The sequence below is a fragment of the Atractosteus spatula genome, unplaced genomic scaffold (assembly GCF_055471065.1).
Source record: "Atractosteus spatula isolate fAtrSpa1 unplaced genomic scaffold, fAtrSpa1.hap1 Scaffold_23, whole genome shotgun sequence".
In the NCBI taxonomy this organism is placed as follows: Eukaryota; Metazoa; Chordata; class Actinopteri; order Semionotiformes; family Lepisosteidae; genus Atractosteus; species Atractosteus spatula.
In genome coordinates, this window is record NW_028296797.1 from 12,987 (window position 1) to 85,075 (window position 72,089).

General features: G+C 41.3%; 5 non-coding genes across 5 annotated transcripts; 1 reads left to right on the forward strand and 4 right to left on the reverse strand.

Moving 5' to 3' along the window:
- Window positions 1–23,196: 23,196 nt before the first annotated feature.
- Window positions 23,197–23,278, reverse strand: trnas-aga (transfer RNA serine (anticodon AGA)). Its single transcript has one exon. It is a non-coding gene; the product is annotated as a tRNA-Ser (tRNA).
- Window positions 23,279–25,808: 2,530 nt separating this feature from the next.
- Window positions 25,809–25,881, forward strand: trnar-acg (transfer RNA arginine (anticodon ACG)). Its single transcript has one exon. It is a non-coding gene; the product is annotated as a tRNA-Arg (tRNA).
- Window positions 25,882–26,815: 934 nt separating this feature from the next.
- trnas-cga (transfer RNA serine (anticodon CGA)) lies at window positions 26,816–26,897 on the reverse strand. The gene has a single exon. It is a non-coding gene; the product is annotated as a tRNA-Ser (tRNA).
- A 29,473-nt stretch (window positions 26,898–56,370) lies between these two features.
- On the reverse strand, window positions 56,371–56,452 carry trnas-aga (transfer RNA serine (anticodon AGA)). Its single transcript has one exon. It is a non-coding gene; the product is annotated as a tRNA-Ser (tRNA).
- A 1,201-nt stretch (window positions 56,453–57,653) lies between these two features.
- trnai-aau (transfer RNA isoleucine (anticodon AAU)) lies at window positions 57,654–57,727 on the reverse strand. The gene has a single exon. It is a non-coding gene; the product is annotated as a tRNA-Ile (tRNA).
- Between the last annotated feature and the right edge of the window lie 14,362 nt (window positions 57,728–72,089).

Genomic DNA, 72,089 nt, shown 5'->3' on the forward strand with positions numbered 1-72,089 from the left:
TCTGAGCCTGGATCTCTACATTTCTGTATGAACCAGCTTAGAGGGCTAAAGACAGCTTGTGTTTAAATTGAGTGTAAGGCAATTTATGCTTCTAAAGTCATGGTCAGCATTTATTATTGTACTGTGCTGTAAACTTGTTCTGTGCCTAGTCACATTATTTTATAGCGTTTTTATAGTGTTATCAAATCCGGTGGCGCTGTGTGTTAGTTTCCTGACTCCCATGTCACATGGTCTGTGATTGAAACCTGTGAAACCGGTTTAATTCGTCACAGCCAGCACTCCGGCAGAGAGGGGGTTGTACTCGTAAAGTAGAAGCAGGCGAGATTTCCAGCGAAAGACACCTCCCCCCCACCCTCATACGATTCGCATTGTAATTACACATTGTAATTGTATTACACATTGTACACATGCTTAAAAGAGAAGAGAGAAAACGCAAGCCTTCTTCAGGTGTGAGGGTCTTCTGCTCAGAATGAAACGCTAAAATGTAATGTAGGCTCTGAATGGGTTCAATTATGATTTGGGCTTGATTAAGGTCGCTGCCTTTCATCTAAAACCCTACTTGAATCCTTCGAAACTAAAAATCAGCGTTAGTGAGTTCTAAATAAAGAGGTATCCAGGTAACAGTGAAACGGGCGACAGTCTGGGGAGATCGCCCGTTTTCCATGTAAATAGTTCCCTGGTTCCGCACCCCTTGGTGTTTCTCTCGCTCTCTCTCGGGTCACCTGATCATTAGCTCGAAAGATTTCAGTGCTTTGTGTATATTCTAATGGTAGTGGGGGCAGGGTGTGTGGGAACAGGTTTGGTTGAAATTGCATTGGAGATCTATGTTCTTCACACCTGAAACATTTTCTCTGAAAGCATTTTCTTCGCAGTTTAACCGATCTTGTTACAGCATGTTACAGTTTACTATTATTAACCATATTAATTTTAAGTGCTTAATGCCATTTTTTGACCAGGCACGAATATTCTTAAGTCCATATCTTCGCAAGGGAATCAGTGCGAATTGTAATACTAATTAAATTAAAACTACTAACTACTAACTAATACTAATTAAAACAAACCAGAAACGTGTTGTTCTGTCTAATGACATTACAAGTGGAAAGATTACAGATTTTAATCGTCTTTAATTTTGTTACGTTATACATTTTAGAAACGTTTCATCCATACAAACACCACAAAACTATTTTCGATTGTATTTCTGAATAGTACAGATGCAGCCATTCAAAATGCGTGAGGTATTTCGCGGCATACCCCAGTGGGCGTGTCACAGTATCACGCGGTATGACGCAGTTAACGTGGTGTCACGTGGTTAACTATCCGGCGTCGCCTTGTAAAACCGCCAGGGGGAGCTTAACCTCTCATGTACAGCATTTGAGCCTTTAATTTTGAACTGTGTATTACAGCATGTTAATCATCAGTCATTAAAATGTTGGTATATTTTATGAAAGCAAGATTGCTCAGTTGGACAAAAGTACACAACCTACCTTTATCAGAAATATCAAAGCCTTTACTGAAGATATTACTAATAGTATTAATAATGGATGACTTTGGACAAGCTGTATACTCAAAGTATAATTTCTTTAGCACATTTGTACAAGCACTTGGAATCTGTCCAAGCCATACTTTGTTAGGCATTTTGTTTTACTTCAACGGGCATAAAAACTTCCTTGCTTTTAACAGGGCGTTTCATAATTTCTAGCTACGAAAATGATTTAAAATGCGACACCTATCATTCAACTAGAGCTTAAAATATCACAAGGAAAAATACACACCGGTATTCCATTTCTCCCTAAACATTGTAAGCTTCGAAGTCTTTAACTAACGTGATACCGGAGTCAACAAGCATACTTTTAGAATTTGATTAAAAGGGAATATAATATGGAATCGCGTATCTCAAGAATTTAATAACGGTATGATTACATCCGTGTACTGCGGCAGGGCTGTGTAGGGCTGTTTCGCCTGCCTGATCATGCAAGCTGTCTTGTAGCCTACTGGTCTAGGTGCGTGACTACCAACTGGCAGGTTGTGTGTTCAAATCCAGCTGGTGCTGGACTTTTATTTTAACAAACATTTCTTCGAAAAAATAGGTAAGCGATATTATGGACAATCAGTTGACTTTTATATTTCAAAATATCGCAACATGATCGATATTTGCGATATTTTGAACATATCTTCCCTTCTGACAGCGGTTCTTGCTTCTATTGTGTGTGTGTGTGTGCAACAGTAAATTTTTATAGAGAAATGGAGGCTGGACAGTATGCGTTACAATATAAACATTAATATTGATTTTAATCGTGTTCTGATTTAAATCGCAAACGCGTGTTTAATTATGTGTTTTTAATCATAATCAGGCTAATGCATTTCTACATTTTCTGTATGAACCAGCTTAGAGGTTCATACAGAAAGACAGCTTGTGTTTAAATTGAGTGTAAGGTAATTTATGCTTTTAAAGTCATGGTCAGTATTATTGTACTGTGCTGTACTGTGTCACATTATTTTATAGCGTTTTTATTGCGTTATTAAATCCGGTGGCGCTGTGTTAGTTTCCTGACTCACATTATTTAAACTACCACACTGATCATTCATCTCTAAATAAACTTTATTTTATATAGCGTTTTAAGCGATTAGGTAATTAGATTGCTCATAAACCTAATCGCTTTTTCTACATAAACACAGTGTGATTGCTCTCTGAAAATGCTTTTCCTTTATTTTTAAAGTAGGCTCAGATCGTATTATTATAAACTTTCTTGGAAAAATGTATTTTATGTAAACCATGTTTGCTATTAATTCATTTAGGGCTAAAATATATTCATTGTCTTCCAATCGAGTCGAGTTGACATTGGAAGCCTGCCACACCCGGACTGTTAAACCAACGCATTAGCACGTCAAAGCCCATTGAGCCAGTATTGGCTTTAGTATCCCCCCCTTCTCCCCTCAATTCAATTCAATTCAAGGTGTTTTATTTGCATGACAGATGGGTACAAGCAGTGTTGGGTATGTATATTGTAACGCTTACAGCAGACAGGCACTGTGTAGGAGCTGACGCACCAGAGCAGCGCCTGCATTTATAACTTAGTTTTTAAAATTAGTCAAGCAATACGAAGCATCTCCTTTTACTTAGTGCCTGAGCATACTGCAACGCGTGTGAAGCCCATAAACGATATTAATTTTGGAACTTAAATATACAGTATATGGCTGGTCTCGGTACTTTAAAGAAAACATACACACCAGTATTCCATTTCTCCCTAAACATTTTAAGCATCGAAGTCTTTAACTAACGCGATACCGGAGTCAACAAGCATACTTTTAGAATTTGATTAAAAGGGAATATAATATGGAATCGCGTATCTCCAGAATTTAAAGACCAGACAATCGCAAACTCGTTTTCAATAAAATTATTTTATTCATTCAGCAGTTTGTGAGAGGGACATCCAGCAGGGAGAGACACACACACCGGTTTTCATTGACAACATTGTTTTTTTTTCAATTCCTCTTGTCTAACAGGAATGTTTTGTTTGTGGACAGACTGTTAGACAAGAGGAAAAGACCGCCTCCTCCTACGAAGCATTTCGTTGATCCGATCACGAATTCTTTTCCAGTCGTACGCAGCAAGGGTTGAGAATCTCCGATTCACCATCGTACTAATGGTTTCCCGGAGATTGCAAGGCAAGGCACTTTTGCCTCTGGACCCATCGAAATTTACAGACGTGGTCCACCCCCAGTAAATTTCAAAAGTCACAAGATTTCGAAACACGAGGGCGGCGTAGCGGTCGGCTCTTGCTTTCCCGTCTATGCCGATGCACTGCAAGTACAACCCCCCCTCCATCTCCTGGGTGATGGGTAGCAGTTGGACATCTGGGAGAATTATTCGTCCCACTGGCATCTGTGAATTCCGCTGTGCTTCCTGGGGGGAGATAGCCGGCGGGGACAGCATCAACAGAGTCCTGCGCGGTGGTGAACTGAGAGGCTGGGATGGAGTGTCCTGAGGCGGTGTGTGCTCTGCGGGGGGCAGAGCTTCCGCCAGGCATTGCAACCTGCGCGGCGGGGAGAGGCACTTTTCAGGAGACGGCTGCTCAACTGTTTGACTGCTGGAACATACTGTCTCCTTCCTCTGCATTTTCAGGAGTGTCTCTAGCCTCCCAGTCCTCCCCAGTAATGCATCGTACTGCTCCCGCTGCTGCCGAAATGTCTCCATACAGGTGCTGCTTCTACAGGTTGGCACCCTGGCCAGTGGCCGAGAGCAGAGACCCACGGCCTGTGGCAAAATAACATAAGTCATGTAAGAAATAAAGTCACACAGTAGTATTCATCAGTCGCGGAACAGAAGTCAAAATAAACTTTTCTTTTTTTCCGTCTTACCGCTTTCTTTTTTACTGTCCTTGTGGTAGATCGTTTCGCCCGTGCGGTGTTTTCTTGAAGAACAGGCTACGAAGAAATAATTATAATTGAATTTAAAATTCAAAACGGCAATAATACCTTGTAATATGCGCTGTAATCGCGTATTTCAGATGAAGTCTGCTGTATTTGCTTACCCTTCGCTCTTTGGAAGCTGGGGCGGCAGAAGCACCTCGTCTCTTCCCGTAAAAGGTCTTGGTCTCCATACTGTACTATGGTCGCTGTAGTGCAGGTTCGCAGTTTTTTTTTTTGCGATGGGAGCTCACCCAATCCCTTGGTGTCTTTTATGCTATATTCACCTGTACGGCTAGAGTGTGTTCATTGTCTTCCAATGAAAGGCGGGTGCCTTTTGCCGAAGTCGGGAGACATTGGGGGCTTGCCACACCCGGACTGTTAAACCAACGCATTAGCACGTCAAAGCGCATTGAGGACCCAGGCGCAATAGTTGTTTTGTCCCTTGATTTACTGATCTGCATTAATTAAATCTTGTCAGTCAGGTCTTTTTTTCTCTATTTCAATTGTCGTTTACACATGCACGACTTTAAAAGCTAGCATGACAGGTTTCGATTCACATTAGCTGGCGAGCCTTGTTAAAAAAAACAATGACAATGTAACATGCCACTGTTTGTTCATGAACAAAGTTATACTGAGATTTCCTTAGAAACGCGATTAAAAAATAAATAAAAATTTGAATCTCCTGCGGAACACATTCCATAAGAATCAGCGGTTCTACAACATATATCGCCTTTAAAGGTGGCTTCTCAAAACGCTTTACGGGATAAAAACAACCAGAACAGCAGCAACAACAATATTGTATTTCATTGCACTTTGAAAACCAAGTAATAACTTAACTCAGTACGTGCAAACGTTTTGTATGTTGCTGTCTTGAATGCCTGCGTACCCATAAGTATCTTATTTGCCTTGAGGCCTGTCTACAGTATATTTGTCCCCCTATCTCCCTCAATTCAATTCAATTCAAGGTGTTTTATTTGCATGACAGATGGGTACAATTCTTGTTGGGAATGTATACTTTGATATTTACACCCGGCGCGTCACCGAGGGAGCGACTGCATTTATAACTTAGTTTTTAAAATTAGTCAAGCAATATGAAGCATCTCCTTTAGCTTTTAAGTCCCTTATGGTTTTTTCGTATTATATTCCCTATTAATCAAACTCTAAGAGTATGTATCGGCTTGTCAGTCAGGTCTTTTTTTCTCTTTTTCAATTGTCGTTTACACATGCACGACTTTAAAAGCTAGCAAGACAGGTTTCGATTCACATTAGCTGGCGAGCCTTGTTAAAAAAAACAATGACAATGTAACATGCCACTGTTTGTTCATGAACAAAGTTATACTGAGACTTCCTTAGATACGCGATTAAAAAATAAATAAAAATTTGAATCTCCTGCGGAACACATTCCATAAGAATCAGCGGTTCTACAACATATATCGCCTTTAAAGGTGGCTTCTCAAAACGCTTTACGGGATAAAAACAACCAGAACAGCAGCGACAACAATATTGTATTTCATTGCACTTTGAAAATTGCATTTGAGCACGGTTTTTGACTTTCTTAAAATTGCATTTTGGGCGCGGACAGCACATACAAGGGTTAATGAACTGCGCCAAGAAATTTAAAATAGTTTTCTTTAGGTGTGAGGGTAGGAATGGACCGCAGCAGGCATAATCAGCAAACCAGGAAAACAAAGAACAGGACAGGTGAGATGTGTAGCCAGAAAGCGAGTGATCAGAAAAAGGAAATGGATTTGTCAACTGATTGTCCATAATATCGCTTACCTATTTTTTCGAAGAAATGTTTGTTAAAATAAAAGTCCAGCACCAGCTGGATTCGAACACACAACCTGCCAGTTGGTAGGCACGCACCTAGACCAGTAGGCTACAAGACAGCTCGCATGATCAGGCAGGCGAAACAGCCCTACACAGCCCTGCCGCAGTACACGGATATAATCATACCGTTATTAAATTCTTGAGATACGCGATTCCATATTATATTCCCTTTTAATCAAATTCTAAAAGTATGCTTGTTGACTCCGGTATCACGTTAGTTAAAGACTTCGAAGCTTACAATGTTTAGGGAGAAATGGAATACTGGTGTGTATTTTTTTCTTTAAAGTACCAAGACCAGCTATATACTGTATGTTTATGTTCCAAAATTAATATCGTTTATGGCCTTCACACGCGTTACAGTATGCTCCTATTCTTTTTATGCTCAGCTACTAAGATTTCCCTTCAGTGGTAAAATTCAATATCTACAACGAGCACAGTAAAGACGTTTACAGTAAGTCTTTCTACGACAGACCAATGGACCATGAGTGCCCCTGTCGGTCAACCAATCACGCACCGCGGTATCCCGTGTCATCATACCTGCGGTATCTGTACCGCGGTGTCTGTACCGCGCACTTTGAATGGCTGCATCTGTATGTTACACTTAGTTCACTGTTTTAAATAGATCTAATTAAGAAAGTTAAGTGTTAGCATAAACTATTAGCAATCAATAATATTAAATTTAGCACTGTAATAAGCTGTTGCACTTTCCCCCGCATCTTGTAAAAATATATTTTCATTGTTCAAATATACATTAAGTCTGACTATCATATAATAAGTTAAATACAAAACTAAAGAAAAAATAGGGTTAAATATAATTCAAAATATTTTGCTAACAATGTTAACTGTTTATGAATAATAAAATGTATTAACTAAGGAGTAGGATGGCTCAGTTGTTAGTATGTTTTTTTGTTTTGTTTCTTTTTCATAAATACAACAGTAGTACCTGATGTCTCAGTGGCTTTCAAAATTAAATTATGCATGCAAACCTGTGAACTAGAAAGATAACTAAGATATCCATCCATTTATAATGGTGGCGAAGTGGTTAGCATTGCTATCTTGCAGCACTGGGGTCCTAGGTTCAATTCCTGCCATCCTGTGTGTGAGGGGTTTACATGTTCTCTCTGGGTTAGATGGTTTTTCTCCATATGTGTGATATGACTCCCTCTCGCACTCCAAAACATACTGGTAAGTTAATTGGTTTATGGGAAAACTGGCCCTGGCGTGTGTGTGTTTGTGTCTGTCTGTCCTGTGATGGACTGGCGCTATGTCCAGGGTGTATTCTGCCTTGTGTCCGTTGCTTACTGGGATAGGCTCCAAATCCTCTGTACTGGATAAAGAGATTAGAAATGGATGGAAGTAAAGGCACTGTGTGGATGGAACTATACACAGTGTTAGAAACCCACGATGAAATGGCAGCATCTCACTGAGAATAAAATATTTTATAGTGCTGGCTTAAGGAAACAGCCTTTCCACCTCTCTTGCACATCAGTATCCATACCTAGTTATTTAAACAAATTGCCTCTAAGTATAAACATCTTAATATGCTGGCTCTGTGGATCCGCATCAGCTATGTTTGCCCATTCCTTCAATTCATGTGCATCCAACACACAGTTCAATGCCAGCAACTACACATAATCTAAAATACAATCCTTATTTCAGTATCTATGTAAACATATAGTCTGTTAACTTCATCATCTTCATCAAAAGTATGCCTAACCCCATTAGGAAGTGTTCTTGTTATAAGTGTATTCCTCAGCTTTCCCCAAATTATCTTCTTCTTGCCAACATCTCTAGTCTTTTATCCTGCAATAACTCAGCCAACACTTAAATCTCCAAAAGCTGCTTGTGTTAATTTCTTTAAATCACAAATATCATGTGTAAATACTGGCCATGTAATACTCTGCATTGTGGAATAATAGTTTATTTTAAAGGGAACTAGAGAAATCAAGAAAGGCTTTTTTTCTAGAATTAATAAATGCACATCCTGTTCACTGGGGAAATTAAATCCACACTGAGCAATCTTCAATATGTTCAGAATATGACAGCAAGAATCCTATCAGGGATGCATTACACCTGTTTTCAAGTCCTTGCACTGGTTACCTATCAGATTTCGAGTCAACTTCAAAATCCTTATCCTCCTTATATACTGTCCTACAACTGTTATTATTGATCACCGAATTATTGTACTTGACATGACTTCATTCAGCCTTTCCTGAACGTCTATGACAGGCAGAGAGAGTGCTGTTTCTGGTGCGATCTTTTGCAGCTGACATTTCACTGTTTTAAACGAACAAGAAATTAGATTGCTCATAAATCAGTTATTCTATATAAACACAGCGTAATTGCCCTCCGAAAATCCTCTTTTTCTTGTTCGTTTTAGAGACCTTGATCGAAACTGATTTTAGATGTCAGAAAGGATTTATTTTCTCTGTATTTCCTACATTGCTTTGTCGAGATTTTAACTTTATATCTAACTTTATATCTAGGCTCAGATTTCAACTATAAATCGTACAGTAATTAATAGCAGTAAATACTGATGTTTTGCGCCCTCTTACCACAAAAATATATGTTTTGTAGTTGGGATTAACTTTATTTCGTACACGTAGCTACTCCGATTCGGACACCGAACAGTTAAAGATGGCGGCAAATCAGACACCCAGAGGGGGGGCGTCTTCTCGCCTCCATAACTAAAATGCCAAATAGGAGTGGCTTAAGCGACATACACAGTCGTGTAACTGACAGTTTGAGGTAGCCTATCGTGTAAATTTCGCTTTGTTGCTGATAGGTTAAGCTTTCGAAACTCTGCCCCAAAGTCATGTGACTGATTTTTCGCCCTGTTTCGTTGGTTAAACGCAATGATCACAAGCACCACCATGGTAACTGGGATGTGTAGTTTTTAATTCCGTTTGAATTATAACTGTACGTACTGTCTTCATATTTGGCCAGGGCTTTAAAGAGAAGGCGCGCCAAAAAAATTCGGTGCCGTCGTCTCCGCTTTAAAGGTACCCCCGTGCTGGAAGAATTTGACCTCGGAACGTTTGCCCAGCGTAGTTATAGTGGACATAAAAACAAGAGTTCGCTGGCATTATATCCTAGAAGACACAGACCGGCACCAGACCGGTAAATGCTTGATGAACTAGGGATTGGACAGTTTCCAAGTGCTTGTACAATCGATGGAAATGTTCAAATAAATGTGCAAAAGAAATAAACAAAATAATCATTTATTTCTTTATCATATTGGCTAGCTAATGTCCTCTCTTTGCTAGTTAGTGGCTGTGTTTCTGCGTTGGGTAGCAACGGGTGACTGTTCTCAGGCGGAAGATGTAAACAGCTTAATTTTCGTCTTAAATAATTTTTAAAAATTAAAATTCATTCTATACAGCAATCACATATTTGGGTACCGTTTCATAAAACTTTCATGCTTAAAATGTTTAGGGAGAAATGGAAGACTGGTGTGTATTTTTTCTTTAAACTATCAAGACCAGCCATACACAGTACAGTTTATGTACATACAGTAATGTTTATGTTCCTAAATTAATATCGTTTATGACCTTCAGATGCGTTATGCTCCTCTTCTTTTTATGCTCAGCTACTAAAATTTCCCTTTAGTGGTAAAATTCCATATAAATATTCAAAACTAAGCAGATTGAAATGTGCACAGTAAAGACATTAGATGATTAAATCTTTTCACTACCAACCAATGCACCACGAGTGCCCCTGTCGGTCATTTTGGCCAGCCAATCACTTACCGCGGTGCCCTACGGTGCCCTGCGGGTTGGTTACTGTACCACGGGTTTTTACCGCTCATTTTGAATGGCTGCATCTGTAGGTTGTCTCTCGCAGTGTTCAGGAATTGCATTCCGAAACTGAGTCAGATCAAAAGTTGTAAGAAAAGCACCTATGGTGTCGGTTCGAACAGCTTTATTGATTCGATGTTAAAGGCCGGAAATGGGGCACAAGACACGCGACCGCAAATAGCGTCGCCATCTGCTTCCAGCTGCAAAATGCCGTTTGCGGACGCTGAAGCATTTGAACTTGAACTTTATTGCCATATGTAACCGGTACTGGTACAATGGAATTCTTACTTACAGAAGGTCTCTCGATTGTAAAACAAGTGTAAAAAACAAGACAAAGTGCAAACAGTGCATCAAGACAATGTACAAACAAACAATAGACAATGTGCAAGTAAACATGTAGACATTTCTTTCCAAGGCAGCGGGTACAAGCGATCTCGCGTTTTAAAACCACCAGGAAAAGCAGAAAGGCACTTTTCCTTGCTTGTGCCAGCACACGACGACATGAGGAGAACACCGTAGTCGGTAGGATTCGAACCTGCGCGGGGAGACCCCAATGGATTTCTAGTCCATCGTCTTAACCACTCGGCCACGACTACAGTGAGCACTGCTGTTGCTGCGTTCTTGCTACAATCTCACATGGATCGCGAGGCGCCGGCGGAAACCTTTTTCAAAGTCGTTCTCCATTAAAAAAAAAACCTTTCCAAAATACAAGCCTTGCAGACAGACACGCCTCAGAGGACTTAAGGGTGGCTTCATGTGGGAATGATAAAGTCTCCCCGTCCGGACAGGAAAATGGCACTTTGTTAGACACAAAGAAACAATCAACAACAGACAAATGTCCACAAGCATTTAAGAAGCCGCACCATGTTCTTGCTACAATCTCACACGGATCGCGAGACGCCGGCGGAAATCTTTTTCAAAGTCGTTCTCCGTTAAAAAAAAAAACCTTTCCAAAATACAAACCTTGCAGACAGACACGCCTCCGAGGAATTAAGGGTTGCTTCATGTGGGAATGATAAAGTCTCCCCGTCCGGACAGGAAAATGGCACTTTGTTAGACACAAAAAAACAATCAACAACAGACAAATGTCTACAAGCATTTTAGAAGCCGCACTTGAAATAGCTCTTACATTCGTGTTAGATGCAGGAATCGCCTTTTTATTGACGCTCTTACGAACGCCATGGAAAGCAAAACAAAGCAAAGCAGAGCAGAACAAAACGAACAAAATAAAACCCTCACGTCCTGCACTTGAATATAATGCCGTTACGTGCCGAAGCGGTATTGGATGTCATCCTAGCACTGCAACCCGGGGCGTACGGTATATGGGAACGAGCACACGTCACGAATTGTCTCTAATAACTCCCTGCACTGTAAGGCGCCTTGAAGCGTGCACCCTCAACATTCATCTTTGCGCATCTGTGAAAGGTAAACTCTTGAGCAAACTCTGAACCAGACACTCAAACTCCAGCTAGCATTAGGGGTAGCATTCCCACGCTACTTGAACACTTTGCTTACGCTCAGTGCTGGATTTTGGGAACTTTAGGATGAGTGGGACTTTTCTCCTATCTGTCAATTCGTTTTGTTTTGGAGACTCTTGGCTGTCTGTGTTGTATAGTGCAGCGTGAAGAAAACGTTTTCGAAAACTGTGCCGGCTCAAAAGTTGTAAGAAATCCTCTCCAGCTCTTTTAAGTCTCTTCAGTTTTGTCATTTAAAGTGAAACTAGATGTATAACTGGAGCCTCACTTATGCAAATGGTGAGGCTCCAGTTCGACATCTAGTTTCACTTTATATGACAGAAGTACGTCAGACTGCGCCGGACTGGGGGATCACTTCCGGTTATTTTTACCATCTTAAATATTTGAAATCCTCCCCTATGCAATTGTGACACTTCATCTTGGCTCCACCTAGGACACTCTTCAATCTTCCATCACTTCTCTCTTCTCCCGCAACACTCTCGTCTGTCGGCAGTATGTGGCGTCTTTGCATTACCACCAATCTCACCACAGCAAGAAAGCAACGGGTTTTGGCAAGAGAGGAGGAGACTGAGAGGTATGTCTTAACACCGATACTACAGTGCTTAAGTACTGCTCACGTATATGTTTCTAGGTTTATATTATGCATTTCATACGGTCAAATTACTTTTGAGCAACTAATAAGAAGCGCGAAACGGTATGCGTTTTAGTTTCGTTTTGTGCTGGGACCCGTGGATTGATTAGAGATATCAAGTACATACAAGTCATTTTTTAAATGTTGTAGTTCGTCTTGAAAAAATGTTACGAGTACATCATCTATCAACAATTACACAGGTTCTGTTTCCATATTGCGGATTTTGGTTACGTAATATTATTTTCTAGATTTCACGTTGTGAATATATGATTTGGGCAAACAGAGCCGCAAAGAAGTACATTATGGGCTGTTGTTGTTTTTTTTGCAGTTTTATCTAGAACAAGCGATGCTTAAACCTTTGTCTGATTCTTGTGAAACTATCCACACGACAGTTACAGTACCTAGGAGTTGACTTCAGTGATGTCACTGATGGGATGTTTCTAAAAATCCATCCTCTGTAAAACGTCTTCTCTAGTTGTCCTGCATATGTATTCGCTAATGAAGCTGTGTGTTCTGAGCCTGGATCTCTACATTTCTGTATGAACCAGCTTAGAGGGCTAAAGACAGCTTGTGTTTAAATTGAGTGTAAGGCAATTTATGCTTCTAAAGTCATGGTCAGCATTTATTATTGTACTGTGCTGTAAACTTGTTCTGTGCCTAGTCACATTATTTTATAGCGTTTTTATAGTGTTATCAAATCCGGTGGCGCTGTGTGTTAGTTTCCTGACTCCCATGTCACATGGTCTGTGATTGAAACCTGTGAAACCGGTTTAATTCGTCACAGCCAGCACTCCGGCAGAGAGGGGGTTGTGTTCGTAAAGTAGAAGCAGGCGAGATTTCCAGCGAAAGACACCTCCCCCCCACCCTCATACGATTCGCATTGTAATTACCCATTGTAATTGTATTACACATTGTACACATGCTTAAAAGAGAAGAGAGAAAACGCAAGCCTTCTTCAGGTGTGAGGGTCTTCTGCTCAGAATGAAACGCTAAAATGTAATGTAGGCTCTGAATGGGTTCAATTATGATTTGGGCTTGATTAAGGTCGCTGCCTTTCATCTAAAACCCTACTTGAATCCTTCGAAACTAAAAATCAGCGTTAGTGAGTTCTAAATAAAGAGGTATCCAGGTAACAGTGAAACGGGCGACAGTCTGGGGAGATCGCCCGTTTTCCATGTAAATAGTTCCCTGGTTCCGCACCCCTTGGTGTTTCTCTCGCTCTCTCTCGGGTCACCTGATCATTAGCTCGAAAGATTTCAGTGCTTTGTGTATATTCTAATGGTAGTGGGGGCAGGGTGTGTGGGAACAGGTTTGGTTGAAATTGCATTGGAGATCTATGTTCTTCACACCTGAAACATTTTCTCTGAAAGCATTTTCTTCGCAGTTTAACCGATCTTGTTACAGCATGTTACAGTTTACTATTATTAACCATATTAATTTTAAGTGCTTAATGCCATTTTTTGACCAGGCACGAATATTCTTAAGTCCATATCTTCGCAAGGGAATCAGTGCGAATTGTAATACTAATTAAATTAAAACTACTAACTACTAACTAATACTAATTAAAACAAACCAGAAACGTGTTGTTCTGTCTAATGACATTACAAGTGGAAAGATTACAGATTTTAATCGTCTTTAATTTTGTTACGTTATACATTTTAGAAACGTTTCATCCATACAAACACCACAAAACTATTTTCGATTGTATTTCTGAATAGTACAGATGCAGCCATTCAAAATGCGTGAGGTATTTCGCGGCATACCCCGGTGGGCGTGTCACAGTATCACGCGGTATGACGCAGTTAACGTGGTGTCACGTGGTTAACTATCCGGCGTCGCCTTGTAAGACCGCCAGGGGGAGCTTAACCTCTCATGTACAGCATTTGAGCCTTTAATTTTGAACTGTGTATTACAGCATGTTAATCATCAGTCATTAAAATGTTGGTATATTTTATGAAAGCAAGATTGCTCAGTTGGACAAAAGTACACAACCTACCTTTATCAGAAATATCAAAGCCTTTACTGAAGATATTACTAATAGTATTAATAATGGATGACTTTGGACAAGCTGTATACTCAAAGTATAATTTCTTTAGCACATTTGTACAAGCACTTGGAATCTGTCCAAGCCATACTTTGTCAGGCATTTTGTTTTACTTCAACGGGCATAAAAACTTCCTTGCTTTTAACAGGGCGTTTCATAATTTCTAGCTACGAAAATGATTTAAAATGCGACACCTATCATTCAACTAGAGCTTAAAATATCACAAGGAAAAATACACACCGGTATTCCATTTCTCCCTAAACATTGTAAGCTTCGAAGTCTTTAACTAACGTGATACCGGAGTCAACAAGCATACTTTTAGAATTTGATTAAAAGGGAATATAATATGGAATCGCGTATCTCAAGAATTTAATAACGGTATGATTACATCCGTGTACTGCGGCAGGGCTGTGTAGGGCTGTTTCGCCTGCCTGATCATGCGAGCTCTCTTGTAGCCTACTGGTCTAGGTGCGTGACTACCAACTGGCAGGTTGTGTGTTCAAATCCAGCTGGTGCTGGACTTTTATTTTAACAAACATTTCTTCGAAAAAATAGGTAAGCGATATTATGGACAATCAGTTGACTTTTATATTTCAAAATATCGCAACATGATCGATATTTGCGATATTTTGAACATATCTTCCCTTCTGACAGCGGTTCCTGCTTCTATTGTGTGTGTGTGTGTGCAACAGTAAATTTTTATAGAGAAATGGAGGCTGGACAGTATGCGTTACAATATAAACATTTATATTGATTTTAATCGTGTTCTGATTTAAATCGCAAACGCGTGTTTAATTATGTGTTTTTAATCATAATCAGGCTAATGCATTTCTACATTTTCTGTATGAACCAGCTTAGAGGTTCATACAGAAAGACAGCTTGTGTTTAAATTGAGTGTAAGGTAATTTATGCTTCTAAAGTCATGGTCAGTATTATTGTACTGTGCTGTACTGTGTCACATTATTTTATAGCGTTTTTATTGCGTTATTAAATCCGGTGGCGCTGTGTTAGTTTCCTGACTCACATTATTTAAACTACCACACTGATCATTCATCTCTAAATAAACTTTATTTTATATAGCGTTTTAAGCGATTAGGTAATTAGATTGCTCATAAACCTAATCGCTTTTTCTACATAAACACAGTGTGATTGCTCTCTGAAAATGCTTTTCCTTTATTTTTAAAGTAGGCTCAGATCGTATTATTATAAACTTTCTTGGAAAAATGTATTTTATGTAAACCATGTTTGCTATTAATTCATTTAGGGCTAAAATACGTTCATTGTCTTCCAATCGAGTCGAGTTGACATTGGAAGCCTGCCACACCCGGACTGTTAAACCAACGCATTAGCACGTCAAAGCCCATTGAGCCAGTATTGGCTTTAGTATCCCCCCCTTCTCCCCTCAATTCAATTCAATTCAAGGTGTTTTATTTGCATGACAGATGGGTACAAGCAGTGTTGGGTATGTATATTGTAACGCTTACAGCAGACAGGCACTGTGTAGGAGCCGACGCACCAGAGCAGCGCCTGCATTTATAACTTAGTTTTTAAAATTAGTCAAGCAATACGAAGCATCTCCTTTTACTTAGTGCCTGAGCATACTGCAACGCGTGTGAAGCCCATAAACGATATTAATTTTGGAACTTAAACATACAGTATATGGCTGGTCTCGGTACTTTAAAGAAAACATACACACCAGTATTCCATTTCTCCCTAAACATTTTAAGCATCGAAGTCTTTAACTAACGCGATACCGGAGTCAACAAGCATACTTTTAGAATTTGATTAAAAGGGAATATAATATGGAATCGCGTATCTCCAGAATTTAAAGACCAGACAATCGCAAACTCGTTTTCAATAAAATTATTTTATTCATTCAGCAGTTTGTGAGAGGGACATCCAGCAGGGAGAGACACACACACCGGTTTTCATTGACAACATTGTTTTTTTTTCAATTCCTCTTGTCTAACAGGAATGTTTTGTTTGTGGACAGACTGTTAGACAAGAGGAAAAGACCGCCTCCTCCTACGAAGCATTTCGTTGATCCGATCACGAATTCTTTTCCAGTCGTACGCAGCAAGGGTTGAGAATCTCCGATTCACCATCGTACTAATGGTTTCCCGGAGATTGCAAGGCAAGGCACTTTTGCCTCTGGACCCATCGAAATTTACAGACGTGGTCCACCCCCAGTAAATTTCAAAAGTCACAAGATTTCGAAACACGAGGGCGGCGTAGCGGTCGGCTCTTGCTTTCCCGTCTATGCCGATGCACTGCAAGTACAACCCCCCCTCCATCTCCTGGGTGATGGGTAGCAGTTGGACATCTGGGAGAATTATTCGTCCCACTGGCATCTGTGAATTCCGCTGTGCTTCCTGGGGGGAGATAGCCGGCGGGGACAGCATCAACAGAGTCCTGCGCGGTGGTGAACTGAGAGGCCGGGATGGAGTGTCCTGAGGCGGTGTGTGCTCTGCGGGGGGCAGAGCTTCCGCCAGGCATTGCAACCTGCGCGGCGGGGAGAGCCACTTTTCAGGAGACGGCTGCTCAACTGTTTGACTGCTGGAACATACTGTCTCCTTCCTCTGCATTTTCAGGAGTGTCTCTAGCCTCCCAGTCCTCCCCAGTAATGCATCGTACTGCTCCCGCTGCTGCCGAAATGTCTCCATACAGGTGCTGCTTCTACAGGTTGGCACCCTGGCCAGTGGCCGAGAGCAGAGACCCACGGCCTGTGGCAAAATAACATAAGTCATGTAAGAAATAAAGTCACACAGTAGTATTCATCAGTCGCGGAACAGAAGTCAAAATAAACTTTTCTTTTTTTCCGTCTTACCGCTTTCTTTTTTACTGTCCTTGTGGTAGATCGTTTCGCCCGTGCGGTGTTTTCTTGAAGAACAGGCTACGAAGAAATAATTATAATTGAATTTAAAATTCAAAACGGCAATAATACCTTGTAATATGCGCTGTAATCGCGTATTTCAGATGAAGTCTGCTGTATTTGCTTACCCTTCGCTCTTTGGAAGCTGGGGCGGCAGAAGCACCTCGTCTCTTCCCGTAAAAGGTCTTGGTCTCCATACTGTACTATGGTCGCTGTAGTGCAGGTTCGCAGTTTTTTTTTTTGCGATGGGAGCTCACCCAATCCCTTGGTGTCTTTTATGCTATATTCACCTGTACGGCTAGAGTGTGTTCATTGTCTTCCAATGAAAGGCGGGTGCCTTTTGCCGAAGTCGGGAGACATTGGGGGCTTGCCACACCCGGACTGTTAAACCAACGCATTAGCACGTCAAAGCGCATTGAGGACCCGGGCGCAATAGTTGTTTTGTCCCTTGATTTACTGATCTGCATTAATTAAATCTTGTCAGTCAGGTCTTTTTTTCTCTATTTCAATTGTCGTTTACACATGCACGACTTTAAAAGCTAGCATGACAGGTTTCGATTCACATTAGCTGGCGAGCCTTGTTAAAAAAAACAATGACAATGTAACATGCCACTGTTTGTTCATGAACAAAGTTATACTGAGATTTCCTTAGATACGCGATTAAAAAATAAATAAAAATTTGAATCTCCTGCGGAACACATTCCATAAGAATCAGCGGTTCTACAACATATATCGCCTTTAAAGGTGGCTTCTCAAAACGCTTTACGGGATAAAAACAACCAGAACAGCAGCAACAACAATATTGTATTTCATTGCACTTTGAAAACCAAGTAATAACTTAACTCAGTACGTGCAAACGTTTTGTATGTTGCTGTCTTGAATGCCTGCGTACCCATAAGTATCTTATTTGCCTTGAGGCCTGTCTACAGTATATTTGTCCCCCTATCTCCCTCAATTCAATTCAATTCAAGGTGTTTTATTTGCATGACAGATGGGTACAATTCTTGTTGGGAATGTATACTTTGATATTTACACCCGGCGCGTCACCGAGGGAGCGACTGCATTTATAACTTAGTTTTTAAAATTAGTCAAGCAATATGAAGCATCTCCTTTAGCTTTTAAGTCCCTTATGGTTTTTTCGTATTATATTCCCTATTAATCAAACTCTAAGAGTATGTATCGGCTTGTCAGTCAGGTCTTTTTTTCTCTTTTTCAATTGTCGTTTACACATGCACGACTTTAAAAGCTAGCAAGACAGGTTTCGATTCACATTAGCTGGCGAGCCTTGTTAAAAAAAACAATGACAATGTAACATGCCACTGTTTGTTCATGAACAAAGTTATACTGAGACTTCCTTAGATACGCGATTAAAAAATAAATAAAAATTTGAATCTCCTGCGGAACACATTCCATAAGAATCAGCGGTTCTACAACATATATCGCCTTTAAAGGTGGCTTCTCAAAACGCTTTACGGGATAAAAACAACCAGAACAGCAGCGACAACAATATTGTATTTCATTGCACTTTGAAAATTGCATTTGAGCACGGTTTTTGACTTTCTTAAAATTGCATTTTGGGCGCGGACAGCACATACAAGGGTTAATGAACTGCGCCAAGAAATTTAAAATAGTTTTCTTTAGGTGTGAGGGTAGGAATGGACCGCAGCAGGCATAATCAGCAAACCAGGAAAACAAAGAACAGGACAGGTGAGATGTGTAGCCAGAAAGCGAGTGATCAGAAAAAGGAAATGGATTTGTCAACTGATTGTCCATAATATCGCTTACCTATTTTTTCGAAGAAATGTTTGTTAAAATAAAAGTCCAGCACCAGCTGGATTCGAACACACAACCTGCCAGTTGGTAGGCACGCACCTAGACCAGTAGGCTACAAGACAGCTCGCATGATCAGGCAGGCGAAACAGCCCTACACAGCCCTGCCGCAGTACACGGATATAATCATACCGTTATTAAATTCTTGAGATACGCGATTCCATATTATATTCCCTTTTAATCAAATTCTAAAAGTATGCTTGTTGACTCCGGTATCACGTTAGTTAAAGACTTCGAAGCTTACAATGTTTAGGGAGAAATGGAATACTGGTGTGTATTTTTTTCTTTAAAGTACCAAGACCAGCTATATACTGTATGTTTATGTTCCAAAATTAATATCGTTTATGGCCTTCACACGCGTTACAGTATGCTCCTATTCTTTTTATGCTCAGCTACTAAGATTTCCCTTCAGTGGTAAAATTCAATATCTACAACGAGCACAGTAAAGACGTTTACAGTAAGTCTTTCTACGACAGACCAATGGACCATGAGTGCCCCTGTCGGTCAACCAATCACGCACCGCGGTATCCCGTGTCATCATACCTGCGGTATCTGTACCGCGGTGTCTGTACCGCGCACTTTGAATGGCTGCATCTGTATGTTACACTTAGTTCACTGTTTTAAATAGATCTAATTAAGAAAGTTAAGTGTTAGCATAAACTATTAGCAATCAATAATATTAAATTTAGCACTGTAATAAGCTGTTGCACTTTCCCCCGCATCTTGTAAAAATATATTTTCATTGTTCAAATATACATTAAGTCTGACTATCATATAATAAGTTAAATACAAAACTAAAGAAAAAATAGGGTTAAATATAATTCAAAATATTTTGCTAACAATGTTAACTGTTTATGAATAATAAAATGTATTAACTAAGGAGTAGGATGGCTCAGTTGTTAGTATGTTTTTTTGTTTTGTTTCTTTTTCATAAATACAACAGTAGTACCTGATGTCTCAGTGGCTTTCAAAATTAAATTATGCATGCAAACCTGTGAACTAGAAAGATAACTAAGATATCCATCCATTTATAATGGTGGCGAAGTGGTTAGCATTGCTATCTTGCAGCACTGGGGTCCTAGGTTCAATTCCTGCCATCCTGTGTGTGAGGGGTTTACATGTTCTCTCTGGGTTAGATGGTTTTTCTCCATATGTGTGATATGACTCCCTCTCGCACTCCAAAACATACTGGTAAGTTAATTGGTTTATGGGAAAACTGGCCCTGGCGTGTGTGTGTTTGTGTCTGTCTGTCCTGTGATGGACTGGCGCTATGTCCAGGGTGTATTCTGCCTTGTGTCCGTTGCTTACTGGGATAGGCTCCAAATCCTCTGTACTGGATAAAGAGATTAGAAATGGATGGAAGTAAAGGCACTGTGTGGATGGAACTATACACAGTGTTAGAAACCCACGATGAAATGGCAGCATCTCACTGAGAATAAAATATTTTATAGTGCTGGCTTAAGGAAACAGCCTTTCCACCTCTCTTGCACATCAGTATCCATACCTAGTTATTTAAACAAATTGCCTCTAAGTATAAACATCTTAATATGCTGGCTCTGTGGATCCGCATCAGCTATGTTTGCCCATTCCTTCAATTCATGTGCATCCAACACACAGTTCAATGCCAGCAACTACACATAATCTAAAATACAATCCTTATTTCAGTATCTATGTAAACATATAGTCTGTTAACTTCATCATCTTCATCAAAAGTATGCCTAACCCCATTAGGAAGTGTTCTTGTTATAAGTGTATTCCTCAGCTTTCCCCAAATTATCTTCTTCTTGCCAACATCTCTAGTCTTTTATCCTGCAATAACTCAGCCAACACTTAAATCTCCAAAAGCTGCTTGTGTTAATTTCTTTAAATCACAAATATCATGTGTAAATACTGGCCATGTAATACTCTGCATTGTGGAATAATAGTTTATTTTAAAGGGAACTAGAGAAATCAAGAAAGGCTTTTTTTCTAGAATTAATAAATGCACATCCTGTTCACTGGGGAAATTAAATCCACACTGAGCAATCTTCAATATGTTCAGAATATGACAGCAAGAATCCTATCAGGGATGCATTACACCTGTTTTCAAGTCCTTGCACTGGTTACCTATCAGATTTCGAGTCAACTTCAAAATCCTTATCCTCCTTATATACTGTCCTACAACTGTTATTATTGATCACCGAATTATTGTACTTGACATGACTTCATTCAGCCTTTCCTGAACGTCTATGACAGGCAGAGAGAGTGCTGTTTCTGGTGCGATCTTTTGCAGCTGACATTTCACTGTTTTAAACGAACAAGAAATTAGATTGCTCATAAATCAGTTATTCTATATAAACACAGCGTAATTGCCCTCCGAAAATCCTCTTTTTCTTGTTCGTTTTAGAGACCTTGATCGAAACTGATTTTAGATGTCAGAAAGGATTTATTTTCTCTGTATTTCCTACATTGCTTTGTCGAGATTTTAACTTTATATCTAACTTTATATCTAGGCTCAGATTTCAACTATAAATCGTACAGTAATTAATAGCAGTAAATACTGATGTTTTGCGCCCTCTTACCACAAAAATATATGTTTTGTAGCTAGGATTAACTTTATTTCGTACGCGTAGCTACTCCGATTCAGACACCGAACAGTTAAAGATGGCGGCAAATCAGACACCCAGAGGGGGGAGGGGGGGGGCGTCTTCTCGCCTCCATAACTAAAATGCCAAATAGGAGTGGCTTAAGCGACATACACAGTCGTGTAACTGACAGATTGAGGTAGCCTATCGTGTAAATTTCGCTTTGTTGCTGATAGGTTAAGCTTTCGAAACTCTGCCCCAAAGTCATGTGACTGATTTTTCGCCCTGTTTCGTTGGTTAAACGCAATGATCACAAGCACCACCATGGTAACTGGGATGTGTAGTTTTTAATTCCGTTTGAATTATAACTGTACGTACTGTCTTCATATTTGGCCAGGGCTTTAAAGAGAAGGCGCGCCAAAAAATTTCGGTGCCGTCGTCTCCGCTTTAAAGGTACCCCCGTGCTGGAAGAATTTGACCTCGGAACGTTTGCCCAGCGTAGTTATAGTGGACATAAAAACAAGAGTTCGCTGGCATTATATCCTAGAAGACACAGACCGGCACCAGACCGGTAAATGCTTGATGAACTAGGGATTGGACAGTTTCCAAGTGCTTGTACAATCGATGGAAATGTTCAAATAAATGTGCAAAAGAAATAAAATAATCATTTATTTCTTTATCATATTGGCTAGCTAATGTCCTCTCTTTGCTAGTAAGTGGCTGTGTTTCTGCGTTGGGTAGCAACGGGTGACTGTTCTCAGGCGGAAGATGTAAACAGCTTAATTTTCATGTTAAATAATTTTTAAAAATTAAAATTCATTCTATACAGCAATCACATATTTGGGTACTGTTTCATAAAACTTTCATGCTTAAAATGTTTAGGGAGAAATGGAAGACTGGTGTGTATTTTTTCTTTAAACTATCAAGACCAGCCATACACAGTACAGTTTATGTACATACAGTAATGTTTATGTTCCTAAATTAATATCGTTTATGACCTTCAGATGCGTTATGCTCCTCTTCTTTTTATGCTCAGCTACTAAAATTTCCCTTTAGTGGTAAAATTCCATATAAATATTCAAAACTAAGCGGATTGAAATGTTCACAGTAAAGACATTAGTAAAGGTGCACAGTAAAGGCACCACGAGTGCCCCTGTCGGTCATTTTGACCAGCCAATCACTTACCGCGGTGCCCTACGGTGCCCTGCGGGTTGGTTACTGTACTACGGGTTTTTACCGCTCATTTTGAATGGCTGCATCTGTAGGTTGTCTCTCGCAGTGTTCAGGAATTGCATTCCGAAACTGAGTCAGATCAAAAGTTGTAAGAAAAGCACCTATGGTGTCGGTTCTAACAGCTTTATTGATTCGATGTTAAAGGCCGGAAATGGGGCACAAGACACGCGACCGCAAAAAGCGTCGCCATCTGCTTCCAGCTGCAAAATGCCGTTTGCGGACGCTGAAGCATTTGAACTTGAACTTTATTGCCATATGTAACCGGTACTGGTACAATGGAATTCTTACTTACAGAAGGTCTCTCGATTGTAAAACAAGTGTAAAAAACAAGACAAAGTGCAAACAGTGCATCAAGACAATGTACAAACAATAGACAATGTGCAAGTAAACATGTAGACATTTCTTTCCAAGGCAGCGGGTACAAGCGATCTCGCGTTTTAAAACCACCAGGAAAAGAAGAAAGGCACTTTTCCTTGCTTGCGCCAGCACACAACGATGTGAGGAGGACACCGTAGTCGGCAGGATTTGAACCTGCGCGGGGAGACCCCAATGGATTTCTAGTCCATCGCCTTAACCACTCGGCCACAACTACAGCGAGCACCGCTGTTGCTGCGTTCTTGCTACAATCTCACATGGATCGCGAGGCGCCGGCGGAAACATTTTTCAAAGTCAGTCTCCATTAAAAAAAAAACCTTTCCAAAATACAAGCCATGCAGACAGACACGCCTCAGAGGACTTAAGGGTGGCTTCATGTGGGAATGATAAAGTCTCCCCGTCCGGACAGGAAAATGGCACTTTGTTAGACACAAAGAAACAATCAACAACAGACAAATGTCCACAAGCATTTAAGAAGCCGCACCATGTTCTTGCTACAATCACACACGGATCGCGAGACGCCGGCGGAAATCTTTTTCAAAGTCGTTCTCCGTTAAAAAAAAAAAACCTTTCCAAAATACAAACCTTGCAGACAGACACGCCTCAGAGGACTTAAGGGTTGCTTCATGTGGGAATGATAAAGTCTCCCCGTCCGGACAGGAAAATGGCACTTTGTTAGACACAAAAAAACAATCAACAACAGACAAATGTCTACAAGCATTTTAGAAGCCGCACTTGAAATAGCTCTTATATTCGTGTTAGACGCAGGAATCGCCTTTTTATTGACGTTCTTACGAACACCATGGAAAGCAAAATAAAGCAAAGCAGAGCAGAACAAAACGAACAAAATAAAACCCTCACGTCCTGCACTTGAATATAATGCCGTTACGTGCCGAAGCGGTATTGGACGTCATCCTAGCACTGCAACCCGGGGCGTACGGTATATGGGAACGAGCACACGTCACAAATCGTCTCTAATCACTCCCTGCACTGTAAGGCGCCTTGAAGCGTGCACCCTCAACATTCATCTTTGCGCATCTGTGAAAGGTAAACTCTTGAGCAAACTCTGAACCAGACGCTCAAACTCCAGCTAGGATTAGGGGTCGCATTCCCATGCTACTTGAACACTTTGTTCAAACCAGGCTGTCCGGACATGAGTTGGCGCGCTCCAGATTTTCTTTTTCTTTTTTTTCCCTCGTACTCGAGGGTCATTTTCCTGTTCCACATCCAATTTCAGCATCTTCCTTGGGAGATGTCAAGCCAGCAAGCCACTGCTGTGCTTCAGTGGCCGGTGTGGAGTTCAGTGGCCCTGTTGTACACGGAAAGCACATTGAGCTCCTTGGACATGAAAAGTTCCAGTTAAAAGCCATTTGTCATCCTTTCTCTTGGTGTCAATGTTGCTATTGTATGTAAAGGTGGCAACTTGCTCAGCGAGCAGGCGGAGCGCACAGCGAATGCAGATGTGTCTGAGTTGTGTGTCCAAGTGGCTGCAAAAGGACAGAGCTCCTGGCGCGCTGTGGCTTAGTTGGTTAAAGCGCCTGCCTGGTAAACAGGAGATCCCGGGTCCGAATCCCAGCGGTTCCTTTTTTTGTTCTGTCTTCTCGAACAGGACTGGTCATTATGGACAACCGCCTACGGCTAGACTTAATTAAATGCAAGTATTCATTTCCTGTCTTGAACGACTTGTTTTTCTTAGAATGCAACTTGCAAAACATGAAATGCAAACCTTGCTAATCAGCGCTCGCGGCTGGAAAACAAAAAAGAAGTCAGCAATGTTTTTTCTTTAACCTTAACCCTGCTAATGGAGAAGAGTTAAACGACCGAGTCTACGTAGCTTAAACGGTCCGCACGTCGGGTTCTTAGCTGAAAGGGTGGTAAATCAGGCTCACCCAGTCCTTAATCTTTTAAAGAGGATAAAAAATTGAACCTAGTCGCCACATCACATACATCCTGTTCAATGATAAGAAGGTGACATCTGTCCTCACTCCAGAGTAAATCACACGTTGAGGGCATTTTTTTTCCACTTTACCGTGAGTCGGGCTCGGCTGCACAGAGGCGAGAGCAGAGCAATGAGGTCACGGGGACAGAGGAGTCACACGCTGGCGGTTTGAACACGCGGAAGATCACTGAGGGATCTACAGTATATGGACCCTCTGTGCGCCACCCGTCCAAACTCTGGACTCTGAATCCTGCCATCCGAGTTTAGATCTCGGCGGAACCTGAGCCGCAGTTCCTTCTTAAAACGTAATCTGGTGAGCATTTCTAGAATCGTACTTGTATAGATGCAGCCTTTAATGTGTTGCTAGGTTAAAATTGATGACTTCTTGAACTTCAGTAGGCAATTGCCCTCTTGATTTCGGATTTAATTGCTTTACTACAGGGGTGCTTTTATGATGACAGAGTCATGTTCAGGTACTTTGCTGGATGGAGGAAGCTCATTTCGGACTCTGTGATCTGCTCACCTGGAAAGGTCTGCTGTACTACTACAAGAGAGAAGTAGAGTCTGGAAGAAGGGACAATTTTATGATGCTTTGGAAGAAAGTGTTTTTTTTTTCTTTGAAATCGAAATGAATCAGAATATCAGTGCAAAGGACAAACTCTTGGTTTGGTTTAAAGAGATATGGTTTTAAACAGACACAATTTAGAAAACAGGTGTTTCTCACTTTTGGAAAAGAATGGACCGGGGGTAATGTTTTACTAGTTGCAGTGCTGAGCTCACTGGGTTGCAGTCGTGCAGTGTGACACCAGGGCTAGTGGCGCAATGGATAACGCGTCTGACTACGGCTCAGGAGATTGTAGGTTCGACTCCTGCCTGGCTCGGGTCACTTTTAAACGCATCAGGCTACTCCCTAAGTAGCCTGTGCTACTTACTGTATGTGGGTGTAATCGTACCCAGTACGAGATTTCCTTCATGTAAATGAACTGCACCTGGGCTCAGTACGGTGCTGAGAGCCCAGCGTTGCTGTTCTAATTAGCACGCACTGCATCGGCTATGAACCCGAACATTTCAATTATTCCGATCAGTAAGTCAACACGTAGTCCACATGAAAGGTAGAAATATTCTCTTGTCTGTCTCTTGTTTGTATATAACTGAATGTCCCTGACAATGTACTGTTAGTTTTAATTGAAGAACGGCATTTGTGTTCAAATATAGCAGACAAGTTTACGTAACTGCTCATGCGACACTCAGTTGTAATTAGTCAAGAAATAAAGTCGAACAACAGCTGAGGGTTTGAATGTGAACGTATCAGATTGCAGCGCCTTTTACTTCCATTGACAAATGATAGAGATTCGAAGAGAGATCCTTCAGACTGGCAAGCAAACCCACGGCTTTTTCGGTTTTCTATCTAGGCAACGTTGGTGTCTGCAATAGCATAAATGAAAGCACGATGCAATTTCTGTGGCTACATTTGTTGCACTTCATGCACAGTAAGAGTGTTTCTAACACCAAATAAAAACTCAACAATTAGCGATCACGCCTTCTCCTCAGTTAACCCACTGAAACCCTCGCTGATAAGAATTCTTTACTGCGTGCTTTACGAGCACCTATCTTGTCGGTTCTTTGAGCTTTATTGATCCGATTTTCAAAGGCATAAGTAGAGCACCAGACGTGCGAACGCAAAATGTGTGGTTATCTGAAGAATTGATTTCCGTGGCAGCGGGTCCAAGCGATTTAGCGTTTTTATAGTACCAGAAAAGGAGAAGCGGCACTTCGCCTCTGCCACGCAGGCACACTACAACGTGCGGCAGACGCCGTAGACGGCAGGATTTGAACCTGCGCGGGGAGTCCCCACCAGATTTCGAGTCCATCGCCTTAACCACTCGGCCACGACTACGGCGAGCTTGCCACTGCCGCATTCCTCCTATAATCTAACACGAGTGCGAGGTGGCTGGGGAAACCTTTTCAGAGTCGCTCCCCGTTAAAAAAAAATACCTTTGACAAAATACGTGCCGGCAGACAGACACGCCTCCGAGGGTTTAAGGGTGGCTTCACGTTCAAAGGATAAAGTCTCCCCGTCCTGATGTCAAAATGCAACTTTGGCAGACAGAAAAAACATCAACAAACCACAAATGTGGACAAGGATTTTACAAGCTGCACCACACTGCACTTTGAAAAGCATTTAAATTAGTGTTAGACGCAGGAATTGCCTTTGGTTTACGCGCTTACGAAAGCCCTCAGCTCCTGCAGTTGAATATAATGCCGTTACGTGTCGAAGCAGTAACGTACGTCATCCTACCACTGCAGCACGGGGAATATAGGGAAATGAGCACACGCTACGAATCGTCTCAATCACTCCCTAGAGTTGTAAGGCGCATTGAAGGGTGCACCGCCATCATTAATCGTTGCGCCTCTGTGAAAGGAAAGCTCTTGAGCAGTTTTGAAACAGCTCGGATGAAACACTTGATTGCTTCCATGTGCATCTGGAGTTCATTTCTTATTTTCACTTCACGCCGCCCAAAGCATTTCTAAAACAGGAGATTCGCGTTTGGGAATGCGCCCTGCCCTAAAAATAAAACAGGTCTACGGGTCTGAAACCTGCTCCACAGAAAACAGTTTTGTTGCGCTTTTGATCAAAGGGAGATTCGTTGTTCTTACTTTTTGATGACATAACATCCAAAGGGGCTTCTTTGGAGCTGAATTCCAACCAGCATCCTAAAGTTTCTTGGTGGTATCCTTTACAGTCCTCTGTTCGGTCGACAAGGGACTGAAGTGGGCAGCTTTCCTCACACATGCAGTGCAATGTACTGTAGTGTTCCCGTTCACTGAATTCGCAGTTCTGCATCAGACCTCTAACTCGTTTCCTAAGTCTTGGTCAGCTTGAATTTAAGCCACGAACCATGCTTCTACTGTATAAACGTCTAGAGGAATCACAAACTATTTGAGAGGCCATCATTCCAGGGGGAACTGACAAAGTCTATCTCTAAACACCTAGCGCAGTCTCTCGAGAGACTGTCAAAAATCTCTTTCTCCATTTGCGTTGCAAGTAAATGGAAACACAGTCTCAACCCAGAGTCACTTGGCAGTAGCGGCACTTAACCACTGTTATTGTCACTGCTTGATACTAACGTTAGCCTACTATACCATGTTCAGCCACCGCTGGAAAACATACTGCTCTAGTACCACACGTGTCAGACATGGAGAGCGACAAGTGTGTGATTTGAACCCATGCATGCAGAGCACAATGTATTAGTAGTCCATCGCCTTAACCACTCAGCCACGACTACAGCAAACACTGTTATTGCTGCATTCTTGCTACAATCTCACATGGATCGCGAGACGCCGGCGTAAATCTTTTTCAAAGTCGTTCTCCGTTAAAAAAAAAAACCTTTCCAAAATACAAACCTTGCAGACAGACACGCCTCCGAGGAATTAAGGGTTGCTTCATGTGGGAATGATAAAGTCTCCCCGTCCGGACAGGAAAATGGCACTTTGTTAGACACAAAAAAACAATCAACAACAGACAAATGTCTACAAGCATTTTAGAAGCCGCACTTGAAATAGCTCTTACATTCGTGTTAGACGCAGGAATCGCCTTTTTATTGACGCTCTTACGAACGCCATGGAAAGCAAAACAAAGCAAAGCAGAGCAGAACAAAACGAACAAAATAAAACTCTTATGTCCTGCACTTGAATATAATGCCGTTACGTGCCGAAGCGGTATTGGACGTCATCCTAGCACTGCAACCCGGGGCGTACGGTATATGGGAACGAGCACACGTCACGAATCGTCTCTAATCACTCCCTGCACTGTAAGGCGCCTTGAAGCGTGCACCCTCAACATTCATCTTTGCGCATCTGTGAAAGGTAAACTCTTGAGCAAACTCTGAACCAGACACTCAAACTCCAGCTAGCATTAGGGGTAGCATTCCCACGCTACTTGAACACTTTGTTTACGCTCAGTGCTGGATTTTGGGAACTTTAGGACGAGTGGGACTTTTCTCCTATCTGTCAATTCGTTTTGTTTTGGAGACTCTTGGCTGTCTGTGTTGTATAGTGCAGCGTGAAGAAAACGTTTTCGAAAACTGTGCCGGCTCAATAAGTTGTAAGAAATCCTCTCCAGCTCTTTTAAGTCTCTTCAGTTTTGTCATTTAAAGTGAAACTAGATGTATAACTGGAGCCTCACTTATGCAAATGGTGAGGCTCCAGTTCGACATCTAGTTTCACTTTATATGACAGAAGTACATCAGACTGCGCCGGACTGGGGGATCACTTCCGGTTATTTTTACCATCTTAAATATTTGAAATCCTCCCCTATGCAATTGTGACACTTCATCTTGGCTCCACCTAGGACACTCTTCAATCTTCCATCACTTCTCTCTTCTCCCGCAACACTCTCGTCTGTCGGCAGTATGTGGCGTCTTTGCATTACCACCAATCTCACCACAGCAAGAAAGCAACGTGTTTTGGCAAGAGAGGAGGAGACTGAGAGGTATGTCTTAACACCGATACTACAGTGCTTAAGTACTGCTCACGTACATGTTTCTTGGTTCATATTATGCATTTCATACGGTCAAATTACTTTTGAGCAACTAATAAGAAGCGCGAAACGGTATGCGTTTTAGTTTCGTTTTGTGCTATGACCCGTGGATTGATTAGAGATATCAAGTACATACAAGTCATTTTTTAAATGTTGTAGTTCGTCTTGAAAAAATGTTACGAGTACATCATCTATCAACAATTACACAGGTTCTGTTTCCATATTGCGGATTTTGGTTACGTAATATTATTTTCTAGATTTCACGTTGTGAATATATGATTTGGGCAAACAGAGCTGCAAAGAAGTACATTATGGGTTGTTGTTGTTTTTTTTGCAGTTTTATCTAGAACAAGCGATGCTTAAACCTTTGTCTGATTCTTGTGAAACTATCCACACGACAGTTACAGTACCTAGGAGTTGACTTCAGTGATGTCACTGATGGGATGTTTCTAAAAATCCATCCTCTGTAAAACGTCTTCTCTAGTTGTCCTGCATATGTATTCGCTAATGAAGCTGTGTGTTCTGAGCCTGGATCTCTACATTTCTGTATGAACCAGCTTAGAGGGCTAAAGACAGCTTGTGTTTAAATTGAGTGTAAGGCAATTTATGCTTCTAAAGTCATGGTCAGCATTTATTATTGTACTGTGCTGTAAACTTGTTCTGTGCCTAGTCACATTATTTTATAGCGTTTTTATAGTGTTATCAAATCCGGTGGCGCTGTGTGTTAGTTTCCTGACTCCCATGTCACATGGTCTGTGATTGAAACCTGTGAAACCGGTTTAATTCGTCACAGCCAGCACTCCGGCAGAGAGGGGGTTGTGCTCGTAAAGTAGAAGCAGGCGAGATTTCCAGCGAAAGACACCTCCCCCCCACCCTCATACGATTCGCATTGTAATTACACATTCTAATTGTATTACACATTGTACACATGCTTAAAAGAGAAGAGAGAAAACGCAAGCCTTCTTCAGGTGTGAGGGTCTTCTGCTCAGAATGAAACGCTAAAATGTAATGTAGGCTCTGAATGGGTTCAATTATGATTTGGGCTTGATTAAGGTCGCTGCCTTTCATCTAAAACCCTACTTGAATCCTTCTAAACTAAAAATCAGTGTTAGTGAGTTCTAAATAAAGAGGTATCCAGGTAACAGTGAAACGGGCGGACAGTCTGGGGAGATCGCCCGTTTTCCATGTAAATAGTTCCCTGGTTCCGCACCCCTTGGTGTTTCTCTCGCTCTCTCTCGGGTCACCTGATCATTAGCTCGAAAGATTTCAGTGCTTTGTGTATATTCTAATGGTAGTGGGGGCAGGGTGTGTGGGAACAGGTTTGGTTGAAATTGCATTGGAGATCTATGTTCTTCACACCTGAAACATTTTCTCTGAAAGCATTTTCTTCGCAGTTTAACCGATCTTGTTACAGCATGTTACAGTTTACTATTATTAACCATATTAATTTTAAGTGCTTAATGCCATTTTTTGACCAGGCACGAATATTCTTAAGTCCATATCTTCGCAAGGGAATCAGTGCGAATTGCAATACTAATTAAATTAAAACTACTAACTACTAACTAATACTAATTAAAACAAACCAGAAACGTGTTGTTCTGTCTAATGACATTACAAGTGGAAAGATTACAGATTTTAATCGTCTTTAATTTTGTTACGTTATACATTTTAGAAACGTTTCATCCATACAAACACCACAAAACTATTTTCGATTGTATTTCTGAATAGTATGTTACACTTAGTTCACTGTTTTAAATACATCTAATTAAGAAAGTTAGGTGTTAGCATAAACTATTAGCAATCAATAATATTAAATTTAGCACTGTAATAAGATGTTGCACTTTCCCCCGCATCTTGTAAAAATATATTTTCATTGTTCAAATATACATTAAGTCTGACTATCATATAATAAGTTAAATACAAAACTAAAGAAAAAATAGGGTTAAATATAATTCAAAATATTTTGCTAACAATGTTAACTGTTTATGAATAATAAAATGTATTAACTAAGGAGTAGGATGGCACAGTTGTTAGTATGTTTTTTGTTTTGTTTCTTTTTCATAAATACAACAGTAGTACCTGATGTCTCAGTGGCTTTCAAAATTAAATTATGCATGCAAACCTGTGAACTAGAAAGATAACTAAGATATCCATTCCTTTATAATGGTGGCGAAGTGGTTAGCATTGCTATCTTGCAGCACTGGGGTCCTAGGTTCAATTCCTGCCATCCTGTGTGTGTGGGGTTTTTACATGTTCTCTCTGGGTTACATGGTTTTTCTCCATATGTGTGATATGACTCCCTCTCGCACTCCAAAACATACTGGTAAGTTAATTGGTTTATGGGAAAACTGGCCCTGGTGTGTGTGTGTTTGTGTCTGTCTGTCCTGTGATGGACTGGCGCTATGTCCAGGGTGTATTCTGCCTTGTGTCCGTTGCTTACTGGGATAGGCTCCAAATCCTCTGTACTGGATAAAGAGATTAGAAATGGATGGAAGTAAAGGCACTGTGTGGATGGAACTATACACAGTGTTAGAAACCTACGATGAAATGGCAGCATCTCACTGAGAATAAAATATTTTATAGTGCTGGCTTAAGGAAACAGCCTTTCCACCTCTCTTGCACATCAGTATCCATACCTAGTTATTTAAACAAATTGCCTCTAATTATAAACATCTTAATATGCTGGCTCTGTGGATCCGCATCAGCTATGTTTGCCCACTCCTTCAATTCATGTGCATCCAACACACAGTTCAATGCCAGCAACTACACATAATCTAAAATACAATCCTTATTTCAGTATCTATGTAAACATATAGTCTGTTAACTTCATCATCTTCATTAAAAGTATGCCTAACCCCATTAGGAAGTGTTCTTGTTATAAGTGTATTCCTCAGCTTTCCCCAAATTATCTTCTTCTTGCCAACATCTCTAGTCTTTTATCCTGCAATAACTCAGCCAACACTTAAATCTCCAAAATCTGCTTGTGTTAATTTCTTTAAATCACAAATATCATGTGTAAATACTGGCCATGTAATACTCTGCATTGTGGAATAATAGTTTATTTTAAAGGGAACTAGAGAAATCAAGAAAGGCTTTTTTTCTAGAATTAATAAATGCACATCCTGTTCACTGGGGAAATTAAATCCACACTGAGCAATCTTCAATATGTTCAGAATATGACAGCAAGAATCCTATCAGGGATGCATTACACCTGTTTTCAAGTCCTTGCACTGGTTACCTATCAGATTTCGAGTCAACTTCAAAATCCTTATCCTCCTTATACAGATGCAGCCATTCAAAGTGCGCGTTACAGACACGTACCGCAGGTGGCGTCGCTCAGTGTGACGCAAGATGTCGCGTGGCACTGCAGTACGTGATTGGTTGAGCAACAGGGGCACTTGTGGTCCGTTGGTCTGTCGTAGAAAGACTTACAGTACAGTAAACGTCTTTGCTGTGCCCGTTGTAGATATTGAATTTTACCACTGAAGGGAAATCTTAGTAGCTGAGCATAAAAAGAATAGGAGCATACTGTAACGCGTGTGAAGGCCATAAATGATATTAATTTTGGAACATAAACATACAGTATATAGCTGGTCTTGGTACTTTAAAGAAAAAAATACACACCAGTATTCCATTTCTCCCTAACGATTTTAAGCATCGAAGTATTTAACTAGCATGTGAAATAGCGTGTGAAAAAGTGGTAGTTTTAAGCTTTTCTGCTAATATAATATGGAATCGCGTATCTAAAGAATTTAATAACGGTATTCGTATGCTGCGACAGGGCTGTGTAGGGCTGTTTTGCCTGCTTGTTTACGCATGCTGTCTTGTAGCCGACTGGTCTAGGTGCGTGACTACTAGCTGGCAGGTTGTGTGTTCGAATCCAGCTGGTGCTAGACTCTTCTTTTAACATTTCTTCGAAAAAATAGAATAGCGATATTATGGACAATCAATTGACTTTTATATTTCAAAATATCGCAACATGATCGATATTTGCGATATTTTGAACATATCTTCCCTTCTGACAGTGGCTCCTGCTTCTATTGTGTGTGTGTGTGCAACAGAGTAAATTTTTATAGAGAAATGGAGGCTGGACAGTATGCGTTACAATATAAACATTTATATTGATTTAAATCGTGTTCTGATTTAAATCGCAAACGCGTGTTTAATTATATGTGTTTTTTAATCATAATCAGGCTAATGCAACATAAATTGATACAGTATCTTTGTCTTCTAAGTATCTTAATAAACTTTCAGCATAGCTTTCTACCCGTCAAGATTTATATTTCTTGGGATTTTGGGATCAAATGTGGAAGGATTAGATTATATTCGTTTTTATTTGTCAAATACGTGATTGTATTTCTGAATGTTATGTGACACCTACAGCAGTTCACTGCTTTAAATACATCGAATTAAGAAAGTTATGTGTAGCACTTTAGAACTTTTTTCTGAACCAGGGAAAATCTGATCATGTTTCTCTATAACAATAATAAAAAACTTTATTTTACATATCGCCTTTAAAAGTGGCATCTCAAAGCAATACAGTAGATCGAAAAACAGTTAAAAGGGACCAAATTAAATACCAGACAATCGCAAACGCGTTTTCAATAAAATTATTTTATTCATTCAGCAGTTTGTGAGAGGGACATCCAGCAGGGAGAGACACACACACCGGTTTTCATTGACAAAATTGTTTTTTTTCAATTCCTCTTGTCTAACAGGAATGTTTTGTTTGTGGACAGACTGTTAGACAAGAGGAAAAGACCGCCTCCTCCTACGAAGCATTAATCGCGTATCTAAGGAAAATTGCAGTATACCTTTGTTCATGCACATCATTATACAGTACAGTATCTCAATTTGTATTTCGATTAAAAAAAATCGTTTGCCCAGCCACTACTGTTGTTATTGTTTTTATCCTGTAAAGCGTTTCCTTTTTCTGCGTTTTCCATTTCCTTTTTCTGATCACTCGCTTTCTGGATACACATCTCACCTGTCCTGTTCTTTGTTTTCCTGGTTTGCTGATTATGCCTGCTGCGGTCCACTCCTACCCTCACACCTAAAGAATACTATTTTAAATTTCTTGGCGCAGTTCATTAACCCTTGTATGTGCTGTCCGCGCCGAAAATGCAATTAAAAAAAAGTCAAAAAACGCGCTCAAAATACAATTTATAGCTTAATAAGATACACTCCACAGGCAAATTTAATTGTGTGTTAGTTTCCTGACTCCCATTATTTAAACTGCGACACTGATCATTCATCTCTAAATAAACTTTATTTTATATAGCGTTTTATGCGAATAGGTAATTAGATTGCTCATAAACCTAATCGCTTTTTCTACATAAACACAGCGTGATTGCTCTCTGAAAATGCTTTTCCTTTATTTTTAAAGTAGGCTCAGATTTCAACTATAGATCGTATTATTATAAACTTTCTTGGAAAAATGTATTTTATGTAAACCATGTTTGCTATTAATTCATTTAGGGCTAAAATACGTTCATTGTCTTCCAATCGAGTCGAGTTGACATTGGAAGCCTGCCACACCCGGACTGTTAAACCAACGCATTAGCACGTCAAAGCCCGTATTGGTATTGAGCCAGTATTGTCTTTAGTATTCCCCCCCTCTCCCCTCAATTCAATTCAATTCAAGGTGTTATATTTGCATGACAGATGGGTACAAGCAGTGTTGGGTATGTATATTGTAATGCTTTCGGCAGACAGGCACTGTGTAAGAGCCGGCGCACCAGAGGAGCGCACTGAGGGAGCGTCTGCATTTATAACTTAGTTTTTAAAATTAGTCAAGCAATATGAAGCATCTCCTTTTACGTTTAAGTCCCTTAAATACATTGAGCCAGCCACTACTGTTGTTATTGTAGTGGTTTGTCATCACTTAAGATTGCTTTTGATACCATCCTTACACAAAGCAGAAGGGAGATCTTAGTGCCTAAGCATAAAAAGAATAGGAGCATACTGCAACGCGTGTGAAGTCCATAAACGATATTAATTTTGGAACTTAAACATACAGTATATGGCTGGTCTCGGTACTTTAAAGAAAACATACACACCAGTATTCCATTTCTCCCTAAACATTTTAAGCATCGAAGTCTTTAACTAACGCGATACCGGAGTCAACAAGCATACTTTTAGAATTTGATTAAAAGGGAATATAATATGGAATCGCATATCTCAAGAAATTAATAACGATATAATTATATTCATGTTGCAAAAGAACTGCAACGGACATAAAAACTCCCTTGCCTTTAACAGAGCGTTCCATAATTTCTAACTACGAAAATGCCAGGTGAAAGGATTTGTAAACATATTTTGTTAAAGCGAGTCAGTTTTTTCCACAACACATAAAAGACATTTTTCCAAGAAAGTTTAGCCTTTGTCACTAATGAAACCACTAAATAAAGACATAAATCTAGAAATCTTAAGATTTGTTTTATTTAATGTTGGTAGCAGGATGAACTGTCAGAGTGTATATTTTGTCGCAGAGTTGCTGCAAGATGTTAACAGTGAAAAAGGTATTTAGAAATGAGTTATTTCAAGATGAAAATTTTCAGAATAATTGCAAATCTAGCAGGATAGAGAAAGCACAGAAAACTGGCAGTTAGATTGATCAGACTAGTATGAAAAGTCATTTAGCAAAGGGAATGAGAAGAGTGACAAACTAGTATACTTTAGATCTTTTTAAATCTGATCATGTTTCCCTATAACAATAATAAAAAACTTTATTTGATATATCACCATTAAAGGTGGCATCTCAAAGCAATACAGTAGATGTAAAAACAGATAAAAGGACCACAGATTACAAAGTAAATGCATATAAGAAAGACAAGCAGTTAGAGGTGCTACCAAAATTAGAAAATGAAGCAGATACAGACACTAAGTCTTCTGAAAAGAAAGGTTCTGAGGTTAGATTTAAACTGGCCCTGGTGTGTGTGTGTTTGTGTCTGTCTGTCCTGTGATGGACTGGCGCTATGTCCAGGGTGTATTCTGCCTTGTGTCCGTCGCTTACTGGGATAGGCTCCAAATCCTCTGTACTGGATAAAGAGATTAGAAATGGATGGAAGTAAAGGCACTGTGTGGATGGAACTATACACAGTGTTAGAAACCCACTATGAAATGGCAGCATCTCACTGAGAATAAAACATTTTATAGGGCTGGCTTAAGGAAACAGCCTTTCCACCTCTCTTGCACATCAGTATCCATACCTAGTTATTTAAACAAATTGCCTCTAATTATAAACATCTTAATATGCTGGCTCTGTGGATCCGCATCAGCTATGTTTGCCCATTCCTTCAATTCATGTGCATCCAACACACAGTTCAAAGCTAGCAACTACACAAAATCTAAAATATGAGCTCTACTTGCCACTTACAATACCAACAGTACCAGCTAACTTTAGTAGTGACATTTTCATGGATCTTTTTAACAATAAAATTTACAACATCAGACTTCAGACACAATTAAACAGGGCTCAAAAAAGTCTGGTACAAACATTTTCAGCATGGAATAAACCTTTACTTTAATGGTATAAACCTTAAATGGATTCATATTCTCAATAAGATTTGGTGCTCAGTAACATGACTTAGAAAATGACAGAAGACATACGTATCATGCTTATCCTTCTATTTTTCATAATTGTAAACTCCTTAAGGCAGTTACATTTTCTCTGTTCTGACCTGGAGTTACAGAGAAATTTAAATTCTAATAAGAGATTTGTAATGAGGAAAGTCATACCAATCACTCATACCAGGATTTGCAATCACAATACAAATACTTTCTTTCTGTATGTGTTTATTTTGCAGTTTGAGTCTATGGCATTCCTTTGGGGGTCTATACTCCAAGGCATGACTTTTTTATGGGAACATGACATTTTTTTAAAGTCTTTTAATGCAAGCTTCATATAAACCCTTAGCAGTGGTTACTGTCTGGAGCAGGTACTTGAATGGCACAGATTCATTGAAATGATTCAATTTCTTTTGAAAATATTTGGGATAATACATATTCCAGAAATCACAGCCGTTGAATTATCCAGAAATTAATTTCTCTCAGGGTGTATTTAACCCCTCATGGATGGCATTGTATGAAATGAGTTTGAAGTTCCCCATTTGCCTCTATTATGAGATGCTGTGGACACTATTTTATACATTTTAGGAGTGTCCATAGGAAGGTATGTTCTAGAAAGAGTGAACTTCTGTTTTGCCATTATTTTTAATAGGGGCGTTACATGTTTACACTTGGTGCTCCTACTAGAGGAGAGGATATGATTAATCTAGGCTTATCACAGAAACTGAAACACATCTGGTTGGTGAGTCTACTGTGGGTAAAATGTTACTGGTACCGCATGTTGTAAAGCTCGGTATTTTCTCTCTTGGCCTGACTTTTTTTAATGTCTGAGTGTTAGAATCCATGTTGTTGCTGGTAAGGGAATGGTAGGTGCTGTGATTGACACAGTCAAAGCCTTGTACAGAGATACCATTGTAGCTGTTTGACAGTATTTTAGATGCCCTTAGTTAAAAGCATGGGAGGAAGTACTGCCAAGGGAAGGGGGGGGAGCAAGGATTTTTTCTTTGATTTTGTGAGGTTATTTTTTGTTATATTGTGTTTCAGAAAGCAAGAAAATAAGATTTACTGTATGATAAAAAGAGAAAGAGCTGGAGTAGATCCTCAGATCAGTTTGCTACCAGCAATCAAACAAAAAAATGGAAAGAATTGTCTCCTCCTGATTGGAACCTTTCTTACTGTCTTATTATAATTTATCAGGCTATCTTTTAATTTCCACTGAGAGAAGGAAGTCACTTGTCATGCAGCTATTTTATTCTTCATTGCACAATATGCTCTAAGTTAGCAAATGAAACATGAAATAAATCAAGAATACGATTAACATGAATGTATAAACATCCAAACTATACTTTATCACATTTAATTATTGGGTTAGCTTTTTATTGAGCCAAAATGTTATAAATGTGTGAACGTCTGTAAAATGGAAATATTTATATTTTTCTCTTTTCTGTTACCTGCCTGACAGCATTTTGTATCCCATTCAGTATATTACTGGAAAATATTAGACCCAACCTAAAGAATTCATGGGGGTAGTGGGACACAGTACTGCAAAGAGTCTCCTAAAGGGACAGAGCTATTAGTACTTATGTGTTTGAGTCTGGAGAATATAGTAAACTCTAAACATTAAGGGAATGCATGGAATCGGAAAATATAAATTGCATAGTACACAAGACTTAACTGGTTTTATTCTAGGAAAGCAGACAAGACTGAGTCATGGGACTCAGAGGATCCAAGGCTAGACTGAGTATAATAGGCTTCGGGCTTCTATTGTGACATCTACTGTAAATTACAAAAATGTTAAAAGTAAACAAAATAAAGTAACTAGAATGTGGTCTGAAATCACCCCTTTAGACACCCCTTTTACTTCACTGGAGTCAGATATGAAAGGCAATAGTCTCCCATTCTGTCTGCTGTGTGTTGCAGCAGAGGGACTCCCTGCAGCTGAAAGGGGCAGAGTAACTTGCATGCCCTCTAGTACAGTTTACACATGCACGACTTTAAAAGCTAGCAAGACAGGTTTCGATTCACATTAGCTGGCGAGCCTTGTTAAAAAACGAATGATAATGTAACATGCCACTGTTCATGAACAAAGTTATACTGAGATTTCCTAAGATACGTGATTAAAAAATAAATAAATAAAAATTGGAATCTCCTGCGGAACACATTCCATAAGAATCAGCGGTTTTACAGTATATATCGCCTTTAAAGGTGGCTTCTCAAAACGCTTTACGGGATAAAAACAACCAGAACAGCAGCAACAACAATATTGTATTTCGTTGCATTTTGAAAACCAAGTAATAACTTAACTATACAGTACGTGCAAACGTTTCGTATGTTGCTGTCGTGAATGCCTGCGTACCCATAAGTATTTTATTTGCCTTGAGTCTGTCTACAGTATCTCTGTCCCACTACCCCCCTCTCTCCCTCAATTCAATTCAATTCAAGGTGTTTTATTTGCATGACAGATGGGTACAATTCTTGTTGGGAATGTATACTTTGATATTTACACCCGGCGCGGCACCGAGGGAGCGTCTGCATTTATAACTTTTTATAACTTGTTTTTAAAATTAGTCAAGCAATATGAAGCATCTCCTTTAACTTTTAAGTCCCTTAAATACATTGAGCACAGCTTTCTCACCATCCTTACACAAAGCAGAAACTGTCCGATGACTCACAGTACAAGTGGAAAGATTACAGATTTTAATCGTCTTTAATTTTGTCTTTAATTTTGCCTGTGGAGTGTATCTTATTAAGCTATAAATTGTATTTTGAGCGCGTTTTTTGACTTTTTTTTAATTGCATTTTCGGCGCGGACAGCACATACAAGGGTTAATGAACTGCGCCAAGAAATTTAAAATAGTATTCTTTAGGTGTGAGGGTAGGAGTGGACCGCAGCAGGCATAATCAGCAAACCAGGAAAACAAAGAACAGGACAGGTGAGATGTGTATCCAGAAAGCGAGTGATCAGAAAAAGGAAATGGAAAATGCAGAAAAAGGAAACGCTTTACAGGATAAAAACAATAACAACAGTAGTGGCTGGGCAAACGATTTTTTTTAATCGAAATACAAATTGAGATACTGTACTGTATAATGATGTGCATGAACAAAGGTATACTGCAATTTTCCTTAGATACGCGATTAATGCTTCGTAGGAGGAGGCGGTCTTTTCCTCTTGTCTAACAGTCTGTCCACAAACAAAACATTCCTGTTAGACAAGAGGAATTGAAAAAAAACAATTTTGTCAATGAAAACCGGTGTGTGTGTCTCTCCCTGCTGGATGTCCCTCTCACAAACTGCTGAATGAATAAAATAATTTTATTGAAAACGCGTTTGCGATTGTCTGGTATTTAATTTGGTCCCTTTTAACTGTTTTTCGATCTACTGTATTGCTTTGAGATGCCACTTTTAAAGGCGATATGTAAAATAAAGTTTTTTATTATTGTTATAGAGAAACATGATCAGATTTTCCCTGGTTCAGAAAAAAGTTCTAAAGTGCTACACATAACTTTCTTAATTCGATGTATTTAAAGCAGTGAACTACTGTAGGTGTCACATAACATTCAGAAATACAATCACGTATTTGACAAATAAAAACGATTATAATCTAATCCTTCCACATTTGATCCCAAAATCCCAAGAAATATAAATCTTGACGGGTAGAAAGCTATGCTGAAAGTTTATTAAGATACTTAGAAGACAAAGATACTGTATCAATTTATGTTGCATTAGCCTGATTATGATTAAAAAACACATATAATTAAACACGCGTTTGCGATTTAAATCAGAACACGATTTAAATCAATATAAATGTTTATATTGTAACGCATACTGTCCAGCCTCCATTTCTCTATAAAAATTTACTCTGTTGCACACACACACACAATAGAAGCAGGAACCGCTGTCAGAAGGGAAGATATGTTCAAAATATCGCAAATATCGATCATGTTGCGATATTTTGAAATATAAAAGTCAATTGATTGTCCATAATATCGCTATTCTATTTTTTCGAAGAAATGTTTGTTAAAAGAAAAGTCTAGCACCAGCTGGATTTGAACACACAACCTGCCAGCTGGTAGTCACGCACCTAGACCAGTCGGCTACAAGATAGCACGCATGAACAGGTAGGCGAAACAGCCCTACACAGCCCTGTCGCAGCACACGAATACCGTTATTAAATTCTTTAGATACGCGATTCCATATTATATTAGCAGAAAAGCTTAAAACTACCACTTTTTCACACGCTATTTCACATGCTAGTTAAATACTTCGATGCTTAAAATCGTTAGGGAGAAATGGAATACTGGTGTGTATTTTTCCTTTAAAGTGCCGATTCCTGGAATCTGACTGGCTGACACCCCTCTGAAGTGGTTCCATAAAATCTGGTATACGGAAAAGAAAGCGTTGATAAATACAAGTGTCTTTTAATACACTCTTTGCTGTGCTCTTGAGGATCCTTGTGATATTTTAAGCTCTAGTTGAATGATAGGTGTCGCATTTTAAATCATTTTCGTAGTTAGAAATTATGAAACGCCCTGTTAAAAGCAAGGAAGTTTTTATGCCCGTTGAAGTAAAACAAAATGCCTGACAAAGTATGGCTTGGACAGATTCCAAGTGCTTGTACAAATGTGCTAAAGAAATTATACTTTGAGTATACAGCTTGTCCAAAGTCATCCATTATTAATACTATTAGTAATATCTTCAGTAAAGGCTTTGATGCATAAATATTTCTGATAAAGGTAGGTTGTGTACTTTTGTCCAACTGAGCAATCTTGCTTTCATAAAATATACCAACATTTTAATGACTGATGATTAACATGCTGTAATACACAGTTCAAAATTAAAGGCTCAAATGCTGTACATGAGAGGTTAAGCTCCCCCTGGCGGTTTTACAAGGCGACGCCGGATAGTTAACCACGTGACACCACGTTAACTGCGTCATACTGCGTGATACTGCGACACGCCCACCGGGGTATGCCGCGAAATACCTCACTCATTTTGAATGGCTGCATCTGTATACTGTCCTACAACTGTTATTATTGATCACCGAATTATTGTACTTGACATGACTTCATTCAGCCTTTCCTGAACGTCTATGACAGGCAGAGAGAGTGCTGTTTCTGGTGCGATCTTTTGCAGCTGACATTTCACTGTTTTAAACGAACAAGAAATTAGATTGCTCATAAATCAGTTATTCTATATAAACACAGCGTAATTGCCCTCCGAAAATCCTCTTTTTCTTGTTCGTTTTAGAGACCTTGATCGAAACTGATTTTAGATGTCAGAAAGGATTTATTTTCTCTGTATTTCCTACATTGCTTTGTCGAGATTTTAACTTTATATCTAACTTTATATCTAGGCTCAGATTTCAACTATAAATCGTACAGTAATTAATAGCAGTAAATACTGATGTTTTGCGCCCTCTTACCACAAAAATATATGTTTTGTAGTTGGGATTAACTTTATTTCGTACGCGTAGCTACTCCGATTCGGACACCGAACAGTTAAAGATGGCGGCAAATCAGACACCCAGAGAGGGGGCGTCTTCTCGCCTCCATAACTAAAATGCCAAATAGGAGTGGCTTAAGCGACATACACAGTCGTGTAACTGACAGTTTGAGGTAGCCTATCGTGTAAATTTCGCTTTGTTGCTGATAGGTTAAGCTTTCGAAACTCTGCCCCAAAGTCATGTGACTGATTTTTCGCCCTGTTTCGTTGGTTAAACGCAATGATCACAAGCACCACCATGGTAACTGGGATGTGTAGTTTTTAATTCCGTTTGAATTATAACTGTACGTACTGTCTTCATATTTGGCCAGGGCTTTAAAGAGAAGGCGCGCCAAAAAATTTCGGTGCCGTCGTCTCCGCTTTAAAGGTACCCCCGTGCTGGAAGAATTTGACCTCGGAACGTTTGCCCAGCGTAGTTATAGTGGACATAAAAACAAGAGTTCGCTGGCATTATATCCTAGAAGACACAGACCGGCACCAGACCGGTAAATGCTTGATGAACTAGGGATTGGACAGTTTCCAAGTGCTTGTACAATCGATGGAAATGTTCAAATAAATGTGCAAAAGAAATAAACAAAATAATCATTTATTTCTTTATCATATTAGCTAGCTAATATCCTCTCTTTGCTAGTTAGTGGCTGTGTTTCTGCGTTGGGTAGCAACGGGTGACTGTTCTCAGGCGGAAGATGTAAACAGCTTAATTTTCGTGTTAAATAATTTTTAAAAATTAAAATTCATTCTATACAGCAATCACATATTTGGGTACCGTTTCATACAACTTTCATGCTTAAAATGTTTAGGGAGAAATGGAAGACTGGTGTGTATTTTTTCTTTAAACTATCAAGACCAGCCATACACAGTACAGTTTATGTACATACAGTAATGTTTATGTTCCTAAATTAATATCGTTTATGACCTTCAGATGCGTTATGCTCCTCTTCTTTTTATGCTCAGCTACTAAAATTTCCCTTTAGTGGTAAAATTCCATATAAATATTCAAAACTAAGCAGATTGAAATGTGCACAGTAAAGACATTAGATGATTAAATCTTTTCACTACCAACCAATGCACCACGAGTGCCCCTGTCGGTCATTTTGGCCAGCCAATCACTTACCGCGGTGCCCTACGGTGCCCTGCGGGTTGGTTACTGTACCACGGGTTTTTACCGCTCATTTTGAATGGCTGCATCTGTAGGTTGTCTCTCGCAATGTTCAGGAATTGCATTCCGAAACTGAGTCAGATCAAAGTTGTAAGAAAAGCACCTATGGTGTCGGTTCGAACAGCTTTATTGATTCGATGTTAAAGGCCGGAAATGGGGCACAAGACACGCGACCGCAAAAAGCGTCGCCATCTGCTTCCAGCTGCAAAATGCCGTTTGCGGACGCAGAAGCATTTGAACTTGAACTTTATTGCCATATGTAACCGGTACTGGTACAATGGAATTCTTACTTACAGAAGGTCTCTCGATTGTAAAACAAGTGTAAAAAACAAGACAAAGTGCAAACAGTGCATCAAGACAATGTACAAACAAACAATAGACAATGTGCAAGTAAACATGTAGACATTTCTTTCCAAGGCAGCGGGTACAAGCGATCTCGCGTTTTAAAACCACCAGGAAAAGCAGAAAGGCACTTTTCCTTGCTTGCGCCAGCACTCGACGACATGAGGAGAACACCGTAGTCGGTAGGATTCGAACCTGCGCGGGGAGACCCCAATGGATTTCTAGTCCATCGTCTTAACCACTCGGCCACGACTACAGTGAGCACCGCTGTTGCTGCGTTCTTGCTACAATCTCACATGGATCGCGAGGCGCTGGCGGAAACCTTTTTCAAAGTCGTCTCCATTAAAAAAAAAACCTTTCCAAAATACAAGCCTTGCAGACAGACACGCCTCAGAGGACTTAAGGGTGGCTTCATGTGGGAATGATAAAGTCTCCCCGTCCGGACAGGAAAATGGCACTTTGTTAGACACAAAGAAAAAATCAACAACAGACAAATGTCCACAAGCATTTAAGAAGCCGCACCATGTTCTTGCTACAATCTCACACGGATCGCGAGACGCCGGCGGAAATCTTTTTCAAAGTCGTTCTCCGTTAAAAAAAAAAACCTTTCCAAAATACAAACCTTGCAGACAGACACGCCTCCGAGGAATTAAGGGTTGCTTCATGTGGGAATGATAAAGTCTCCCCGTCCGGACAGGAAAATGGCACTTTGTTAGACACAAAAAAACAATCAACAACAGACAAATGTCTACAAGCATTTTAGAAGCCGCACTTGAAATAGCTCTTACATTCGTGTTAGACGCAGGAATCGCCTTTTTATTGACGCTCTTACGAACGCCATGGAAAGCAAAACAAAGCAAAGCAGAGCAGAACAAAACGAACAAAATAAAACCCTCACGTCCTGCACTTGAATATAATGCCGTTACGTGCCGAAGCGGTATTGGACGTCATCCTAGCACTGCAACCCGGGGCGTACGGTATATGGGAACGAGCACACGTCACGAATTGTCTCTAATAACTCCCTGTACTGTAAGGCGCCTTGAAGCGTGCACCCTCAACATTCATCTTTGCGCATCTGTGAAAGGTAAACTCTTGAGCAAACTCTGAACCAGACACTCAAACTCCAGCTAGCATTAGGGGTAGCATTCCCACGCTACTTGAACACTTTGTTTACGCTCAGTGCTGGATTTTGGGAACTTTAGGACGAGTGGGACTTTTCTCCTATCTGTCAATTCGTTTTGTTTTGGAGACTCTTGGCTGTCTGTGTTGTATAGTGCAGCGTGAAGAAAACGTTTTCGAAAACTGTGCCGGCTCAAAAGTTGTAAGAAATCCTCTCCAGCTCTTTTAAGTCTCTTCAGTTTTGTCATTTAAAGTGAAACTAGATGTATAACTGGAGCCTCACTTATGCAAATGGTGAGGCTCCAGTTCGACATCTAGTTTTACTTTATATGACAGAAGTACGTCAGACTGCGCCGGACTGGGGGATCACTTCCGGTTATTTTTACCATCTTAAATATTTGAAATCCTCCCCTATGCAATTGTGACACTTCATCTTGGCTCCACCTAGGACACTCTTCAATCTTCCATCACTTCTCTCTTCTCCCGCAACACTCTCGTCTGTCGGCAGTATGTGGCGTCTTTGCATTACCACCAATCTCACCACAGCAAGAAAGCAACGGGTTTTGGCAAGAGAGGAGGAGACTGAGAGGTATGTCTTAACACCGATACTACAGTGCTTAAGTACTGCTCACGTATATGTTTCTAGGTTTATATTATGCATTTCATACGGTCAAATTACTTTTGAGCAACTAATAAGAAGCGCGAAACGGTATGCGTTTTAGTTTCGTTTTGTGCTGGGACCCGTGGATTGATTAGAGATATCAAGTACATACAAGTCATTTTTTAAATGTTGTAGTTCGTCTTGAAAAAATGTTACGAGTACATCATCTATCAACAATTACACAGGTTCTGTTTCCATATTGCGGATTTTGGTTACGTAATATTATTTTCTAGATTTCACGTTGTGAATATATGATTTGGGCAAACAGAGCCGCAAAGAAGTACATTATGGGTTGTTGTTGTTTTTTTTGCAGTTTTATCTAGAACAAGCGATGCTTAAACCTTTGTCTGATTCTTGTGAAACTATCCACACGACAGTTACAGTACCTAGGAGTTGACTTCAGTGATGTCACTGATGGGATGTTTCTAAAAATCCATCCTCTGTAAAACGTCTTCTCTAGTTGTCCTGCATATGTATTCGCTAATGAAGCTGTGTGTTCTGAGCCTGGATCTCTACATTTCTGTATGAACCAGCTTAGAGGGCTAAAGACAGCTTGTGTTTAAATTGAGTGTAAGGCAATTTATGCTTCTAAAGTCATGGTCAGCATTTATTATTGTACTGTGCTGTAAACTTGTTCTGTGCCTAGTCACATTATTTTATAGCGTTTTTATAGTGTTATCAAATCCGGTGGCGCTGTGTGTTAGTTTCCTGACTCCCATGTCACATGGTCTGTGATTGAAACCTGTGAAACCGGTTTAATTCGTCACAGCCAGCACTCCGGCAGAGAGGGGGTTGTGTTCGTAAAGTAGAAGCAGGCGAGATTTCCAGCGAAAGACACCTCCCCCCCACCCTCATACGATTCGCATTGTAATTACACATTGTAATTGTATTACACATTGTACACATGCTTAAAAGAGAAGAGAGAAAACGCAAGCCTTCTTCAGGTGTGAGGGTCTTCTGCTCAGAATGAAACGCTAAAATGTAATGTAGGCTCTGAATGGGTTCAATTATGATTTGGGCTTGATTAAGGTCGCTGCCTTTCATCTAAAACCCTACTTGAATCCTTCGAAACTAAAAATCAGCGTTAGTGAGTTCTAAATAAAGAGGTATCCAGGTAACAGTGAAACGGGCGACAGTCTGGGGAGATCGCCCGTTTTCCATGTAAATAGTTCCCTGGTTCCGCACCCCTTGGTGTTTCTCTCGCTCTCTCTTGGGTCACCTGATCATTAGCTCGAAAGATTTCAGTGCTTTGTGTATATTCTAATGGTAGTGGGGGCAGGGTGTGTGGGAACAGGTTTGGTTGAAATTGCATTGGAGATCTATGTTCTTCACACCTGAAACATTTTCTCTGAAAGCATTTTCTTCGCAGTTTAACCGATCTTGTTACAGCATGTTACAGTTTACTATTATTAACCATATTAATTTTAAGTGCTTAATGCCATTTTTTGACCAGGCACGAATATTCTTAAGTCCATATCTTCGCAAGGGAATCAGTGCGAATTGTAATACTAATTAAATTAAAACTACTAACTACTAACTAATACTAATTAAAACAAACCAGAAACGTGTTGTTCTGTCTAATGACATTACAAGTGGAAAGATTACAGATTTTAATCGTCTTTAATTTTGTTACGTTATACATTTTAGAAACGTTTCATCCATACAAACACCACAAAACTATTTTCGATTGTATTTCTGAATAGTACAGATGCAGCCATTCAAAATGCGTGAGGTATTTCGCGGCATACCCCGGTGGGCGTGTCACAGTATCACGCGGTATGACGCAGTTAACGTGGTGTCACGTGGTTAACTATCCGTATCTCAAGAATTTAATAACGGTATGATTACATCCGTGTACTGCGGCAGGGCTGTGTAGGGCTGTTTCGCCTGCCTGATCATGCGAGCTCTCTTGTAGCCTACTGGTCTAGGTGCGTGACTACCACCTGGCAGGTTGTGTGTTCAAATCCAGCTGGTGCTGGACTTTTATTTTAACAAACATTTCTTCGAAAAAATAGGTAAGCGATATTATGGACAATCAGTTGACTTTTATATTTCAAAATATCGCAACATGATCGATATTTGCGATATTTTGAACATATCTTCCCTTCTGACAGCGGTTCCTGCTTCTATTGTGTGTGTGTGTGTGCAACAGTAAATTTTTATAGAGAAATGGAGGCTGGACAGTATGCGTTACAATATAAACATTTATATTGATTTTAATCGTGTTCTGATTTAAATCGCAAACGCGTGTTTAATTATGTGTTTTTAATCATAATCAGGCTAATGCATTTCTACATTTTCTGTATGAACCAGCTTAGAGGTTCATACAGAAAGACAGCTTGTGTTTAAATTGAGTGTAAGGTAATTTATGCTTCTAAAGTCATGGTCAGTATTATTGTACTGTGCTGTACTGTGTCACATTATTTTATAGCGTTTTTATTGTGTTATTAAATCCGGTGGCGCTGTGTTAGTTTCCTGACTCACATTATTTAAACTACCACACTGATCATTCATCTCTAAATAAACTTTATTTTATATAGCGTTTTAAGCGATTAGGTAATTAGATTGCTCATAAACCTAATCGCTTTTTCTACATAAACACAGTGTGATTGCTCTCTGAAAATGCTTTTCCTTTATTTTTAAAGTAGGCTCAGATCGTATTATTCTAAACTTTCTTGGAAAAATGTATTTTATGTAAACCATGTTTGCTATTAATTCATTTAGGGCTAAAATACGTTCATTGTCTTCCAATCGAGTCGAGTTGACATTGGAAGCCTGCTACACCCGGACTGTTAAACCAACGCATTAGCACGTCAAAGCCCATTGAGCCAGTATTGGCTTTAGTATCCCCCCCTTCTCCCCTCAATTCAATTCAATTCAAGGTGTTTTATTTGCATGACAGATGGGTACAAGCAGTGTTGGGTATGTATATTGTAACGCTTACAGCAGACAGGCACTGTGTAGGAGCCGACGCACCAGAGCAGCGCCTGCATTTATAACTTAGTTTTTAAAATTAGTCAAGCAATACGAAGCATCTCCTTTTACTTAGTGCCTGAGCACACTGCAACGCGTGTGAAGCCCATAAACGATATTAATTTTGGAACTTAAACATACAGTATATGGCTGGTCTCGGTACTTTAAAGAAAACATACACACCAGTATTCCATTTCTCCCTAAACATTTTAAGCATCGAAGTCTTTAACTAACGCGATATCGGAGTCAACAAGCATACTTTTAGAATTTGATTAAAAGGGAATATAATATGGAATCGCGTATCTCCAGAATTTAAAGACCAGACAATCGCAAACTCGTTTTCAATAAAATTATTTTATTCATTCAGCAGTTTGTGAGAGGGACATCCAGCAGGGAGAGACACACACACCGGTTTTCATTGACAACATTGTTTTTTTTTCAATTCCTCTTGTCTAACAGGAATGTTTTGTTTGTGGACAGACTGTTAGACAAGAGGAAAAGACCGCCTCCTCCTACGAAGCATTTCGTTGATCCGATCACGAATTCTTTTCCAGTCGTACGCAGCAAGGGTTGAGAATCTCCGATTCACCATCGTACTAATGGTTTCCCGGAGATTGCAAGGCAAGGCACTTTTGCCTCTGGACCCATCGAAATTTACAGACGTGGTCCACCCCCAGTAAATTTCAAAAGTCACAAGATTTCGAAACACGAGGGCGGCGTAGCGGTCGGCTCTTGCTTTCCCGTCTATGCCGATGCACTGCAAGTACAACCCCCCCTCCATTTCCTGGGTGATGGGTAGCAGTTGGACATCTGGGAGAATTATTCGTCCCACTGGCATCTGTGAATTCCGCTGTGCTTCCTGGGGGGAGATAGCCGGCAGGGACAGCATCAACAGAGTCCTGCGCGGTGGTGAACTGAGAGGCCGGGATGGAGTGTCCTGAGGCGGTGTGTGCTCTGCGGGGGGCAGAGCTTCCGCCAGGCATTGCAACCTGCGCGGCGGGGAGAGGCACTTTTCAGGAGACGGCTGCTCAACTGTTTGACTGCTGGAACATACTGTCTCCTTCCTCTGCATTTTCAGGAGTGTCTCTAGCCTCCCAGTCCTCCCCAGTAATGCATCGTACTGCTCCCGCTGCTGCCGAAATGTCTCCATACAGGTGCTGCTTCTACAGGTTGGCACCCTGGCCAGTGGCCGAGAGCAGAGACCCACGGCCTGTGGCAAAATAACATAAGTCATGTAAGAAATAAAGTCACACAGTAGTATTCATCAGTCGCGGAACAGAAGTCAAAATAAACTTTTCTTTTTTTCCGTCTTACCACTTTCTTTTTTACTGTCCTTGTATTAGATCGTTTCGCCCGTGCGGTGTTTTCTTGAAGAACAGGCTACGAAGAAATAATTATAATTGAATTTAAAATTCAAAACGGCAATAATACCTTGTAATATGCGCTGTAATCGCGTATTTCAGATGAAGTCTGCTGTATTTGCTTACCCTTCGCTCTTTGGAAGCTGGGGCGGCAGAAGCACCTCGTCTCTTCCCGTAAAAGGTCTTGGTCTCCATACTGTACTATGGTCGCTGTAGTGCAGGTTCGCAGTTTTTTTTTTGCGATGGGAGCTCACCCAATCCCTTGGTGTCTTTTATGCTATATTCACCTGTACGGCTAGAGTGTGTTCATTGTCTTCCAATGAAAGGCGGGTGCCTTTTGCCGAAGTCGGGAGACATTGGGGGCTTGCCACACCCGGACTGTTAAACCAACGCATTAGCACGTCAAAGCGCATTGAGGACCCGGGCGCAATAGTTGTTTTGTCCCTTGATTTACTGATCTGCATTAATTAAATCTTGTCAGTCAGGTCTTTTTTTCTCTATTTCAATTGTCGTTTACACATGCACGACTTTAAAAGCTAGCATGACAGGTTTCGATTCACATTAGCTGGCGAGCCTTGTTAAAAAAAACAATGACAATGTAACATGCCACTGTTTGTTCATGAACAAAGTTATACTGAGATTTCCTTAGATACGCGATTAAAAAATAAATAAAAATTTGAATCTCCTGCGGAACACATTCCATAAGAATCAGCGGTTCTACAACATATATCGCCTTTAAAGGTGGCTTCTCAAAACGCTTTACGGGATAAAAACAACCAGAACAGCAGCAACAACAATATTGTATTTCATTGCACTTTGAAAACCAAGTAATAACTTAACTCAGTACGTGCAAACGTTTTGTATGTTGCTGTCTTGAATGCCTGCGTACCCATAAGTATCTTATTTGCCTTGAGGCCTGTCTACAGTATATTTGTCCCCCTATCTCCCTCAATTCAATTCAATTCAAGGTGTTTTATTTGCATGACAGATGGGTACAATTCTTGTTGGGAATGTATACTTTGATATTTACACCCGGCGCGTCACCGAGGGAGCGTCTGCATTTATAACTTAGTTTTTAAAATTAGTCAAGCAATATGAAGCATCTCCTTTAGCTTTTAAGTCCCTTATGGTTTTTTCGTATTATATTCCCTATTAATCAAACTCTAAGAGTATGTATCGGCTTGTCAGTCAGGTCTTTTTTTCTCTTTTTCAATTGTCGTTTACACATGCACGACTTTAAAAGCTAGCAAGACAGGTTTCGATTCACATTAGCTGGCGAGCCTTGTTAAAAAAAACAATGACAATGTAACATGCCACTGTTTGTTCATGAACAAAGTTATACTGAGACTTCCTTAGATACGCGATTAAAAAATAAATAAAAATTTGAATCTCCTGCGGAACACATTCCATAAGAATCAGCGGTTCTACAACATATATCGCCTTTAAAGGTGGCTTCTCAAAACGCTTTACGGGATAAAAACAACCAGAACAGCAGCGACAACAATATTGTATTTCATTGCACTTTGAAAATTGCATTTGAGCACGGTTTTTGACTTTCTTAAAATTGCATTTTGGGCGCGGACAGCACATACAAGGGTTAATGAACTGCGCCAAGAAATTTAAAATAGTTTTCTTTAGGTGTGAGGGTAGGAATGGACCGCAGCAGGCATAATCAGCAAACCAGGAAAACAAAGAACAGGACAGGTGAGATGTGTAGCCAGAAAGCGAGTGATCAGAAAAAGGAAATGGATTTGTCAACTGATTGTCCATAATATCGCTTACCTATTTTTTCGAAGAAATGTTTGTTAAAATAAAAGTCCAGCACCAGCTGGATTCGAACACACAACCTGCCAGTTGGTAGGCACGCACCTAGACCAGTAGGCTACAAGACAGCTCGCATGATCAGGCAGGCGAAACAGCCCTACACAGCCCTGCCGCAGTACACGGATATAATCATACCATTATTAAATTCTTGAGATACGCGATTCCATATTATATTCCCTTTTAATCAAATTCTAAAAGTATGCTTGTTGACTCCGGTATCACGTTAGTTAAAGACTTCGAAGCTTACAATGTTTAGGGAGAAATGGAATACTGGTGTGTATTTTTTTCTTTAAAGTACCAAGACCAGCTATATACTGTATGTTTATGTTCCAAAATTAATATCGTTTATGGCCTTCACACGCGTTACAGTATGCTCCTATTCTTTTTATGCTCAGCTACTAAGATTTCCCTTCAGTGGTAAAATTCAATATCTACAACGAGCACAGTAAAGACGTTTACAGTAAGTCTTTCTACGACAGACCAATGGACCATGAGTGCCCCTGTCGGTCAACCAATCACGCACCGCGGTATCCCGTGTCATCATACCTGCGGTATCTGTACCGCGGTGTCTGTACCGCGCACTTTGAATGGCTGCATCTGTATGTTACACTTAGTTCACTGTTTTAAATAGATCTAATTAAGAAAGTTAAGTGTTAGCATAAACTATTAGCAATCAATAATATTAAATTTAGCACTGTAATAAGCTGTTGCACTTTCCCCCGCATCTTGTAAAAATATATTTTCATTGTTCAAATATACATTAAGTCTGACTATCATATAATAAGTTAAATACAAAACTAAAGAAAAAATAGGGTTAAATATAATTCAAAATATTTTGCTAACAATGTTAACTGTTTATGAATAATAAAATGTATTAACTAAGGAGTAGGATGGCTCAGTTGTTAGTATGTTTTTTTGTTTTGTTTCTTTTTCATAAATACAACAGTAGTACCTGATGTCTCAGTGGCTTTCAAAATTAAATTATGCATGCAAACCTGTGAACTAGAAAGATAACTAAGATATCCATCCATTTATAATGGTGGCGAAGTGGTTAGCATTGCTATCTTGCAGCACTGGGGTCCTAGGTTCAATTCCTGCCATCCTGTGTGTGAGGGGTTTACATGTTCTCTCTGGGTTAGATGGTTTTTCTCCATATGTGTGATATGACTCCCTCTCGCACTCCAAAACATACTGGTAAGTTAATTGGTTTATGGGAAAACTGGCCCTGGCGTGTGTGTGTTTGTGTCTGTCTGTCCTGTGATGGACTGGCGCTATGTCCAGGGTGTATTCTGCCTTGTGTCCGTTGCTTACTGGGATAGGCTCCAAATCCTCTGTACTGGATAAAGAGATTAGAAATGGATGGAAGTAAAGGCACTGTGTGGATGGAACTATACACAGTGTTAGAAACCCACGATGAAATGGCAGCATCTCACTGAGAATAAAATATTTTATAGTGCTGGCTTAAGGAAACAGCCTTTCCACCTCTCTTGCACATCAGTATCCATACCTAGTTATTTAAACAAATTGCCTCTAAGTATAAACATCTTAATATGCTGGCTCTGTGGATCCGCATCAGCTATGTTTGCCCATTCCTTCAATTCATGTGCATCCAACACACAGTTCAATGCCAGCAACTACACATAATCTAAAATACAATCCTTATTTCAGTATCTATGTAAACATATAGTCTGTTAACTTCATCATCTTCATCAAAAGTATGCCTAACCCCATTAGGAAGTGTTCTTGTTATAAGTGTATTCCTCAGCTTTCCCCAAATTATCTTCTTCTTGCCAACATCTCTAGTCTTTTATCCTGCAATAACTCAGCCAACACTTAAATCTCCAAAAGCTGCTTGTGTTAATTTCTTTAAATCACAAATATCATGTGTAAATACTGGCCATGTAATACTCTGCATTGTGGAATAATAGTTTATTTTAAAGGGAACTAGAGAAATCAAGAAAGGCTTTTTTTCTAGAATTAATAAATGCACATCCTGTTCACTGGGGAAATTAAATCCACACTGAGCAATCTTCAATATGTTCAGAATATGACAGCAAGAATCCTATCAGGGATGCATTACACCTGTTTTCAAGTCCTTGCACTGGTTACCTATCAGATTTCGAGTCAACTTCAAAATCCTTATCCTCCTTATATACTGTCCTACAACTGTTATTATTGATCACCGAATTATTGTACTTGACATGACTTCATTCAGCCTTTCCTGAACGTCTATGACAGGCAGAGAGAGTGCTGTTTCTGGTGCGATCTTTTGCAGCTGACATTTCACTGTTTTAAACGAACAAGAAATTAGATTGCTCATAAATCAGTTATTCTATATAAACACAGCGTAATTGCCCTCCGAAAATCCTCTTTTTCTTGTTCGTTTTAGAGACCTTGATCGAAACTGATTTTAGATGTCAGAAAGGATTTATTTTCTCTGTATTTCCTACATTGCTTTGTCGAGATTTTAACTTTATATCTAACTTTATATCTAGGCTCAGATTTCAACTATAAATCGTACAGTAATTAATAGCAGTAAATACTGATGTTTTGCGCCCTCTTACCACAAAAATATATGTTTTGTAGTTGGGATTAACTTTATTTCGTACACGTAGCTACTCCGATTCGGACACCGAACAGTTAAAGATGGCGGCAAATCAGACACCCAGAGGGGGGGCGTCTTCTCGCCTCCATAACTAAAATGCCAAATAGGAGTGGCTTAAGCGACATACACAGTCGTGTAACTGACAGTTTGAGGTAGCCTATCGTGTAAATTTCGCTTTGTTGCTGATAGGTTAAGCTTTCGAAACTCTGCCCCAAAGTCATGTGACTGATTTTTCGCCCTGTTTCGTTGGTTAAACGCAATGATCACAAGCACCACCATGGTAACTGGGATGTGTAGTTTTTAATTCCGTTTGAATTATAACTGTACGTACTGTCTTCATATTTGGCCAGGGCTTTAAAGAGAAGGCGCGCCAAAAAAATTCGGTGCCGTCGTCTCCGCTTTAAAGGTACCCCCGTGCTGGAAGAATTTGACCTCGGAACGTTTGCCCAGCGTAGTTATAGTGGACATAAAAACAAGAGTTCGCTGGCATTATATCCTAGAAGACACAGACCGGCACCAGACCGGTAAATGCTTGATGAACTAGGGATTGGACAGTTTCCAAGTGCTTGTACAATCGATGGAAATGTTCAAATAAATGTGCAAAAGAAATAAACAAAATAATCATTTATTTCTTTATCATATTGGCTAGCTAATGTCCTCTCTTTGCTAGTTAGTGGCTGTGTTTCTGCGTTGGGTAGCAACGGGTGACTGTTCTCAGGCGGAAGATGTAAACAGCTTAATTTTCGTCTTAAATAATTTTTAAAAATTAAAATTCATTCTATACAGCAATCACATATTTGGGTACCGTTTCATAAAACTTTCATGCTTAAAATGTTTAGGGAGAAATGGAAGACTGGTGTGTATTTTTTCTTTAAACTATCAAGACCAGCCATACACAGTACAGTTTATGTACATACAGTAATGTTTATGTTCCTAAATTAATATCGTTTATGACCTTCAGATGCGTTATGCTCCTCTTCTTTTTATGCTCAGCTACTAAAATTTCCCTTTAGTGGTAAAATTCCATATAAATATTCAAAACTAAGCAGATTGAAATGTGCACAGTAAAGACATTAGATGATTAAATCTTTTCACTACCAACCAATGCACCACGAGTGCCCCTGTCGGTCATTTTGGCCAGCCAATCACTTACCGCGGTGCCCTACGGTGCCCTGCGGGTTGGTTACTGTACCACGGGTTTTTACCGCTCATTTTGAATGGCTGCATCTGTAGGTTGTCTCTCGCAGTGTTCAGGAATTGCATTCCGAAACTGAGTCAGATCAAAAGTTGTAAGAAAAGCACCTATGGTGTCGGTTCTAACAGCTTTATTGATTCGATGTTAAAGGCCGGAAATGGGGCACAAGACACGCGACCGCAAAAAGCGTCGCCATCTGCTTCCAGCTGCAAAATGCCGTTTGCGGACGCTGAAGCATTTGAACTTGAACTTTATTGCCATATGTAACCGGTACTGGTACAATGGAATTCTTACTTACAGAAGGTCTCTCGATTGTAAAACAAGTGTAAAAAACAAGACAAAGTGCAAACAGTGCATCAAGACAATGTACAAACAAACAATAGACAATGTGCAAGTAAACATGTAGACATTTCTTTCCAAGGCAGCGGGTACAAGCGATCTCGCGTTTTAAAACCACCAGGAAAAGCAGAAAGGCACTTTTCCTTGCTTGCGCCGGCACACAACGACGTGAGGAGAACACCGTAGTCGGCAGGATTCGAACCTGCGCAGGGAGACCCCAATGGATTTCTAGTCCATCGCCTTAACCACTCGGCCACGACTACAGCAAGCGCTGCTGTTGCTGCGTTCTTGCTACAATCTCACATGGATCGCGAGGCACCGGTGGAAACCTTTTTCAAAGTCGTTCTCCATTAAAAAAAAAACCTTTCCAAAATACAAGCCTTGCAGACAGACACGCCTCAGAGGACTTAAGGGTGGCTTCATGTGGGAATGATAAAGTCTCCCTGTCCGGACAGGAAAATGGCACTTTGTTAGACACAAAGAAACAATCAACAACAGACAAATGTCTACAAGCATTTTAGAAGCCGCACTTGAAATAGCTCTTATATTCGTGTTAGACGCTGGAATCGCCTTTTTATTGACGCTCTTACGAACGCCATGGAAAGCAAAACAAAGCAAAGTAGAGCAGAACAAAACGAACAAAATAAAACCCTCACGTCCTGCACTTGAATATAATGCCGTTACGTGCCGAAGCGGTATTGGACGTCATCCTAGCACTGCAACCCGGGGCGTACGGTATATGGGAACGAGCACACGTCACGAATCGTCTCTAATCACTCCCTGCACTGTAAGGCGCCTTGAAGCGTGCACCCTCAACATTCATCTTTGCGCATCTGTGAAAGGTAAACTCTTGAGCAAACTCTGAACCAGACGCTCAAACTCCAGCTAGGATTAGGGGTTGCATTCCCACGCTACTTGAACACTTTGTTTACGCTCAGTGCTGGATTTTGGGAACTTTAGGACGAGTGGGACTTTTCTCCTATCTGTCAATTCGTTTTGTTTTGGAGACTCTTGGCTGTCTGTGTTGTATAGTGCAGCGTGAAGAAAACGTTTTCGAAAACTGTGCCGGCTCAAAAGTTGTAAGAAATCCTCTCCAGCTCTTTTAAGTCTCTTCAGTTTTGTCATTTAAAGTGAAACTAGATGTATAACTGGAGCCTCACTTATGCAAATGGTGAGGCTCCAGTTCGACATCTAGTTTCACTTTATATGACAGAAGTACGTCAGACTGCGCCGGACTGGGGGATCATTTCCGGTTATTTTTACCATCTTAAACATTTGAAATCCTCCCCTAGGCAATTGTGACACTTCATCTTGGCTCCACCTAGGACACTCTTCAATCTTCCATCACTTCTCTCTTCTCCCGCAACACTCTCGTCTGTCGGCAGTATGTGGCGTCTTTGCATTACCACCAATCTCACCACAGCAAGAAAGCAACGGGTTTTGGCAAGAGAGGAGGAGACTGCCTGGCCCGAACGGGGATCGAACCCGCGACCTTGGCGTTATTAGCACCACGCTCTAACCAACTGAGCTAACAGGCCTCGTGCCTGCTGTCCTCTCTGTGCTGCAAAAAATGGAATTCAGGGAAGTTTCTTTTGTCCTTCTTTGAATAGAAAGCCCTGCGATTCAGTGTACGGGCTTTCTCGTGCTGTTTAATGGTTCTTGTAACCCAAATCCTACACTGGCCTGAAGTGCCCCCCCATTTCATAGCATTTTTCAGCTGATTTCAAATGTACCTAAAGGAGAAGCATTATTGAAGACCATCAATTACCAAGAGCTTTTGTCAAAGGTTTTGGTGGTCACTTTTAATGAGCACAGAGAGCTATGACCTCGGATTTACATCTCATCCAAAAGACGGCGCCTTTTTACCACACAGCGTCTCCGTCACTATACTGGGGCATTGGGACCCGCACAGACCTCAGGGTGAGCGTCCCACCGCTGGCTCCATTAACACCGCTTCCAGCTGTAAGCTTTGCTTTTCCCTGTAGGTCACCCTCATGCGGTTACTGACCTGGCTCACAGCTTCTAAGCTTCAGTGGGTTTTCAGTTGCGAGTTGAAAGGGGATGCAAGTGATGGAGCCGCTAACTGCAAAAGCCACTGCATTGGCCGGGAATCGAACCCGGGCCTCCCACGTGGCAGGCGAGAATTCTACAACTGAACCACCAATGCACACTGCAAGGGTCTCCAAAAAAGACGTTTTTTTACCACTCTGTGCTGGATGTTGGGTCCCAAGGGAACTTCTGGACGAGTGAGAATTTTCTGCTATCAAAATTTGGTTTCGGAGACTTTTGGCAGCCTACAGATGCAGCCATTCAAAATCCGCAGGCGATACCGCATTATTTTGCGGTACGCTGTACGCAGTCTACCGCAAGCTACCGGTAAATACCGCGAGTTACCGTAAATTCTCCTATAATACGACAAGCAAAATAATAGTATCCGGAATTTCCGCAAGGTGGAGCTAATAAAGCTCAACCTCTCATGTTTGAGCTGTGGCCATCAAAGTCTTTAACGAAGATATTACTAATAGTATTAATAATGAATGACCTTGGACAAGCTGTAAGTGTAAACTCAAAGTATTGCCCTGGTCAACATTTTTTTTTTCATTGACCATCTTTGTAAAAGTAACACCACAGCATTTCGCAATCACGCATTTGTTTCCAATCATGCAAAGTACAGTAATTTTTGAGAATCGCTTCACCATGCCTTTCACATGCTCATAAAAGAGATTGATTTAGGAACATAAACATATTACCATATGAAAACTGTAATGTATACAGTATGTATATGTATATTTAATGTCTTAACTGTGCCCGTTTAAGTATTGAATATTCATATCTAATTTTACCACTGAAGGGAAATCTTAGTAGCTGAGCATAAAAAGAATAGGAGCATACTGCAACGCGTGTGAAGCCATAAACGATATTAATTTTGGAACATAAACATAGAGTATATGGCTGGTCTCGGTACTTTAAAGAAAACATACACGAAACATGGTTTCATTATGACCAGAATCGGTCTTGAGATATTTTTAACTTGATTTACAGTATTTGAGAGGTATGTCTTAACACCGATACTACAGTGCTTAAGTACTGCTCACGTATATGTTTCTAGGTTTATATTATGCATTTCATACGGTCAAATTACTTTTGAGCAACTAATAAGAAGCGCGAAACGGTATGCGTTTTAGTTTCGTTTTGTGCTGGGACCCGTGGATTGATTAGAGATATCAAGTACATACAAGTCATTTTTTAAATGTTGTAGTTCGTCTTGAAAAAATGTTACGAGTACATCATCTATCAACAATTACACAGGTTCTGTTTCCATATTGCGGATTTTGGTTACGTAATATTATTTTCTAGATTTCACGTTGTGAATATATGATTTGGGCAAACAGAGCCGCAAAGAAGTACATTATGGGTTGTTGTTGTTTTTTTTGCAGTTTTATCTAGAACAAGCGATGCTTAAACCTTTGTCTGATTCTTGTGAAACTATCCACACGACAGTTACAGTACCTAGGAGTTGACTTCAGTGATGTCACTGATGGGATGTTTCTAAAAATCCATCCTCTGTAAAACGTCTTCTCTAGTTGTCCTGCATATGTATTCGCTAATGAAGCTGTGTGTTCTGAGCCTGGATCTCTACATTTCTGTATGAACCAGCTTAGAGGGCTAAAGACAGCTTGTGTTTAAATTGAGTGTAAGGCAATTTATGCTTCTAAAGTCATGGTCAGCATTTATTATTGTACTGTGCTGTAAACTTGTTCTGTGCCTAGTCACATTATTTTATAGCGTTTTTATAGTGTTATCAAATCCGGTGGCGCTGTGTGTTAGTTTCCTGACTCCCATGTCACATGGTCTGTGATTGAAGCCTGTGAAACCGGTTTAATTCGTCACAGCCAGCACTCCGGCAGAGAGGGGGTTGTGCTCGTAAAGTAGAAGCAGGCGAGATTTCCAGCGAAAGACACCTCCCCCCCACCCTCATACGATTCGCATTGTAATTACACATTGTAATTGTATTACACATTGTACACATGCTTAAAAGAGAAGAGAGAAAACGCAAGCCTTCTTCAGGTGTGAGGGTCTTCTGCTCAGAATGAAACGCTAAAATGTAATGTAGGCTCTGAATGGGTTCAATTATGATTTGGGCTTGATTAAGGTCGCTGCCTTTCATCTAAAACCGTACTTGAATCCTTCGAAACTAAAAATCAGCGTTAGTGAGTTCTAAATAAAGAGGTATCCAGGTAACAGTGAAACGGGCGGACAGTCTGGGGAGATCGCCCGTTTTCCATGTAAATAGTTCCCTGGTTCCGCACCCCTTGGTGTTTCTCTCGCTCTCTCTCGGGTCACCTGATCATTAGCTCGAAAGATTTCAGTGCTTTGTGTATATTCTAATGGTAGTGGGGGCAGGGTGTGTGGGAACAGGTTTGGTCGAAATTGCATTGGAGATCTATATTCTTCACACCTGAAACATTTTCTCTGAAAGCATTTTCTTCGCAGTTTAACCGATCTTGTTACAGCATGTTACAGTTTACTATTATTAACCATATTAATTTTAAGTGCTTAATGCCATTTTTTGACCAGGCACGAATATTCTTAAGTCCATATCTTCGCAAGTGAATCAGTGCGAATTGCAATACTAATTAAATTAAAACTACTAACTACTAACTAATACTAATTAAAACAAACCAGAAACGTGTTGTTCTGTTTAATGACATTACAAGTGGAAAGATTACAGATTTTAATCGTCTTTAATTTTGTTACGTTATACATTTTAGAAACGTTTCATCCATACAAACACCACAAAACTATTTTCGATTGTATTTCTGAATAGTATGTTACACTTAGTTCACTGTTTTAAATACATCTAATTAAGAAAGTTAGGTGTTAGCATAAACTATTAGCAATCAATAATATTAAATTTAGCACTGTAATAAGCTGTTGCACTTTCCCCCGCATCTTGTAAAAATATATTTTCATTGTTCAAATATACATTAAGTCTGACTATCATATAATAAGTTAAATACAAAACTAAAGAAAAAATAGGGTTAAATATAATTCAAAATATTTTGCTAACAATGTTAACTGTTTATGAATAATAAAATGTATTAACTAAGGAGTAGGATGGCACAGTTGTTAGTATGTTTTTTGTTTTGTTTCTTTTTCATAAATACAACAGTAGTACCTGATGTCTCAGTGGCTTTCAAAATTAAATCATGCATGCAAACCTGTGAACTAGAAAGATAACTAAGATATCCATCCATTTATAATGGTGGCAAAATGGTTAGCATTGCTATCTTGCAGCACTGGGGTCCTAGGTTCAATTCCTGCCATCCTGTGTGTGTGGGGTTTACATGTTCTCTCTGGGTTACATGGTTTTTCTCCATATGTGTGATATGACTCCCTCTCGCACTCCAAAACATACTGGTAAGTTAATTGGTTTATGGGAAAACTGGCCCTGGTGTGTGTGTGTTTGTGTCTGTCTGTCCTGTGACGGACTGGCGCTATGTCCAGAGTGTATTCTGCCTTGTGTCCGTTGCTTACTGGGATAGGCTCCAAATCCTCTGTACTGGATAAAGAGATTAGAAATGGATGGAAGTAAAGGCACTGTGTGGATGGAACTATACACAGTGTTAGAAACCCACGATGAAATGGCAGCATCTCACTGAGAATAAAATATTTTATAGTGCTGGCTTAAGGAAACAGCCTTTCCACCTCTCTTGCACATCAGTATCCATACCTAGTTATTTAAACAAATTGCCTCTAAGTATAAACATCTTAATATGCTGGGTCTGTGGATCCGCATCAGCTATGTTTGCCCATTCCTTCAATTCATGTGCATCCAACACACAGTTCAATGCCAGCAACTACACATAATCTAAAATACAATCCTTATTTCAGTATCTATGTAAACATATAGTCTGTTAACTTCATCATCTTCATCAAAAGTATGCCTAACCCCATTAGGAAGTGTTCTTGTTATAAGTGTATTCCTCAGCTTTCCCCAAATTATCTTCTTCTTGCCAACATCTCTAGTCTTTTATCCTGCAATAACTCAGCCAACACTTAAATCTCCAAAAGCTGCTTGTGTTAATTTCTTTAAATCACAAATATCATGTGTAAATACTGGCCATGTAATACTCTGCATTGTGGAATAATAGTTTATTTTAAAGGGAACTAGAGAAATCAAGAAAGGCTTTTTTTCTAGAATTAATAAATGCACATCCTGTTCACTGGGGAAATTAAATCCACACTGAGCAATCTTCAATATGTTCAGAATATGACAGCAAGAATCCTATCAGGGATGCATTACACCTGTTTTCAAGTCCTTGCACTGGTTACCTATCAGATTTCGAGTCAACTTCAAAATCCTTATCCTCCTTATATACTGTCCTACAACTGTTATTATTGATCACCGAATTATTGTACTTGACATGACTTCATTCAGCCTTTCCTGAATGTCTATGACAGGCAGAGAGAGTGCTGTTTCTGGTGCGATCTTTTGCAGCCTACATTTCACTGTTTTAAACGAACAAGAAATTAGATTGCTCATAAATCAGTTATTCTATATAAACACAGCGTAATTGCCCTCCGAAAATCCTCTTTTTCTTGTTCGTTTTAGAGACCTTGATCGAAACTGATTTTAGATGTCAGAAAGGATTTATTTTCTCTGTATTTCCTACATTGCTTTGTCGAGATTTTAACTTTATATCTAACTTTATATCTAGGCTCAGATTTCAACTATAAATCGTACAGTAATTAATAGCAGTAAATACTGATGTTTTGCGCCCTCTTACCACAAAAATATATGTTTTGTAGTTGGGATTAACTTTATTTCGTACGCGTAGCTACTCCGATTCGGACACCGAACAGTTAAAGATGGCGGCAAATCAGACACCCAGAGAGGGGGGGGGGGCGTCTTCTCGCCTCCATAACTAAAATGCCAAATAGGAGTGGCTTAAGCGACATACACAGTCGTGTAACTGACAGTTTGAGGTAGTCTATCGTGTAAATTTCGCTTTGTTGCTGATAGGTTAAGCTTTCGAAACTCTGCCCCAAAGTCATGTGACTGATTTTTCGCCCTGTTTCGTTGGTTAAACGCAATGATCACAAGCACCACCATGGTAACTGGGATGTGTAGTTTTTAATTCCGTTTGAATTATAACTGTACGTACTGTCTTCATATTTGGCCAGGGCTTTAAAGAGAAGGCGCGCCAAAAAAATTCGGTGCCGTCGTCTCCGCATTAAAGGTACCCCCGTGCTGGAAGAATTTGACCTCGGAACGTTTGCCCAGCGTAGTTATAGTGGACATAAAAACAAGAGTTCGCTGGCATTATATCCTAGAAGACACAGACCGGCACCAGACCGGTAAATGCTTGATGAACTAGGGATTGGACAGTTTCCAAGTGCTTGTACAATCGATGGAAATGTTCAAATAAATGTGCAAAAGAAATAAACAAAATAATTATTTATTTCTTTATCATATTGGCTAGCTAATGTCCTCTCTTTGCTAGTTAGTGGCTGTGTTTCTGCGTTGGGTAGCAACGGGTGACTGTTCTCAGGCGGAAGATGTAAACAGCTTAATTTTCGTGTTAAATAATTTTTAAAAATTAAAATTCATTCTATACAGCAATCACATATTTGGGTACCGTTTCATAAAAATTTCATGCTTAAAATGTTTAGGGAGAAATGGAAGACTGGTGTGTATTTTTTCTTTAAACTATTGTAGTGGCAATGCTTGTTAATAAGACAGAATTAAGCGTTGGTATGCTCCTAAAGGAGGCCCCATCTCACCCTCCATCTCTGTGGTGCAGCCACAGAGAAAGAATTCATGCAAGCTGATTTAAGATGTTTTTCTTTTGATAAGAAGCAAGCTCCCAGACGGGGATGCAATTAGCTAAGCCTGGCTATCATGATCAATGGTCATCCACTGGCGCCTATCTGTCTAGGGAGTGCCGAATGGACATCTGGACTGCATTTCTAAGTGTCAAGAGTAAGTGACTTATATCTCACCTTGACCAACCAATCAGGGACTGGCAGGGCGTGGTAATACCACGTGGGTCTCCAATGCCCGCCAAACTCTCAACCAATCAGCACACATCTGGGTCTTGATCAAAAAGGGAGCGCAAGCTCAGTTCTGGGCTCTCCTTGGCCATTTTCACGCATCCTCAGAGACAATCACGTGACAACTGCTGTTGTCTGCAAAAGGACTTGGACTTTGTTCTAAGCGCGAGGCCGAGGATCCCGTACGTATTCAGAATTCTACCAACGTGAATGCTCCGCTTGATCAACGGCAGCCTACAGTTGGACCCTCGTCGACAACCTGAATAGCTTATTCAGAAGCAGCGCTGGACCGGGAACGAACCAGCTTCTTCCCAGGCAAAAGAGTGACTTGTGAGGACTCGCGGTCACACTCTGTGCATAGAGACTTTCTACTAGCCAGCCGGACTGCTGGTAGATCCCCTCGGAGCAACGACTGCCCTGCGCGCCGCAGTCAGATTCCTCCGCCCGTCCTACTCCGAGCTGCACCTCGACTGGTTGGCCGGTAGCCAGAGGACGCCGACACAACGCCCATTGGACAACCGCTGCAACAGAGCCTGTCAGCTGGTTTGGTGTTCGTGCCGGGAAATTCCAAATCCAAACACAGTGGATAAGTAAACCCCATGTTCTACATTGCGTCTCGAGAATTTAATTGTACCTCAACACAAGTTGTTATCAATTTAATTCATGAGTAATGTATTTACTTCCGAGTTTAGAGTAACAGTGGGTAATAACACTGATTAGCGATTTGGTAACCGAACGATATATATTGACATATATTCTCTGTTGTGTATCTCTTTGTGTTTGCATCTCTTCGAGATTATATACCTTGTATATTGATAACCCTCACAGTAAGGTCTGCCGCTCGTATCCAGGCAGACTAGTATATGTTTGGTGCACAGTTTATATTAATAAATGTATCTCGTGTATTGAACCCGTGTGTGTGCGTTGTTAGTTGTTCTGACGATTGATTTTCTAAAAGCCCAACGAACAACCTCGTGATTACTGCTACAATTGATAATTGTCTCAGTAAACCCATCAAACCACTACATTTAATGGCGTCCCTGGGTGGGCGAGTTTAGAATGAAATGAGAATCAATCGCACAGAATAACTGATATTGCTGTGAGTTCAAGTTCAGCACAGCACCGCGGCTTCTATACGCGAATACCGGGTGTGCTGATAACTGCGTAAAGAAATCCCCCTGTTTTCTAGCGTTTAGTGTAACGTGTACTGATTGGAAATCCATCTGCTCGGGTGTTTAGATTCCATACTGTATTTTGGTAAAAGAAAAAAAAGTAATACTCTTAAAGTTTCTCTGACGTAATGACAATGGCTGCTAAAATGTCTGAAGTGGAGTCGCTTATAAGTACTATTTCTAGCGACGACAATCCTGGTTACTGGAGCGGTATCGAAAAGTTGAACTTTGATGATATTGAGAAGCTGCAAGTAGATTTAGTAGCTAAGGTAGCGAACCAGCTTAACACAGGAGGGTCCGTGAACGCAGTTCAGGTCCTATCGAGTTTCGCCTTAAATCTAGCTAAACAGCTGGAACTGTCTTTGTCCGAGCTGACAAAGTTTCAAAAGCTTCAGGGAAAGCTAGAAAGATATAAGGCGGAGCGAGTTGAGTTGTTGGATATAATCAGAGAAAAGAGAGTGAAAAATGAGGAAAGTGAAGACAGACTCAGGGAAGTTTTAGGTAAATTAGATGACCTGTCTGCTAGAGAAACTGCGGCTGAGGTAGCTAGGAGAGACCTGGAAGCGAGCTTGAAAGAAAAAGAAAAAGAAATTGAGCGTTTAAATGAGCTCAGCCAGGAAAGGCAAAAGGAGTTAGATGCTGCCGTACTGGAAGCAAAACAGGCTAGATCCCACTTGCATGCCAGCCCACCTAGCAGCCCGGAGCGCTCACCCAGCGCGCCGGGAGGAGGTTTCTCCCGGCCAGGGTCTGTGGTCGGATCGGCATGGGGGAGATCGCCGAGTCCTGCGCGAGACGCAAGGGCGATGCAATTCAGGCATAGACCCCCTGCTCCTGATCACGGCCGTCCCCCTGCCCGCGGAGAAACCGTAAAAATTAACCTCCACTCCCTGAGGCAGTTAGCCAAAGATGTAGAAAGGTTTGACCCGTCAGTGTCAGGGAATAATGTGGAAACCTACATCGATGAGCTGAGACATACTTTGCAGTTTATGCCCGGAGCGTCCGAACAGGAAAAGGCTATGTTAGTAAGGAAAACTACTAGCCGAGCGGTCCACGAGTGGATGTCTAGACAAGGACCGGAGGTCTGTAATAGCTTTGAGGAGCTGTGTCAGGCAATGATCGGAGAATTTTCGGCTTTTATCGATCCCATAGCTGCCGTGGCCGCTGCGCACCATATTAAGCACGAAAAAGCTGAAGCCCCTCGCGACTATTATGAGAGGCTTAGGCGCACTTATTTTGCAGGGCGGAATGAAGAGGGTTGCGAAGAGAACGTGAATTTCAAAGGTTTATTCATTGCTAATCTGCATCCCTCAATCAGGAAAATGATTGTGATGCACACTGATGCAAAAGCGATGAAAATGGCTGACATTAGAAGGTTGGCTCAAAAAGCCTGGGGAGCTGAAGTCTCTGCTTCCTCAGAGCGAAAACCTGCTAAAACGGCCGTGTTCGCCACTAAAGCCAGCAGGGTTGACGACTCGCCTCAGCTCGAGGGAGCTGAGGTTCCTGAGCCCGCTAAGCCCCGGCGCAAAATAGGCAGGCAGGACCGCACTAAGCGTCAGAGCCGCCGTGAGCGCTACGGGGAAGGCAAGGGCACAGGCAGAGCCTATCAGAAGGCTGGACGAAGGGAGTCGACTGCAACCCGCCTGGCCAGGCTTGAACAAGCCCTGCTTGAGAGATCAGGACAGGGTAAACCTTCCGCACTGAATGCCGGAAGCGTGAATGAGCTTAGTGGGACCACGCCCCTTCTCACTGGAGGAGGCGGGGATCCATCCCAAACCCCTCCCTCAGTCTATCTGATTGGGTGGGAGGGTTCCTGCCTGGAAGAAGGCTGTGACTCTGAGTTGGGCGCTGACCCCGCCCCTGAAGTCAAAGAAAAGGCAGGCTTCCAACAATTCTTAGGGAATCTCAGCCAGAAAGGCAAAGCAAGGCGTATTTATATCAAGGTTTCTCTTGAAAACGTCTTAGATAGAGAAGCACTGGTTGACACTGGGGCTGAAATTAGTTTGATGTCAGCCGATCTACTCAGCGAGCTCAAACGAGTAGCGAAAGGAAAAGGCATCAGACTTAAGGTAGAACCGTGTAAGATAGATATTTCCAGCTATACCCAGGATCATGCCAGGATCACACACCGAGTGTGGGTGGCACTTAGGTTCGGGCCAATGAACGTGGTGCATCCTGTTTACATCTCTAGGTTTAAAACAGAGCCACTACTCATTGGCCAAGACCTGCTTGACAGGCTGGAGCCTCTGGTGGACTGCCAGCGTGGAAAATTGTGGGCTCAGGTCAAGCACCCTAAGCCTGTCGTACAGCAAAAAGGGGGGTTCAGTGGTTATGCTGTGATCACACAGTGCCCACTGAACACCATAGCTGAGTTGGAGGATTCTCCTGGTTCCTCTGGACGAGAAATAAATGTCTCTTCTTGCTTTCCAAAACTACAGGGAAGTCCTGCCCAGGCCAGCACTCCCACGGTCTCCCAACTACAGGAGCAGTGCTCCGAGCAGCTGCTTGACCCGCCAGGTAAAGCACACCCCTTTTTCATCCCTGAAGAAGAGTGGATCTCCCTGTCCGGTAATGAATGGGAGTCCTTTCTGTGCGCCCTGGTACCTCAGGGGGACAAGGACTACCACCCCATGGTGGTGGGAGGGGTCCAGGTGGCAGAAGTGCAGGTTGATGATGTAATTCTCAGCCTCAGCTCTGAGAAGTCCATAATCAGTGAAGGTCTGTTCGAGGACCTGTCGCGAAGCCGTCAGGTGACCCTGGTGACGCAATCACAGGGTCTGTGGTGGGCACCCCCACCTCATAGGTCCATTTGGAGCAAAGGAAGCTGTGCAGCTTCCATCTCCATCGGAAAAAGGAAGTTTGCTCACTACTTCCAGGTAGCACCTCAGCTGACCCATTCGGTCTGTATTGGTGCAGACCTGTTGGTTCGACTGGGCGCCCAGTTGGACACAGTAAACAGTGTGCTGTGGACACGGGTGAACCCAGATGCCCACTCTCTAAGCGGCGACCCCGAGAACATTCGGTCAGGTCAGACGATTCCTCAGGCCTGCCAGGTAGTAAACGAATCGGACCTGATCGTTCCTGCGTCAACAGCAGGGTTTCCGGTACGCCTTGTCCTAAAGAAGGGACAGAGGATGGATGCTGAGATGGTTTTCTTCCAACCATCAGCTCAGTTTATCAGACTGAACCTAGCAGTCTGTGGTACCCCCAGACTGGAAAGGAATGGCCGAGCCACCTGCCTGTTGGTGCAAAACATAGCAAAACAAGATGTCAAAATCCCTGCTCGCACTGACATGGGACTGGTAATTGACAATGGGTTCTATGATTTCGAACTGGCCATCCCAGTACTGGGGCAGCTCCCTGGTCCCTTGGCCAGGGAGGGGGGGACCGAGCAGGTGTACTACACCTACCCCCGGCGGATGATTGCAATTATGCCAATAGAGGGATTCTGCAACCAGGAGGTGTGCAGAGTGGACCTTAGCGATAAGGATGAGATGGTTGTGTATACAGTACACGCAGGGGTTCCGACGGACCACTCAGCCGAGAGTGCGACCCGGGATACCGCCATGCCGTCAAAAGCGGGGTTCCTAGAGCAGGTACAGGATCAGGTTGGTAAGGCAGATGCCCTGGAAACGGAAAGCCAGCGTCAGCAGCTGCATCAGATCTTCCAGGATTTCCAGGAAGTGTTTGCACGGGACGCCTATGACTGCGGGGTGACGGATTTGCACACAGTGCGCATTCCTACGGCCCCTGGCGCCCGCCCAACCTATGTCAGGCAGTATCGCATTCCCCTCACGGCATACGAGTACATAAAGCAGACGTTGGATGCTCTACTAGAGCGTCAGATCATAAGGGAGTGTAACTCCACTTATAACTCCCCACTGTGGCCGGTGCTGAAACCCAATGGTAAGTGGCGTCTGACCATTAACTACCGGCAGTTGAATAAACAGGTTCCTTTGTCACGATGGCCAATGATCTACCTAGATCGGGAGTTAGCCAAGGTGACAACAGCAAAATATTTCACCACAGTGGATGTGGCCAATGGGTTCTGGACCCTTAAGGTAGAACCGACAGACCAGTACAAACTGGCCTTTTCCTTTGGAAACAGGCAGTTCACCTGGAATCGATGCCCCTTTGGGTATTCCAACTCCCCAGCGGAGTTCAACATATTTCTGCACAAAGCCATGAGTGATGCAGCCGCCAGGGGCAACCTGGTCTATGTGGACGATATTCTGATGCGGAGTCAGACCTGGGAAGAACACATGGCCGAGATCAGGCATGTGTTGACCCAGCTCTCCCGTGCAGGGGCCAAACTGTCTCTGGCTAAGGGACAGTGGTGTAGGACCCAAGTGGAGTACGTGGGACTATTGGTTGGAGCCCAAGGCATACAGCCACAGTCCAGCAGAGTCCAAGCTATCCAGAATATGAAGTCGCCCACTAACCTGTCTGAACTGCGCAGCTTTCTGGGAGTATGTAATTATTCCCGGCAGTTCATTGAGGATTACGCTGAAATAGCAAGGCCCCTCCACAAGCTGCTGCAGAAAGACGTGCCCTTTGAGTGGGGACCTTCCTCAGAACAGGCTGTGATGGAGCTGAAGCGCAGACTCGGTAGTGCGCCGTGCTTGGCCTACCCTGACAAAAATAAGGTCTTCTACCTTGAAGCAGGGTTCTCAGAGCACTGCCTTGGGGCTGCTCTGAGTCAGGAATATGACCAAGAGCGAAGGGTGGTGGCGTATGCCAGTCGAGCCCTGAACCCAGTGGAGCAAAAGTTCTTGGACTGCGAGAAGGCCCTGTTGTCTACGGTCTGGTCGGTAGAACACTTCCGTAGTTATGTAGGGGGACAAAAGATCATCATCGAAACCTGCCACCAACCTGTGACATTCCTGCATAGCCAGAGACTCAAAGCGGGCAGGGTGTCAAATAGCAGGATTGTGGCATGGATGATGGCCCTACAAGGCTATGAGATAGAGGTACGTTATGCACAGAGCAAGAAAATGTACCTGGGACAGGGCCTGGCTTTGGGCCAAGTGTGTCACGGCTGTGACACTGACATGGAAGCTCCAGAAACAATTCCCGCTGCTGAGCTACCGAACAATCACCGGTACTACGATGAAAACGTGGGCCAGGGCTTACCCATGGCCTATGTTGACGGTTGCTCTTTTCGCCACAAACAGCAGGTGCTAGCAGGGTTAGGAGTAGTCTGGCAAGACAATACTCCCTGTGGGCCGACCCGCTATAAGCTAGGACCAAAGACTAGTCAGTATGCGGAAGTAGCTGGGGTGCTGATCACCCTCCAGCAGGCCCTGACAAATGGCCTTAAACAATTTGTCATCTGTAGTGACTCGAACTACGCCCGACATAGCTTCGTGTCCCATCTTCCGTATTGGAAGGGTAACGGCATGAAAAATGCCCGGGGCAAGGAAGTAAAGAACAAAGAGTTGTTCCTGGCCAGTGACAAGCTCACGACCGAGGCTGGAATGATGGTTTACTGGAGGAAGGTGAAGGGACACTCCCAGGTGAAGAGACCCGACAAAGACGGGAATGATGAGGCCGACCGGCTGGCTAAATCTGGCGCCTTAGAGGGTGAACCCTGGCAGTTCCAGCAGGAATGGCTACCCCCAGAAACCGTGGCTGAGGTCAAGGCGGTCACCCGAAGCAGGGCTAGACAGGATGTCGGAGCTGACCCTCAATCTGTAGTGCTTGGGTCACAGGGTTTTAACACCGATCTTGCAGAAATGCAGAAACAGGACCCAGCAATTGGGCTAATGTATCAGCATATCGCTGACCCAGTGCGTCAACCTCTTTCGGAGCAGGTGCTGAGCCAGTCTCCAGAGCTGAAGGAGCTGGCAGAGGTGAAAGACAACCTAAAAATTATAAAGGGGTTGTTGGTTTGTGTACCAGTTGCACAAGGTGTCCCAAAGTGGGTAGTTCCCCGCTGCCATCGGGGGGTCATGATCCAACACGCTCATGACGAGCCCTGTGGGGGTCACCGGGGAATCAAGGCCACGTACGACACTATCCAGCAGGTGGCATTCTGGCCTCACATGGGCCAAGACATCGCCGCGTATGTAAAGGGGTGTCTGACGTGTAGCCAGTTCCAACCATCACGGCCCTTGCACCGTGCACCACTCCAGAAAAAGGGCATGACATTCCCCTGGTCCAATCTACAAATGGATTGGGTGGGGCCGCTGGTGAGGTCATCCAGAGGGAACAAATATTTCCTCACGGTTACGTGTGCATTCACAAAATGGATTGAGTGCCTCCCAGCACCCAACGACACGGCAGAGACAACTGCAGTGCTGTTGGTGAACCATGTGTTCAGTCGATGGGGACTCCCCCTGACCGTGGACTCGGATCGGGGAACCCATTTCACAGCTACAGTAATGGCAACCCTGTGGAATATGCTTGGGGTCAAGGCCCAGTTGCATATCTCCTACCACCCTCAATCCTCGGGCCAGGCAGAAAGGGCAAACCGAACGGTGGTTAGTATGCTCAAAAAGTTTGTCTCCACCAGCAGTAGGGACTGGGACATTAAGCTGCCCCTGGTTCTGATGGCCATCCGAGCCACGCCCCATTGCTCTACGGGGGTCCCACCTTTTGAGATGATGACAGGTCGGAAGATGACTCTTCCCCTACACTGTCTTTATGGGGTGGAGGACCTGAGCACGACGGG